Source organism: Nicotiana sylvestris, chromosome 8, assembly GCF_000393655.2.
Source record: "Nicotiana sylvestris chromosome 8, ASM39365v2, whole genome shotgun sequence".
NCBI classification, from domain to species: Eukaryota; Viridiplantae; Streptophyta; class Magnoliopsida; order Solanales; family Solanaceae; genus Nicotiana; species Nicotiana sylvestris.
Window position 1 is genome coordinate 165,662,637 of NC_091064.1, and position 72,089 is coordinate 165,734,725.

General features: G+C 37.9%; 2 protein-coding genes across 2 annotated transcripts; one reads left to right on the forward strand and one right to left on the reverse strand.

Annotated features, from left to right (window-relative positions):
• Nucleotides 1-15,353: 15,353 nt before the first annotated feature.
• LOC104220159 (uncharacterized) lies at nucleotides 15,354-15,800 on the reverse strand. The gene has a single exon (XM_009770980.1). The coding sequence runs from the start codon at nucleotides 15,798-15,800 to the stop codon at nucleotides 15,354-15,356; it is 447 nt and encodes a 148-aa protein (XP_009769282.1).
• Nucleotides 15,801-34,443: 18,643 nt separating this feature from the next.
• Nucleotides 34,444-39,011, forward strand: LOC104220157 (leucine-rich repeat receptor-like serine/threonine-protein kinase SKM1). The gene is made up of 4 exons (XM_009770978.1): nucleotides 34,444-34,579; nucleotides 34,724-34,798; nucleotides 35,005-37,629; nucleotides 38,490-39,011. Exons 3-4 carry the CDS (start codon nucleotides 35,133-35,135, stop codon nucleotides 38,840-38,842), a joined length of 2,850 nt encoding a protein of 949 aa, XP_009769280.1. The 5' UTR covers nucleotides 34,444-34,579; nucleotides 34,724-34,798; nucleotides 35,005-35,132; the 3' UTR covers nucleotides 38,843-39,011.
• Nucleotides 39,012-72,089: the final 33,078 nt, after the last annotated feature.

Consider the following 72,089-nt stretch of genomic DNA (forward strand, 5'->3'; position numbering starts at 1 on the left):
GCTCTGCTTGACTTGCTTGGCTCTATTTCGGTGATATTGTATGTATCATTGGGGTAGCATTGCTAAACAAAGCAATTTCGGTAACAGACATGCATGATTTAGTAAAAATATAACATAAATACATAATCGAGAATAATTTTCTTTAGATGAACCAACGACTGCCATGCGGTTCAAGACATTGCAACTTCTCTTGCTCCAGAATTTTGAGGGTCCTCCTCAAAATTGTGCCCCAGTTTACTAGGATGCTACTTCTGACTGCTGCTGGCGGTGACTGGCTGAAATTAACTTCGGAATTTTGAGGGTCCTCCTCAAAATTTTGCCCCAGTTTCCAATTGCGGGGGGAAATGGAAGTTTTGTTGAATTGTGACTGAATCCATAGGGCTGCCTACATACTCCCTCTTAAATGGGAATTAGGTCAGGCGTAGTTCAAATTACATCATACGGGAAAGCATAAAGATTACACATAGTAGAGCTTGACTACATCTGAATTGATCGGCTTTGGCCACACTTTTCCGTCCATTTCCGCAAGTATGAGGGCTCCTCCTGTTAGAACTCGGTGAACCATGTACGGACCTTACCAGTTGGGAGAAAATTTCCCTTTGGCTTCATCTTGATGCTGGAAAATTTTCTTTAACACCAGCTGCCCTGGTGCGAACTGTCCTGGCTTGACTCTTTTATTGAAGGCTCTGGACATCCTGTTCTGATAAAGCTGACTGTGGCAAACTGCATTCATTCTCTTTCCATCTATAAGAGCTAGCTGCTCGTAACGATTCTTTACCCATTCTGCATCATCTAGCTTTGCTTCCTGTATGATTCTTAATGAGGGAATTTCCACCTCGATGGGAATGGCAGCTTCTGTACCATAAACCAACATATAGGGGATTGCCTCGGTTGATGTCCGGACTGTGGTGCGGTATCGAAATAAAGCAAATGATAGCTTTTTGTGCCACTGCTTATGCTTCTCTATCATTTTTCTTAGTATCTTCTTAATATTCTTATTGGTGGCTTCTATTACTCCGTTCATCTGAGGTCTGTAGGCTGTAGAATTCTTGTGTTTGATCTTGAAGGTTTCACACATGGATTTCATTAGGTCGCTGTTGAGATTGGAACCATTATCAGTGATGATTGATTTCGGAATCCCGAACCAATAAACGATACGGTCGCGGACGAAGTCTGCCACGACTTTCTTAGTCACTGCTTTGTAAGCTATTGCTTCGACCCATTTGGTGAAATAGTCAATTGCTACTAGGATAACCTGTGCCCGTTGGAGGCAGCAGGCTCGATTGATCCAATAACATCCATTCCCCAAGCAGCGAACGGCCACGGTGAGCTTGTTGCAGTAAGCTCGCTTGGAGGTGCCTTTATCATGTCTGTATGTATCTGACAGTGGTGGCATTTCCAGACATACTGGATGCAGTCCGTCTCCATAGTCATCCAAAAGTAACCAGCACTGAGTATCTTCTTTGCTAAGACAAAACCATTCATATGTGGGTTGCAGGTCCCGGCATGGATTTCTCCTAGTAGTTTAGATGCTTCCTTCGCATCAGCACACCTTATTAATCCTAAATTAGGAGTCCTCCTATACAGGATTCCTCCGCTGTGAAAAGAATTGTTGGATAACCTCCAAAATGTGCGCTTCTAGGCAGGATTCGTGAGCTCCGAGTATTCTCCTTTCGTCAAATATTCCTTAATATCATGAAACCAAGGTTTTCCATCTGCTTCTTCCTCAACATGAGCATAATAAGTTGGTTGATCATGGATCTTTACCGGAATAGGGCCAATGAAGTTCTTGTCTGGATGTTGTATCATGGATGATAGGGTAGCCAATGCATCGACTCATTCTGGATTCTGAGAACATGTTGGAATTCCGTCTTTGTGAACCTCTTTCTCAATTCCTGTACATGATGTAGATAAGGGAGTATCTTGGAGTTCTTGGTCGCCCATTCTTCTCGGACCTGATGTATAAGCAAGTCTGAATCTCCGATCACTATCAACTCTTAAATGTTCATGTCGATGGCCATTTTGAGACCTAAGATGTAGGATTCATACTCAGCCATATTGTTGGTGCACGGGAATTTGAGTTTGGAGGACACCGGATAATGCTGACCGGTTTCCAATACGAGGACTGCTCCTATGCAACCCCTTGAAGTTTGTTGCTCCGTCAAAAAACATTCTCCAACCGACATAGGATTCTGCAATATATTCTCCTATGAATGATACCTCTTCGTCAGGAAAATACATTTTCAGGGATTCGTATTCCCCATCCACGGGGTTTTCAGCAGGGTGATCTGCTAATGCTTGCCCCTTGATTGCCCTCTGAGTTACGTAGACAATGTCAAATTCACTCAACAATATTTGCCACTTGGATAGCTTTCCAGTGGGTGTGGGCTTCTGGAAGATGTACTTCAAAGGATCCATCCTTGATATGAGATATGTAGTATAGGCACAAAAGTAGTGCCTCAGCTTCTGAGCTACCCAAGTTAAAGCACAACAGGTGCGCTCTAACAGAGAATACTGGGCCTCGTACGGGGTGAACTTCTTACTGAGGTAATAGATGGCCTGTTCCTTCCTTCCAGTTTCATCATGTTGCCCCAGAACACAACCGAACGCTCCATCCAATACTGCGAGGTAGAGTAATAGAGGTCTACCTGGCTCGGGCGGGACCAAGACTAGTGGTGTTGATAGGTACTCCTTGATTCTGTCGAAGGCCTTTTGGAAGTCATCAGTCCATTTGGTAGCGGCCTCCTTCTTCAACATCTTAGAGATTGGCTTATAGATAACTGTAGATTGTGCTATGAACCGGCTGATATAGTTAAGTCTCCCAAGAAACTCATCACGTCCTTCTTGTTCTTTGGCGGTGGCAACTCTTGAATAGATTTGACCTTTGATGGATCCAGTTCTATTCCTCAGTGACTTACAATGAATCCAAGTAGTTTTCCGGTGGGAATCTCAAATACACATTTTGCGGGATTCAGTTTTAGGTTGTATCTTCTCAGTCTATTGAAGAACTTCCTCAAATCTTCGATGTGATCAGTGGCTTTTTTGGACTTGATGATAACATCGTCTACATATACTTCGATCTCCTTGTGTATCATATCAAATGGTGGTCATGGCCCTCATGTAGGTGGCCCTAGCATTTTTTAATCCAAACGGCATCATCTTGTAATAGTACAACCCCCATGGCATAATGAAAGTCGCTTTCTCAACATCTTCTTCATCCATCCAGATCTGATGTTACCCAGCAAAACAATCTACAAATGTCTGCAACTCATGCCTGGTGCAATTGTCGATCAGGATGTGTATGTTTGGCTAAGGGAAGTCATCTTTCGGACTGGCTCAGTTGAGATCCCGGTAGTCGACACAGACTCTGACCTTCCCATTCTTCTTTGGCACCGACACGATGTTGGCTAACCACGTCGGATATTCTACTACCCTGAGAACCTTGGCTTTGACCTGCTTAATGACTTCTTCTTTGATATTCAAGCTCATATCTGGCTTGAACTTTCTGAGTTTTTGCTTTACCGGCGGACATGCCAGATCAGTTGGCAGTTTGTGTGCCACAATAGATGTACTCAGACCAGTCATGTCATCATACGACCAAGCGAATATGTCTTCATATTCCCTTAGAAATTCTGTGTATTCCTTCTTTTCTGATGGCGATAAGTGGACATTGATTTTCGTATTTTTGACGTTCTCTACATCTCCCAGGTTAACAATCTCGGTCTCGTCCAGGTTGGACTTAGGTCTGTTCTCAAAATTCTCAACTTCCTTAACAATCTCTTCCGGTATTTCATCTTCCTCTGAATCTGTGTCCATTGGTTGTGTTGTCTCAATGCATGTCACAGTCATTGGTTTATCAAGATAAGTAATAGTAAAGCTGTATAAGTAAAGTAATGAGAGAAAATAATAGGAGTAAGATTTATATGGAAAATCGAAATGCTTTGAAAAATTCCATAATTGTTTTGAACATTGAAGATCTTATTGCAAAAATTTTAAAATGCAAAAGGAGAGTCAACTAGTAAAAATGAAAGATAATGCATGATACTTGTTTAGTCTTGCTACCCCGAGTCTTTCTGGGCTCTGGTGGTTCTGATGGTCCAGTTACTGAGGCATGCTACTCTGCTCACTGCCTGTATGGAAGAGCCTTCCTCCTTGCCTCAGCTGTATAGTCCCATGGTATAGCCTTTGTGTGGAATGTCGTCACGGCTGACATTCCTACTGGGAACGGGGTGGCTATCCTCACCCTGAACGGAGCATGTTCCTTGGGTGGTAAAACTTCAACTTCGAATGGTGTATGTGCATTTGTTGGTGACATAAATTCGACCTCAATCGGCATTGGCGTCTTTGCAGAGGATGGCGCTTCAAACTCAAGTGGTATGGACATATTTACCTCAGTGTTCCCAGAAGGCTAAATCTGGACTTTAATCGGATTAAGGGTGATTATTGGCTCCTTTGGATCGTCACCTTCTATTATCAAACCGATCAATCCATTGGGGTCCCAATTATCCTCTATTTTAATCATGTGAATGTCTCCACTCTTATGGTCTGTGTAGAGGGTTATTGCGGACATTTGGAGCAGGTTCCTTTGCCACAATAATTTTGTTGTCAATCAGAGCCTGGATCTTGTCTTTCATGGAGCGATATTCGTTAATGGTGTGTCGTTTCATGCCGGAATGGTATGCACAGGATTTGTTTGGATTAACCCACTGAGAAGCGTTCTCGAGGGTTATAGTAGGGATAAGGGTGACATAACCAGCAACTTTGAGCCTCTCGTACAACTGGTCAATGGGTTCAGCAATGGCTGTATACTGTTTAGGAGGTCTGTGGTCAAAATTTGGTCGAGATCTAGGGAAGTTTTGGCGTGTAGGAGGTGATTGATAAGTGGGTGGTGGAGTTTGGTTAGAGGGTGAGGGTGCTTGGTAATTCGGAGTAGGCTGATATGTGAGTGGAGGCATTGGATAGGCTTGGTATTTGATAGGGAATTTGGTTCTCTGTGCAACCATTACGGCACCTACATCTCTTTTCTTGGACATACCACCGGACTGTAAAGCCTTGTTAGCAGCTTGGAAGGCTTCAAAATTCGTAACCATACCACTTATGATGCCTTCTTCGATCCTTTCTCCCAGCTTGATAATGTCGGAAAATTTGTGGCTCTCAATCATCATCAACCTTTCATAATATTGCAGGTCCTGAGCTCGGACGAAAAACTTGTTCATTTGTTCCTCCTCTAAAGCAGGCCTAACCTTAGCAGCTTCTAATCTCCAGCGAGTGGCATACTCGCGGAATGTTTTCGTGGTCTTCTTCTTTAGGTTCTGGATGTAGAACACATCTGGTGCATTTTATGTGTTGAACCTGAATCTGTCCATAAAGTCGGACGCCATGCTTACCCAATTTGACCATTTCTTTGGATCATGGCCGATGTACCAAGACAAAGCATCTCTTTTCAAGCTTCTCATGAAAAGCTTCATGCGAATTCTCTCATCTTTCCCTACTTCAACCAGCTTGTCACAGTACATTCTCGGATGGACCCTTGGATCTCTTGTACCATCAAATGTTTCGAACTTCGGAGGTTTGTACCCCTCGGGCAGTTCAACATCGGGCTGTATCCAGAGATCTTCATAGTTCAACCCTTCAATCCCCTTACTTCCTTCGACGCCCTGGATCCTGCTTGTCAATTTCTTAAGTTCTTCAGCCAGATTCCTGATGAGCAAGTCTTTATCATCAGACTCGGGTGCTCTTGGGATGGGTTGGGGGGAGTGTGGCATAGTCTCCACATAGATGGGGTGGTTATGATGGGTGTGAAAGGGGTCATTTGTGGAGTTCAAAAGTTCTGGGATGAGTAGTGGAGTATTGTTGGAGGTGTGGCAAGTGTTGCAGTGGTGGTGAGGAGTGGGATGGTTTCGTGACTTTGGGATATTTTGTGGAGGTGTGGGGTTCTGAGCATTCGGGAAATTAATGTCGGGAGTGGTGAGGAAAATGACTGATTCACCAGATTCCGAACCTGATCAAGTTTTTCTTGAAATTCAGCAGCTTTTGTTCAAGCTGGGATGCACCTTCTTTGGAAACCTGAGTACCATGAGTGACCTCTACCCGTTCAATTGAGTTTTCCTTTTTGTTCGAATCTTCCATCTTCCCTTTGTTCTTGTTTCTGATAAGACTAAGAGGAGGAGTGGGTGGAGGGCCCCTTGATCTCGTTGAATAAGATGATATTGCCAGAGTACACGAACTAACCTTTGGGAAGGGGAATAAATAAACAAAAAGTAAAAACAAAAAGGTAACAAGTCAGTGAGGATTATAAGAAAATGTTGCGATATTTAAACACATAGTGCAAGAATGTAAATCGTGTCCTATTTGGGAACCTCTTTGTGCCCGAGGTAGGCCTAGCGACAAATTGATTTGGAGAACTTAGGATGCTAAATGCCTCATTTTGTTGATAAAAAATAGACGAATCCTAAATCGACACTAAACAAACAGGAAATAAAAATCACTAATGGCCATTGGCCTTATTACATTTCATAAAGCAAAAAGATAAACTCCTATCTACTTGGTCCCAGAAGGACCTTCATCAGGTTGAATGCTCTCATTGATCAAATCCTCCAGCTCGCGTAGGTTCACCAGTAAAAATGCCTTTGCCAGGTGCTCCTTCGTTTCCCTCAGCGTTCTGGCAGTCAGCGACTCTCTTCCTCCCTTTTCCTTCCAATTCCAGCAGACTGTATTATAGATATTTCAACTTTTCGCTAGCTTTGGCGGCCCTCACTTTCCACTCAATGATTTGGTCATTTGATGGAAGACTCCTCCACCAGTCTAGCAAAAGTAAGGGCGTGCTAACCATACCGAAGCTGGGGACCTCATTCTTCATTTTCTGCAAAACAAAAAGGGTTAAGTCCATACCCCCACCGAACTCGACTATTTAATATCAACAATTAGCATGAAGAATTTAGTTCTCCAAACAAATGCACAGAACGTGGTGATGTCCGTTTGGGTTTTAGAAAAACCCAATGAACTTTGGACAAGGCTATCTTAAAGAGTCATTATGCGGATAACATAAATGACTCGGCTAGGTTTGACCATGATGCATGCACAGTTAAATAGAGTAAGGTTTCTATAGGGTTTTAGACCGGTACCCTTGAGCGGACAACTCAAGGGGGAAAGGCACGGAACCATCGACTACACCGTTGATTGACTGGTTTCACCGCAAATATGCCTTTTCCGGATTTAAAGGGGTGATAATATCGGAAGAGCGCAACCACTCATTATAAGCGTTGCTATGGTATTTTATTTTGCACGAGTGGAATATGATGTTGAGCATGATTATGAAACAATAAAGCAGTTTGTCACGTCTTTGCACGTTAGGAAACCAGTAAATACAACAGTTTTTCATAATTTAAAGCTGTAGTAAAGGAAAGCGATAAAGAAAAGTAATAAGGGAAAGAAACAAAAAGACAAGTCAGTTTTGCAATCGAAAAGAAAAATTGAATGCTTGAAAGAAATAAACAGATAATTGCGCATAAAGAAGCATAAATTCACAATAATAGTCTGAAATGATAAAAGCCTAAGAATTCCCCAACAGAGTCGCCACGCTGTCGCGCCCCCTTTTTCTCGAGCGAAATCGGGTTTGTGACATTTAGGAGGACAACTCATTCCCTTTTGGGAATAGTGTTTGAATTTGAAGAGTCGCCACCTAATGATTAAGGTGCATTAGGACACCAAGAGGGTTTGATTTGAGTAACCAGAGATAGGGTAAGGGCTTAAAATTATCCCAAGGGGAAGGTGTTAGACACCCCTCAGGATCCACTAGTGTGGTTCCCGGCCAGACTATTGTTATGAACTTAGGTTCAAATGATATGTAAACAAATAAAGCTTCAAATAAGAGGGGATTTTCACATAAGGGTTTATAAACAAATAAAGTTGGAAAGAACTAAAAGAAAGCTGATTTTTCTTTAAAAAGAGTTTGAAATCTTCAGAAGAAACAAAGAAACAAAGGGAAAGGGGAGTCCTAGGTGTATTAATAATATGGATCACCCCACACAATATCCGGTAATCACTCCTCAGTGAGGGGATACACGTGATGTTATCGCGTGATCATCATATCTATATCTACCCTTTCCCACCCCATTAAGGTATTAAAGCGCAGAATGGTCTCGTTTACTTATTGAATGCTATTACCTGTCCCAATCCTATCAGTTCTAGAGGTATTTAAGACTACTAATCCTAAAAGTGAGGGATATTAGGCTTATTTGTAGTTTCAAAGGCAGAATTCTAAGGCGACATACAAAAACATTAATAGCAAGTTGGGGAGGAGCACATAACAAGTAAAAAAGTCTCAGATATACCTCCTTCAATCAAAGAAGCACGTAGTTATAATGACTTACACATACTGTTTAGGGTCTGATTAAGAACTTAAAAGCTGAGGCAGACTGATTTATTACATAATTCAGATAAGAAACCTGAATCAGGCCTGCCCGCTGGTTGTAATTAATAAAAACAGATTCTATTTGTAATTTTCACCCTAAAGCTTGCCTAAGTGTTGGACAAGGATCCTATAAACATGGTGTCTAATGAATTCAGAAAGCATTGAAATAAACTGAATGCGTACTGGTTAAGAAAGATTGCTAGATTATTAAAGAAAGACAAGTTTTTAGCAAAAGGGTTATAAGTTCTACAGATGATGACATGTCGTTATTACTGGTTTTAGCCTTATAAGTGAATGAAGCAATTCAGATTCGATTAATAATTCCTATAGACATGTTTTCTATGCGTTGTCGATTTTAAAACCTTTTATAGACATGGTAAAGAATCTAGAAGCCTTATAGACATGATATCTAGATGCTGAATTTTTGTTTAAGACCTATGAACATGATTGCTAGATGAAGAATGGATATACGGGATTTAGAAGGACATATAGGCATATTTCTCTATATACATATGCAGAATTCAGATTTTCAGGTACTTATGGGCATGATTTCTATATGAGAGCATGCAGAGTTCAGAAATACTTATAGACATGGCATCTATCAGAATACCTATAGGCAGGATATCTATGTGAGAATGCAGAATTTCAAAAATACCTATAGGCAGGATATCTATGTGAGAATGCAGAATTTCAAAAATACCTATAGGCAGGATATATACCCCTTAGCATACATAGTTACCCCTCCTTTTTTCACTAGCCATCCCTAAGAAATTATTATAAATTATTACAGCCCAGAAAAAAAAAGTAAAAGAATACATCAGAAAATTGAAAAGTACAACCAAGGAGAGCCTGATTTTGGCTTCATTTCTAAAATATGAGGTAAACCAACTCCAAGAGATCATGATCTGAAGCCTTTCTCCCATTTGGATGTGTCAAAGTTCCCTAAGAGCCTCAAAGGGGACTCCTGGCAATGCTCACACCCAAATACATTATCAGATTATGACAAGTGCAGTGCAAAAAGGCCAGCCATCAAGTCTCCAAGTTCTGAGAGAGCTCAATGTCCCAAGGCAAGGCTCACAAGAGGGGGCAGAACTTAAGGACTAAGAGAGTGTGCAGGTGCAGAAACAGAATTCTGAAAGGGGGAAAGGGAAAAGGAAACAGCTACAAATAATTACACATAGGGGTACAGGGGGAATAGGGAAGTTGAAAAGACTAGGCAGGCTGTGGGTATACCCAGTAATGGAGAGTGCTGATACACCTAGAAGCCTACTAGAATAAATTATTAGAGGCTAGGATCCCGAGGGATCAAGTTTAGTTCATGGACAATAATTTGAATATTGTCATGCCTTAAACCATAGCTCAAACACATAGGGGGCAGGGGTTTTGGGATTCATAATAGGAGCAGGTGGAAAGAAATCAGCATGCTAATTCAATTACAGAAACAGTAAGTAGACATGGATATAAAAGTAGTAAATAAACACATTATTGTAGTGCTAAAGCTTAAATCGGGACATACCAGTTTCAAAAAAACAAGTAGAGAAAAGCAGTAGGTCTTGTAAATAGGCCACAGTGCAAACAAGAGAGAATACTATTGTGTATGAATGTGAGTTCAGAAAGATTGTGAATGAGTGATGGTGTGTTTGTGAAAGAGTCGTGCATTTATAGTGTGAAAATTAGGCAGAAATAAGGCTAGGAAACAGTTAAGGAACTGATTATCAATTAAGAATCAATCACACGAGACTTCCTTTAATTAAGAAATTCAGATTCAAACGGGAAAACTACTTAAGGGAAGAAGTCCAATAAACCTTTTGTCCAAAGCATGCAATTAGGGGCAAATACATGAAAAGTTATTTAAGGGACAGAATTTTGAAATACACAGTTGTACAAATAAGGTAAGAAAATCAATTAGTAGCCAGTAAATCCAGAGTCAGAGATTTTGTAATTATTGGTCTATGAATGAACCAAGTCAAAAAAGCTGAGAAACGTTTTAACTTAAGTCGAATCACAGGGAAATCAGCAAACAATGGAAAGAAATCAATCAGACCTATTAAGAAAGAAGTCTGAAACTAATCAAGATTTGAAAGCCATTTTAGAGGGAAGTTCATCACATATAAAGAGCATATAGATATGTTAAGCTGAAAGAAGATGTCGTATCATTGCAAAATCAGTAGATAATGGGCTACAGGTGCATGGTTGTCACATAGGTTAGCAATGTAGAAGAGAAGTAGCAAAAAGATCCAGGGTAAAGCAAAAGTCAGAATCATATAAAAACAAGGATTTCAAACTCAGTTCAGAGACTCAAAACTGGTCTGAAAGAGTTTAGGGTTTTTGAAATAAAACCAGTTCAGGCAAATCACATAGACAATGGTTTCCAAACTAGGACGAACCCCAAATTCTAGGGTTTCTACCATCAATCGAGTACTGAGATGAGAGGACAAGTAATTGAGTCGGAACAAGTTCAGAGGTCTCAGAAAAGAACTGAAACCTTTAACATGTTCCTTTCAGCAATATAAACTTATGAGAAACATGGCAGAAGAGTAGCATACGAAACATAGCAGAAGAGTTCAAAGAAAACATGGTAGAAGAAACTAATACGACACATACTGGAGAAACTGATAAGAATAGTAGGAGAAACACATTAAGACATATTAGAAGAAACTTAACTAGAACACAGTGTAGGAAACTTAATAAGACACACTCAAGAACACAGTAGAGGAACATACAGTAGAAGAAACACACAAGAATCACAGTAGAGGAAAATACAGTAGAAGAAACATACGAGAATCACAGTAGAGGAAAATATAGTAGAAGAAACACACAAAAGAAAGAGAAAATCAGAGAAACATCTAAATATTTTAGAAAAACCCTAGATCGGAAAAACAGATGGTTTCAAAAGTAGTTTTTTGAAAGAAAAACCAGAAAATCGTTTAAAAATTTATGGAAAGCATAGATTTGGAATAGATCTAAAGAGTTCAGAAAAACCTCAAAGCTGGGGTTTTTAGAGGAACCCAAACGGTGAGAAAGGCTTGGATCTAAACAGAAGGAGTCGTAACCAGGCTTAAAACAGACATAACTTGCCGGAGCAGGGCCGTAAAGCTTGAATCAACAGAGGTCTGGACCCAAATCTTCGTGATCGAGTCATGAAGTTTCAGTTAACCAAACCTGAGGAGCCATAGGTGGCTTGGTGGGTGGTGAGACCACCATAGACTTAGGTTAGAAGGTGGCCGGAGGAGATGAACAGAACTCATCGGAGAGGAGAGGGGAGGGAAGGTTCTAGAGAGAATCAGAAGTGGAGAGATAGAGACGGGTGAGGAATGCGAGGGGTATTGGGGGGGTCGTTCGGTTAAGAAAGGTAAGGGCGGATCTAGACCGTTGATCAAAATTGATCAACGGCCAAGATTTGATCCGGGTTGGGTCGGGTAGTTTTAGGATTAGGCTTGGGTCGGGTTTTAACTAAAATTGGGCTGAAATTGGGGTCCAATTAGGGGTCAGATTTTAGGCTAAAATTGAAACGGATTGGCTATTATTTAAATAGCTAGTTTTTCCCTTTTAAAAATTAAAAGAAATAATAAATTAATTTCTGGAAATAAATTAAAAGCATAAAAATGATTTATAATACATAATTATCAATTTAAAAATATAAAATCTCATTTTATGAATATGAAACGAATTTAAACCCTAAAAAAAGGCTAATATTGCAATCATGCAATTCTATCCTTTAAAATACCAAATAAATTTGTAAAAAAATGTGTAAAAAATACATTAGCTATATTTTAATATAAACATGAGACTCCAATAAATGAATCACCAAAAATAATAATTTTGGGATAATTATTGGGTTTTTCTTGATAAAATAGGGCAGTAAATTGATTTAAAAATCTTTGAAAAATTAAGAAAAAAATGTAGCCCTGGGGTTTACTTATATATGCATATACATTCTATTTGAAAGGTATTTTGCATATAAAAAATACAGGAGAAAATTGGGTATCAACAATGTGTAGCCTTTCACTACAAACCTAGCTTTAAATCTTTCAATGGTTCTATTTCACTTTGTAAACCCACCTGCATCCAATTGCCTTCTTCCCAAGAGGTAGTGATACTAGGTCTCATGTGTTGTTGGCATAAAGAGCTTCAAATTCCTGAACCATAGCTTCTTGCTAAGCAGGATTGATGGAAGCCTCCTCTAAAGAAGAAGGTTCACTATCATTGCATATGCTACTTACCAAAGATTGACTATTATGAACTAGAGTATTAGCAGAAATATAGTGATGTTTTGAAAATAGTGCATTCAGAGAGAAGTCAGAATGTTGAAGTGCAGCTGTTTATTTATGTAAGGCAGGTTGATGCACAGAATATATGTAATCTTTCAGGTATGCAGGTGTTTTATGTTCTCTTAGTGACCTTTTCAAAAGTGGAGTTGGGCCAGGTGTGTGCTATGTTGAAGGTGAATTGTAGATGTGTGGGATGGAGGTATTCTGCATTGGTGATGAGTCTGCAGTGACAGGTGCAGGTGAAAAGTGTAAATGATCAGAGGGAGAAGAGGCATTAGGGGAAGGTGACATAACATTGGGTGTATTGCATGCATTCCTTTGATCACTCATAGTTCCTTCTGAGAATGGCTCTGTGTTGGTATCAACCGTGGTACTGAGAGGAAGTGAATGAAGAGTTGAAGGAAAGGAGGAAGATTTGAAACTGAAAGTGAAGGGGAAAACAAATTCATGAAACACTACATCTCTGGAAATGTGGATTCTTTTGGTAGCTAAACTCAGCACTTTGTAACCTTTTGTGCCAAAGGGATAGCCCATAAAGACATGTGGTGTTGTCCTCGGTTCAAACTTATCTCTATAGATCTTCGGTATTGTTGGGAAACATAGGCAACCAAAGCTTCTCAATTGAGAGTAATCTGGTTTCCTATTGTACAATACTTCAAAAGGAGACTTATTTTTGAGATAGGTGGTAGACAGTCTATTTATGATGTAGGTTGCTGTCAGAATACATTCCCCCCAGTACTTCAAAGGCAATTTGGACTGAAATAATAAGGCCCTGGCTGTTTCAAGAAGGTATATGTGTTTCCTCTCTACTACCCCATTCTATTGGGGGTATATGGGCAACTCTTTTGGTGAATGATCCCTTTTGATTGAAAGAACAATGCAGCTTCAGTGTAAACAAATTCCAGTCCATTATCAGACCTTATGGACTTGATGGAGGTCTTAAATTAGTTTTCAACTAAGGAAACAAAGACTTTGATAGTCTGGAGGGCATTGCTTTTACATGTTAACAGGTGAGTCCAAGTGGACCTACTAAAATCAGCAACCATAGTAATAAAGTATTTTTACTTGTCATGTGTACACTCATGGTAAGGGCCCCACAGATCCACATGTAAGAGTTCAAAAATTTTGTTTGAAGTGCTTGTCCTTTGGGGAAAGGGAAGCCTACCCTGTCTAGCCATAGGGCAAATTGAACAATTAAAAAGTTGTCTAGAAGATAAAGAAACTGGTATAGAAGTTATTCCCCTCATTTTCACAAAAGGTACATGTCCTAGCCTGTTATGCCATAGAAGGTTAACATCATTGGCTTGAAATATGCAGGAGTTGGAGACAGAACAATGAGTCTTATTATTCAGAGATGGATTATTTACAATTGGACATTGATGTCTCAAGGGTGACCTATTTACAGATGCATGAGGATGTAGGTCGTTCAAGAAATGACTATTTACATCATAAGAATGAGTAGAAGAACAAACAACAACTTTGCTAGTCAGACTTTTATTTCTTAGACAATGAGAGCACAGCAGGTACAACCCATCATTGACTTTACCAATCTCTAGAGGCCTCTTCAGTGAAGGGGCCTACAGAAGACAAGTATTGTCAATGAAAGAAGTCATACCTCTTAGGTGTTTACTTAACCAATATACAGAAATAAGGTTGAATTTAAATAAAGGAATGTGGAGAACTTTATACCGAGTGACCTCAGGTGCAAGTTTTACATTTCCAATTTCTGTCACCTTTACTTTATAGCCATTTGGTAAAACAACTAAAAGGGTATAAAGCAAGGTTACAATGTCAGACGATAGGGATTTGTTAAAGGTGATGTGGTTTGAGGCTCCTGAATCTAGTATCCATGTGTCAATCTTTGATTCAAAGCATCTATAAGATAGTTTATCAAAATCAATAGAAGATGTGCAAACAACAATACCTGCAAAGTTCACAGCATTGGTAGGATTTGAGTTGTTAGAGTTCTCTCTATCATTGCCAAGTTGGAAATGTTGAAGCAGGTTAACAAGTTGTCCATATTGCTCCTTAGTCAGGTTTACATTCTGATTCTCATCTTGGGTATCACACTCATCAAGATTGCTTGTCATTGCATCAACTGGCACTCCTTGCACATTTTCTACCATCCTCTTTCCTCTGTTGGGTCTAAAATTTTGATTGGAGTTCTAAGTACTCTGAGAATATCGTGCAGAGTTCTGTCCATTTTTCGGATAACCATGTAATTTGTAACACTTATCCCAAGTATGGCCTGGCCTCTTGCAAAAATCACACATAGGACGACCTCTATTATTTCCAGAGTAATTGTAGCTTGGTGAGAAATTGGTTCTAAAAGGACTCGATCCTGCATTGTTCACATTCAAAGAGGTGGACTCAATTGAAAATTGATTATTTGGTTTAATTTCCCTTTGCTTTTCATCCTGGACAAGTAAAGAAAAGGCTTGGGCCATTATGGGCAGTAGATTTATCATAAGGATACTTCCTCGAACTACAGTATGCACTTCATTGAGTCCCATGAGAAACTGTATCAATCTTCTATCTTGTTCAGCCTTGTACATGCTTTCCTTTGCCCCACAACTACAAACACAACTACACCGAGTCCTTTTGTTCAGAGTATTTAATTCTTCCCACAACTTTATCAGCTTAGTATAATAGTCAATGATGTCAAGGACTCATTGAGAGAGATCATCGATTTCTTTCTGAACTTGATACAATCTAGCTCCATTGGTTTGTTCGCGATCCTCCAGCTCCTTCCATAATTCAACAGCATCACTCACATATTCCACACTATCCGCAATCTCTTTGGAAAGAGAGTTTAGAATCCACAAAGTTACCATGTTGCCACATCGTTCCCACTGCCTATAGTTTGGGGATTGTGGATTTGGTTGTTTGTATTCCCCACTGACAAAGCCTAATTTGTTCTTTATGGATAATCTACGAAGAACACTATGTTTCCAGGATCTATACCCTATCCCATCAAATGGGATAGACACATGCATTGCACCAGGATTATCAGATGGGCGCAGATTCAGAGGATCACTTGGATCAATTCCCGTGCTCGGAGGTATCGCGACACTCGTATTAGCAAAATTCGCATCTTGTTGATCAGTGACAGCCATTAGAGTACTGAATTAGTTGAATTTGATAGGGCAAAAATGATCGGAACCAAAAATCTTAGATCTCTACGTGGTAGGTTAACCAAAATCGAAAAATTGATCAAATTTAGGGCAAATCGATCATATTAGGTCAAAAACAGAAAAGGGAAAGGGAAGAGAGAATCAGTAAATGAAAGAGAAGATGTGATGAGGATTAACCTCGCGATTTTAGGAGGATTAACCTCGCTCTGATACCATGATAACACTGCAATTAGAATGAGCTCAGTGAAGCTCAACTTCAGCTCCAATGGCTGAATCTCGAAGCTTCTGAAAAGAAGAGAAAGACGAGAGCAGAAGAAGAGCTCTTTTGTTTGAAGAATGAAGCTTAACAGAAAATGAGAACTGTACAGCACTATATGTACACATGATTGACAACTGTGCATCTTAACCACTAATTACTGCCATGTGACGACCCAAAGGGTCATCGCCGGTTTTCTTATCCATTCTGTACTTCCTAGGCCTTGAAAACCTCATTTAGAGTCACCTCGATTTGGGTGCACAGTCCGGGCGCGTAGCCAAAAAGCTTAAATATGAAATTTTGTGAAAAATGCTAAGTTTTGAGTCTAAAGGGAATAAATTTGACTTCGATTAACATTTCGGGTAAATGGACCCGGACCTGTAATTTGACGGTTCCGGAGGGTCCGTAGGAAAATATGGGATGTGGACGTACGCCCGGAATCGAATTTCGAGGTCCTAAGCCCGAGAAATAAATTTTCAAGTAAAAATTATTTTCTAAAAATGTTTAAGAAAATTGGAAATGAAATTTGATTAGAAAACGATGGTATCGGGCTCGTATTTTTGTTCTGGTGCTCGGTACAGGTCTTATATATGTTTTAAGTCCTTCCTGTAAATTTTGGTTAAAATTGGACGTCGTTTGACGTGTTTCAGACTTGAAATCCTAAATTTGAAACTTGATGAAGTTTTTGGAAAAATTCTTGATTTTGAGGTTTGATTCATTGTTTTTGAGATTATTTAGGCGAGTTAATCACACGGATAAGTTCGTATGATGTTGTTGAGTTAGTACATATGTTTGGTTAGGAGCCCCGAGGGCTCGGGAGTGTTTCGGAATGGTTTTAGTCTTGTAAAAGTTGCAGGTTTTCTGCAGTCAGTGCACAGGGAATTTGTTCTTCGCGTTCGCGTGGTCCCACTCGCGAAAGTGTAAGGCAAAGATCACAGGTTCCCAGTTTCATCATCATGAACGCAAGCTTTGGGACGCGAACGCGAAGCTGAGGGGGGAAACCCTTCGCGAACGCGGCCCTACATTCGCGAACGTGTAGGGTTCAGGGGAGGGCCACCCAATTTGTTCATCGCGAATGCATTCGTTTGCACGCGGACGCGAGGGCTCGAGAAGCTGTAGCTTCGCGATCGCGAGCCCCTTGACGCAAACGCGAAGGCCAAAAGGCCTGACCCATCACGAACACGAGAGGTCTGTCGCGAACGCGTAGCTTTAAATCGCCCAGTTATTTTAAGTTTTAAAAACAGAATGCAAATGGGATTTCTCAAAATTTTACAAAACTTCTTCTTCTCCAAAGCTCCAAGACGATCCTTGAAGCACTTTTTCACCAAAACCTCTTGGGTAAGTAATGTCCAACTCGTTTTCTTCCATTTTCCTCAACATCTAATGAATTTCTAGGCCTAAAACATATGATTAAGGGTAGAAAAATTAGGGATTTGGGTAGAGTTAGGGCTTTTCGATTTTTCTTGATTTAGACCTCATTTTGGGGTCAGATTTGAAAATAAATTATATATTCGGGCTCATCGATGAATGGGTGATTTGATTTTAGTCCGAACCTCATGTTTTGACCAAGTGGGCCCGGGGTCAATTTTTGGGATTTTGGGTAGAATACTTGGGAAGCTATAATTAGACATTGGATTCGAATTGTTTAGTATTTATTGATGTTATGAAGTCATTTGTGTATAGATACAATTGATTTGGAGCCGAATTCGAGAGAAAAAGCGGTAATTGAGGATTGAATTAGTCGTGGAAGTTTGAGGTAAGTGTTTGGTCTAATCTTAGCTTGATGGATTAGGAATTGAGTCCTATTTGCTATGGGGTAATTGTTGAGTACGACGTATAGGCATGGTGATGAGTATCTATACGTTGGTGTCTAGCATGAACATGAGTCTTTACATTGTAAATATCCTAATTTTGTTGTGTTTTTCATGCCTTGTGATGATTTCTATATGTTGTGAAAAGCTTGTGAAAGAAATTGTGACCTTTGAACTTCGAGGAGTATTGGCTCGAGTTATATTACAAAGTGTGAAACTATATAAAATGATTGGACCCTTTGGAGCATTGGCTCAAGTGGTAAAGTGAGTTAAGAAGTAAAAGTGAAAGAAAGAGAAAGAGTTATTAAATTTCTCTTGCCGGGATTTCTATTATTATTTGTTTACTCCCTTGCCCCTTTGTTTGTGATTATTGTTTAAGTGAGGAAGAGTGTTAAAGCACGAAGGGTGATGTTGTGCATTGTTTGCTATTGTGAGGAAAGAGTGTAAAGCATGAAGGGTGATGTCGTGCCGTACAATGTAGCATTCCGTACCGATTATAATTGACTATATGGTGAGGAAAGAGAGTAAAGAACGAAGGATGATGCCATGTCGTACGATGTACCATTACGTACCGATTATCATTGACTATATGGTGTGGAAAGAGAGTAAAAGCATGAAGGGTGATATCGTGGACACTTTTGTTATAAAATATTTTTTGGTGAGGACGAGAGTAAAAGCACGAAGGGTGATGTCATGCACATTGTTATTATATGATTGATTTGGTGAGGATGAGAGTAAAAGCACGAAGGGTGATGCCGTGCAAATTGTTGAGTTCTAATTCTTGATGATATTCTAGTTATGTGGTTACTTTCCTTACTTGATACTTTCTATTCGGAACCGTTATTCCCCCCATAGCATGTTTCCCCTTCCCACATTTACTTGTTATCTCTGTATTTTCCTTTCCGTTGTATATAAATAAATTGCACAGGTTTATTTGGTAGTCTGGTCCTAGCCTCATCACTACTTCGTCGAGGTTAGGCTAAACACTTACCAGCACATGGGGTCGGTTGTGCTGATACTATACTCTGCACTGTGTGCAAATCCTGGAGCAGCTTACAGACATTAGTTGGAGGGCTTCCTTCAGTCCACCCGGAGACCCAAGGTAGACATGCAGGCGTTCGCGGGCCCTGGCGTCTCCCTCTATCTCTATTCCCTGTTTCATTTTCTTTCGTTCAGAAACAGTTTATTGTATTTTCTTCAGGCCTTGTTTGTAGTGACTCTTAGACAGTCTGTGACACTGTGACACCAGGTTTTGGGTATTGAGGTTTTGAAAGTTGTAATAGACGTAGTCTTGAGTTATAAAAATTGTCAACTTCTGCTTATTTATTTAGTTCTGCTATTTTCATGTTATCGCTGGTAATTGAAAAAAAATGTAATTTATTAATGAAAAAGGTAGTTAAGGGTTGGCTTGCCTAACTCTCATTAGTAGGCCCCATCATGACTCCCGAGGGTAGGAAATCCGGGTCTTGACAAGTTGGTATCAGAGCTCTAGGTTACATAGGTCTCACAGTTCACAGACAAGCTTAGGAGAGTCTGAGGGATCGGTATGGAGACGTCCGTATTTATCCCCAGAGGCTACAGAGTTAGGAAAAATTTCACATTTCTTCTTTCTTGTCGTGCGGACTTATTTCTCAATGCTAATTGGATTTCTACTCTATTCTTTCGCAGATGGCGAGAACACGCGCTTCCTCATCTACCACTCAGCAGCCCGAGCCCCCAGCAGTAGCATTCACTAGGGGCAAAGGGCAAGGCCGAGGCCATGCTAGAGGCTGAGGTAAGGGCAGAGCTCAGCCCCGAGCAGTTGCACCAGTGGCGGAGCCTCAGATTGATTGTGAGGAGGAGGTTCCGGCCCCAGCAGTTCTGGTGGGCCCAGCTCAGGTCCCAGAGGGGTTCATTGCCACCCCAGTTTTTCAGGATGCTCTGGTCCGATTAGTGGGCCTCATGAAGAGTGTCACCCGAGCAGGTTTGCTTCTTATAGCACCAGCCACTTCTCAATCTGGAAGAGGGGCTCAGACTCCTGCTACTCGCACTTCGGAGCAGGTAGCTCCCCAGATTAAGATTCCAGTAGTTTAGCCAGCTGGAGCAATTCAGCCAGGTGTAGTAGCTCAGACCGACGATGGAGCGGCTATGTCCGCCGATGATTTGTGGAGGCTGGATAGGTTTACCAAGCTCTTCACTTCTAAATTCAGTGGTGCATCTATTGAGGATCCCCAGGATTATCTGGATAGTTGTCATGAGGTTCTTCAGAACATGGGATCATTGAGACCAATGGAGTTGATTTTGCTACCTTTCGTCTGTCGGGATCCGCCAAGACTTGGTGGAGGGATTATTGCTTACCCAGGCCAGCCGGGTCGCCATCTTTGACATGGGATCAGTTTACAGTGTTGTTCCTGGAGAAGTTTCTCCCTATTACTCAAAGAGAGGCCTATCAGAGACAGTTTGAGCGCCTTTAGTAGGGTTCTATGACGGTCACCCAGTATAAGACCAGGTTCATCGATCTAGCTCGCCATGCACTTGTCATACTTCCCACCGAGAGAGAAAGGGTGAGGAGGTTTATTGATGGTCTTATTCAGCTGATTCATGTTCAGATGGCCAAGGAGGCCGGGAGTGAGATCACCTTTCAGGAGGCGGCCAATGTGGCCCACAAAGTTGAGATGGTTCTGTTACAGGGAGGTGGTCATGGGTTGGATAAGAGGCCCCGTCATTCAGGTAGATTTAGTGGTACCTCGTCTGGAGGTAGAGATTCATATGGTAGAGGCCATCCTCCTAGGCCCTTTCAGTCAGCTCTCCAGGTCTCACATGGTACTTCAGGTGGTTGTGGTTCTCAAACGCATTATTCTGATCAGCAGCCTTATAGTGCACCACCAGCTCCCATTAGTGCACTGCTGCTTCAGAGTTTCCGAGGTGGTCCTTCAGGTCGACAGGGCCAGCAGTCTCAGCAGCCGAGGGCTTGTTACACTTGTGGTGATCCGGGTCATATTTCTAGATTTTGCCTTCGAGCACCGGGTAGCTCTCAACATCAGGGTTCTCGTGCTATGGTATATGCACTAGGTGTTCCACAGCCCGCCCAGCCAGTTAGAGGTGGGGGTAGAGGTGTTAGAGGTGGAGGTAGAGGTCCTAGAGGTGGAGCTCAGGCCGCCAGAGGTGGAGGCCAGCCAGCAGCAGGCCGTCCCAGAGAGGTAGTTCAGGGTGGTAGGGCCCAACCCCGATGTTACGCCCTTCCAGCTAGGCCCGAGGCTGAGGCTTTAGATGCATTCATTACAGGTACCATTCTGGTTTGTGATAGAGATGCTTCAGTGCTATTTGATCTAAGGTCTACATATTCGTATGTGTCATCTTATTTTGCACCGTACCTGGTCATGCCTAGTGATTCATTGAGTATTCCTATTTATGTGTCTACACCGGTGGGTGATTCGATTATGGTCAATCAAGTCCATCATTCTTGTATTGTGGTGATTGGGGGTCTTGAAACTCGCGTGGATTTATTGCTTCTAGACATGGTCAATTTCGATGTTATATTGGGGATGGACTGGTTATCACCTTACCACGCTATCTTGGACTGTCATGCCAAGACTGTGACCTTAGACTTACCGGATTTTCCCCGTTTAGAGTGGAGAGGGACACCTGGTCATTCTACCCGTAGTGTTATTTCTTATGTGAAGGCTCGGTGTATGGTCAAGAAGGGGTGTTTGGCCTATTTGACATATGTTCGTGATTCTAGTGCTGAGGTCCCTTCTATTGATTCTGTGCCCGTTGTTCGTGAGTTTCCTGATGTTTTCCCTTCATACATGTCGGGTATGCCAACCGATAGGGATATTGACTTTTGCATTGATTTGGCCCCGGGCACCCAGCCCATTTCTATCCCGCCATACCATATGGCCCCGCTTGAGTTGAAAGAGTTGAAGGAGCAGTTGCAGGACTTTCTTGAGAAGGGTTTCATTAGACCCAGTGTTTCGCCTTGGGGTGCGCCAGTGTTATTCGTTAAGAAAAAGGATGGTTCGATGAGAATGTGCATTGGTTACCGACAGTTGAACAAGTTAACCATCAAGAATAAGTATCCACTACCGAGGATTGATGATTTATTCGATCAGCTTCAGGGTGTCAAGGTATTTTCAAAGATTGACTTGAGATCTGGCTACCATCAGTTGAGGATTAGGGCATCCGATGTCCCTAAGACAGCATTCCGCACTCGGTACGGGCATTATGAGTTCTTGGTTATGTCATTCAGGTTGACAAATGCCGCAGCAGCTTTTATTGATTTGATGAACCGAGTGTTCAGGCCTTATTTGGAGTCGTTCGTGATAGTCTTCATTGATGATATTCTGATATATTCCCGCAGCCAGGAAGAGCACAAGCAGCATCTCAGAGTGGTTTTTCAGACTCTGAAGGATAGTCAGCTATATGCGAAGTTCTCGAAGTGTGAGTTCTGGTTGAGTTCAGTTGCATTCCTGGGTCATGTCATATTAGCAGAGGGTATTCAGGTTGACTCGAAGAAGATTGAGGCAGTCAAGAACTGGCCTAGACCAGCATCAGCTACAGAGATTCGGAGTTTCTTAGGATTGGCAGGCTACTATCGTCGGTTCATGGGGGTTTGTCATCTATCGCAGCCCTGATGACCAGGTTGACCCAGAAGGGTGCCCAATTCAGATGGTCGGATGAGTGTGAGGTGATTTCAGAGGCTCAAGACAGCTCTGACTACGACACCGGTGTTAGTTTTGCCCACAGGTTTAGGCTTTGGCCAATCGATTTGTGAGGTTGGATATTTCTTAGCCTAGTCGAGTATTAGCTTGCACGGTCGCTCGTTCTTCGTTATTGGAGCGTATCCGTGATCGGCAGTTTGATGATCCCCATTTGTCTGTCCTTAGAGACACGGTGCAGTGTGGAGGTACCAAGCAGGTTACCTTAGATATTGATGGAGTTTTGAGATTGAAGGGTCGAGTTTGTATGCCTAATGTGGATGGGCTTCGGGAGTTGATTTTATAGGAGGCCCATAGTTCACGGTACTCTATCCATCCGGGCGTCGCGAAGATGTATCAGGATTTGCGGCAGCATTATTGGTGGCGTAGAATGAAGAAGGATATTGTTGCACATGTGGCTCGGTGTTTGAATTGTCATCAAGTTAAGTATGAGCATCAGAGGCCTGGTGAATTGTTTTAGAGGATTGAGCTTCCCGAGTGGAACTGGGAGCGGATCACTATGGACTTCGTTACTGGACTTCCGCTGACTCGGAAGAAGTTCGACACAGTTTGGGTCATTGTTGATAGGCTGATCAAGTCAGCGCATTTCATTTATGTGGCAGTCTCCTATTCATCCGAGAGGTTAGCTTAGATCTATATCCGGGAGATTGTTCACCTTCATGGTGTGCCGGTATCTATCATTTCGAACCGAGGTATGTAGTTTACTTCACGTTTCTGAAGAGCAGTTCAGCGAGAGTTGGGCACCCAGGTTGAGTTGAGTACAACATTTCATCCTCAAACGGGCGGGCAGTCTGAGTGGACTATTCAGATATTGGAGGATATGCTATGAGCTTGTGTTATTGACTTTGGAGGTTCGTGGGATCAGTTCTTGCCTTTAGCAGAGTTTGCCTACGACAACAGCTACCAGTCGAGTATCCAGATGGCTCCTTGTGAGGCTTTATATGGTAGGCGGTGTCAATCTCCGGTTGGATGGTTTGAGTCGGGAGAGGCTCGGTTGTTGGGTACGGATCTGGTTCAGGAGGTCTTGGACAAGGTCAGGATCATTCAGGATAGGCTTCATATAGCTCAATCTAGGTAAAAGAGCTATGCAGATCGTAAGGTTCGAGATGTGGCTTTTATGGTTGGCAAGCGGGTATTGCTCCGAGTGTCGCCTATGAAGGGCGTGATGAGATTTGGGATGAATGGCAAGCTTAGCCCTAGGTTCATTGGTCAGTTTGAGATTCTTGATCGAGTGGGAGAGGTGGCTTATAGACTTGCATTACCGCTGAGCTTATCAGCCATGCATCCAGTGTTCCATGTGTCCATGCTTCGAAAGTATCACGGCGATCCATCCCACGTGTTAGATTTCAGCACTGTCCAGTTGGACAAGGACTTGTCCTATGAGGAGGAGCTGGTAGTTATTCTAGACCGGCAGGTTCGTCAGTTGAGATCCAAGAGTTTCCCTTCTGTTCGTGTTTAGTGGAGAGGTCAGCCTCCTGAAGCATCGACCTGGGAGTCTGAGTCTGATATGCGGAGCCGTTATCCTTATCTATTCCCCGACTCAGGTACTTCCTTCTTCTGTCCGTTCGAGGACGAATGGTTGTTTTAGAGGTGGAGAATGTGACGACCCAAAGGATCATCACATGTTTTCTTATTCATTCTGTGCTTCCAAGGCCTTGAAAACCTCATTTAGAATCGCCTCGATTTGCATGCACAGTCCGAGCGCGTAGCCGGAAAGCTTAAATATGAAATTTTGTGAAAAATGCTAAGTTTTGAGTCTAAAGGGAATACATTTGACTTCGGTAAACATTTTGGGTAAACGGACCTTGACCGGTGATTTGACGGTCCTGGAGGGTCAGTAGGAAAATATGGGAAGTGGACGTATGCCCGGAATCGAATTCCGAGGTCCCAAGCCAGAGAGAAGAATTTTTAAGTAAAAATTGTTTTCTGAAAAATGTTTAAGAAAATTGGAAATGAAATTTTATTAGAAAACGATGGTATCGGGCCCGTATTTTAGTTCCGGTGCCCGGTACAAATCTTATATATGTTTTAAGTCCTTCCTGTAAAGTTTGGTTAAAATTGGACGTCGTTTGACGTGTTTCGGACTTGAAATCCTAAATTTGAAACTTGATAAAAAATTTGGAAAAATTCTTGATTTTAAGGTTTGATTCATTGCTTTTGAGGTTATTTATGTGATTTGATCTCACGGATAAGTTCGTATGATGTTGTTGAGTTAGTACATGTGTTTGGTTAGGAGCCCCGAGGGCTCGGGAGTGTTTCAGAGGTGTTTCGGAATGGTTTTAGCCTTGTAAAAATTGCAGGTTTTCTGCAGTTAGTGCACGAGGAATTTGTTCTTCGCGTTCGCGTGGTCCCACTCGCGAACGCGTAAGGCAAAGATCCCACGTGCCTAGTTTCTTCATCGCGAGCTTTGGGATGCGAACGCGAAGCTGAGGGGGGAAACCCTTAGCGAACGCGGCCCTACATTCGCCAACGCGTAGGGTTCAGGGGAGGGCCACCCAATTTGTTCATCGCGAACGCGTTCATTTGTACGCGGACGCGAGGGATCGAGAAGTTGTAGCTTCGCGGACGCGAGGGATCGAGAAGTTGTAGCTTCGCGATCGCGAGCCCCTTGTCGCGAATGAGAAGGCCAAAAGGCCTGACCCATCGCGAACGCGAGAGGTCTGTCGCGAACGCGCAGCTTTAAATCACCCAGTTATTTTAAGTTTCAAAAACAGAATGCAAACGGGATTTCTCGAAATTTTACAAAACTTCTTCTTCTCCAAAGCTCCAAGACGATCCTTGAAACACGTTTTCACCAAAACTTCTTGGGTAAGTAATGTCCAACTCGTTTTCTTCCATTTTCCTCAACATCTAATGAATTTCTAGGCCTAAAACATATGATTAAGGGTAGAAAAATTAGGGATTTGGGTAGAGTTAGGGCTTTTTGATTTTTCTTGATTTAGACCTCGTTTTGGATTCAGATTTGAAAACAAATTATATATTCGGGCTCGTGGATGAATGGGTGATTTAATTTTGGTCCGAACCTCGTATTTTGACCAAGCGGGCCTAGTGCCGATTTTTGGGATTTTGGGAAGAATACTTGGGAAGCTATAATTAGGCATTGGATTCGAATTGTATAGCATTTATTGATGTTATGAAGTCATTTATGTATAAATACAATCGATTTGGAGCCGAATTCGAGAGGAAAAGCGGTAATTGAGGATTGAATTAACCGTGGAAATTTGAGGTAAGTGTTTGGTCTAACCTTAGCTTGAGGGATTAAGAATTGAGTCTTATTTGCTATGTGATAATTGTTGAGTACGACGTATAGGCATGGTGACGAGTATCTTTACGTTGGTGTCTAGCATGACCGTGAGTCTTTACATTGTGAATATCCTGATTTTGTTGTGTTTTTCATGCCTTGTGATGATTTCTATATGTTGTGAAAAGCTTGTGAAAGAAATTGTGACCTTTGAACTTCGAGGAGTATTGGCTCGAGTTATATTACAAAGTGTGAAAGTATATGAAATGATTGAACCCTTTGAGCGTTGTCTCAAGTGGTAAAGTGAGTTAAGAAGTAAAAGTGAAAGAAAGAGAAAGAGTTATTAAATTGCTCCCTTGTCGGGATGTTTGTTGCTTTGTTAATTATTTCCCTTGCCAGAATTTCTATTATTATTTGTTTACTCCCTTGCCCTTTTGTTTGTGATTGTTGTTTGGGTGAGGAAGATTGTTAAAGCACGAAGGGTGATGTCGTGCATTATTTGCTATTGTGAGGAAATAGTGTAAAGCACGAAGGGTGATGATGTGTCATACGATGTACCATTCCGTACCGATTATCATTGACTATATGGTGAGGAAAGAGAGTAAAAGCACGAAGGGTGATGCCGTGCACACTTTTGTTATAAAATATTGTTTGGTAAGGACGAGAGTAAAAGCACGAAGGGTGATGCCGTGCACATTGGTATTATATGATTGATTTGGTGAGAACGAGAATAAAAGCACAAAGGGTGATGCCGTGCAAATTGTTGAGTTTTGATTCTTGATGATATTCTAGTTATGTGGTTACTTTCCTTACTTGATGCTTTCTATTCAGAACTATTATTCCCCCCCCCCCCACAACATGTTTCCCCTTCCTACATTTACTAGTTATCTCTGTATTTTCCTTTCCATTGTATATAAATAAATTGCACAGGTTTATTTGGTAGTCTGGTCCTAGCCTCGTCACTACTTCGCCGAGGTTAGGCTAGACACTTACTAGCACATGGGTCGGTTTTGCTGATACTACACTCTGCACTGTGTGCAGATCCCGGAGCAGCTTATGGACAGTAGTTGGAGAGCTTCCTTCAGTCCACCCGGAGACCCAAGGTAGACCTGCAGGCGTTCGCGGGCCCTGGCGTCTCCCTCTATCTCTATTCTCTGTTTCATTTTCTTTCGTTCAGAAACAGTTTATTGTATTTTCTTCAGGCCTTGTTTGTAGTGACTCTTAGACAGTCTGTGACACTATGACACCAGGTTTTAGGTATTGAGGTTTTGAAAGTTGTAATAGACGTAGTCTTGAGTTATAAAAATTGTTAACTTTCGCTTATTTATTTAATTCCGCTGTTTTCATATTATAGTTGGTAATTGAAAAAAAAAGGTAATTTGTTAATGAAAAAGGTAGTTAAGGGTTGGCTTGCCTAGCTCTCATTAGTACGCGCCATCACGACTCACAAGGGTGGGAAATCCGGGTCGTGACATGCCAACTGTATTAACTAATCAACTAACTAACTATCTCCTAACAAAATACAAAATGAATACAAAGAAGGATAAATACAATCTCATCTCAATAAGAACTAATAATTTATGGGACATGGTTTCGAAAGCATTAAGGATGTTTGGGGGAAGGCTCTAACAGGAAGATCACAAGGTATATGTAGGAAAGAAGTTACTCCAACATTTGTAATTTTTTTTTTTTGGTTGGAGGGATTTTTTGGTGAATAAACCTTGAAGGGGGTTTGGTATATGTTCCCCCTGCTCCCCTGTATATTTTTTTGTATGATGATATAAAAGGACTACGCCACCTAACGGCTTAATTAGATTTTTAAAAAAAGTAATTTTTTCCCCCTGAATTCTACCACCTGATATCGTATATGAAAAATGAATATACTCGTTCCTTATCAATTACTCTCTCTATTTTCATTTAGGGGCGGTTCGGAAAGCCACTGTGTAATTATCTGATTGTGTAATTATTAGGAAAGCAGTTACATACTCTAGTAATTAATATTTTCTTCGATCCACTTTAATTGATTTTTAGATATTTTCACACATATAAAGAAATTCATCTTTTAACATTAATTAACAATCAAATTGACCATATTAGCCTTAATTTGTTCATTAAAAATATAGCAAATATTCCTAGGTTCTTTAATTCAGGGGCAACTTTGAAAAAAAGAAGTACTTAATTCCTTCTTGATATTTGAAAAAATCAAATATTATGAACCACGAAAAAAAGGTAAAAAAAAAATTAATTAGAGTGGATCTGAGGGAGTACATAATATAGTGATTACAATAACCTGTTTGTTTGTTAGAACGTAGTTACAGTATATTCTCATCGTCATGTTTGATTGGACAAGTATAATTATATAGTTAAATAAACTTTTTTCATATTAACCTGTCGAAATACATTCAATAATTATAAATTAATAAATATATCTTAAAATTAGTAAGTATCTTCCAGATAAATAATATTATTACTTAAATTAATTAATTAAAATTATAATAATAATTTAATTTTTGTACTAACTCATTAATGTGTGATAAATACATGCATATATCAGAAATACTATGTATTATTTATAATCAGGTATTTAACTATATTTTAAAAAAATAAAATTATTAAATAATTATAAATTAATAACTAATATCTTGACTATCTTTCAAATAAATAATATATTAACTTAAAAATTAATAAAAGTCTCAACTATGATTTGTTGGACTTTTCAAATAATCAAATATAAATAACTTAGAAGGTATTTTTTCTTAATGAATAGCAAACAAAGATAGTATACCAAATTGTGTTTAATAACTAAGAAAAAAAAAAGAAAAAAAAAAGGAAAAAACAAAATATGAGAAGTTGTAAAATTATATGGAAGCACACCATAACTAACACGTCGGAAGGTTAAAAAAAATAAGAATAAGAGCATCGAAAAATAAACATCATAAAAAACTAGTAATTAATATAGTTGAAAAAAGAAAAATAAATAAATTTAGAAAAGTTACATTACTTGTATTTACACAGTATAATTACCAATAATTCTTATCTCCCCTTGAAATTTGGAGAGTGTAATTATACTCTCTTAATTACACCCAGTTTCATGTTGACTACGTAATTATTTGGCCAAACAAACAATGTCAAACAGTGCAATTACACCCAAAATCCAATTCTTAAGTGACTTTTCAAGCATGCTCTTAGTTGTCAGTTCTGTACATTCCTTTGTCACGACCCAAAAATCCCTAGTTGTGATGGCACCTAACTCGATCCGCTGGTAAACCAACTAACAGTCAATACAATCCAAATGAGATTATAGGGAAAATAGTGAAGAATTATCTGAACATTTATAATTTAACCCAAGAATTGGTAGTACAAATCATAAGCTTCTAAGACTTGGAATTTAGAAGGCTGATACAAATAAATACACGATCTATTTGAAAGTTACATAAACAGATTAGCAGAATCTAAAGCTAATAAGGACAAGTGGCAGGTATATCCGGAATGCACGAACATCTTCAGAGTCATCTCCCGACATCACCAGCAGCCCCGCTCCAAAAATCTGCACGCAAGGTGCAGAAGTGTAATATGAGTACAACCGACCCCATGTACCCAGTAAGTATCTTGTCTAACCTCGTCGAAGAAGTGACGAGGCTTTTTAGTTAAAAGATACTAACTGATAAAACCTACACAAAAAACCAGCAATAGAACTATACTACGATATAACAGAAAGGAATACATGAAACGAATATACAAAACAATAATTGAGTGCTAACAAATATCACAATTTAGCTACTTCCAATACCTCGTCCAACCTTTCCCATAGAATGAAAACCAATGAACCACGACAATCACTTGTTAACTTTTGTAGCATGAGGAACGTACTTAGATATCAAGTCAATTACACGGCAATATCCTTCGTATTTTTATCTCATCCTCACCTAATATACGTATAACAGTACCAACCGGATGACAGAAATACCGATAACAAGAATTACAAAGTAGGAAATACGCAAGTAGAAATAATGAACGAGGATATATATGTGGGCAACATAAATAGACTAGGCAGAAGGCATATGAATAATGACAGCAAATAGGAGACATGGAATATCAACTTCAACTAACTAGTATAGTGGAGGCTTAGGTACGCGCATAATAATATAAGAACACATGATCTTTACAAGTTAACAAGCAGAGGCATGAATGACTAGCATGGTAGAAGGCTTGTACTAAAGTGCAACAGAATAGATACGACATGAGTGTAATTATAACAACAGAAAATTGGCATGGTATTTGTAAGTTAAGCAAATAGAAGGTATGAACAATACATTAACAATTGAGATAGAGATCATTGAAATAACAACAACAACAACAAATCACATCAGATCTATAATTACGACATTAACAACTCAAGGTAAAGACATGAACGTATACACGGAAAACAGATATCACAACCTAATATAGGTCCCTCATCCTCGCCTGCACAGAAACACCCACCATGCCATGATCTCGCGATAATATAAAAGCATAACAATATAAATGAAATAGTACGACATCACCCTTCGTGCTTTACACTCTGATAATATGGTGCGACATCACCCTTCGTGCTTTTACTCTCAATGATATGGCATGGCATCACCCTTCGTTCTTTACACTCACATAACACGGCACGACATCACCCTTCGTGCTTTTATTCTCAGTAATATGGCACGACATCACCCTTCGTGCTTTTACTCTCAAATAATATGGCACGACATCACCATTCGTATTTTACACTCTCCCTCACATGATAATGTATGTACAATGGCACAGCATCACCTTTCGTCTTTACACTCTTCCTTACCAAGTATATGTATATCAATGACAAACAAGGCAGGAAGCATAAATAACGTCAAGGATAGTGTTTAAATGAATATTCCAAATGAAACTTCAATCACGACTTTCAAGCCAACAATAGTTCAATAATACCTCAAGGGATTTATTGTTCAAGTATTTCAACAAATCTTAAGAATGATCTATAGCACGAAACATAAAATCTAGTATCTCAAGAATACTGGCCGTAGTAATGTATTAGTGATTAAGCATAATGGTGTCCGAATTTGATACATCAATGTTTATCAAAATTCCGTCCAATTTTAATCAAGTTATAAATAACTACACTTTAGTTCGTAACATTCAATTCCATATTTTAGTGATTTAGGAGTCAGGTAAAACATGAAGCAAGAAGGTCATGTAGTTCTACAAAACACAATTATAACATAATTTACCACTGAGCATGATTAAACATGGCACATGCATATATGCTCGTCACCTCATATATGTATCGCCCTCTATGTAGCAATCAATGTCAAATAGTAGGAAAAATTCCCTCACCAAAGTTAAGCAAGACACTTACCTCAATTCGGATAACTCAATACTCAATTTAATTTTTTTCTTTACAAATTCACCTCCCCTTAGCTCAGTCTAGTCAAATACGACTTAAATACATCACACAATACAAGAGAAAATATTTTCAATTAATAAAACTATGATTTTTATACAATTTCTAAAAAGTCAACCCCCGAGCCCGCCCGGTCAAAACCCGGGTCCAAGGGTAGGTCTTGATTACCCATAGCCTCACGAGTCCATATACGTAGTTTATTTCCAAATCTGAGTCCTAGTCAACTCTCATATCCCAAATTTTTATTTTTCAAGGTTTTGACAAAATCCCCAAAATTTTTCCTAGATTCTAATGAATTTGATGTTAAATCTTATATATAATCATGAAATATAATGGAGAATTAATTAGAGATACTTACCCAATAATTTGGTATGAAAATCCCTTCACAAAATCGCCTCCTATCGAAGTTACGGTTCAAAATATAACAAAACGAAGCTAAGTCTCGGAATTCTCAGTTATATGCATGCTGCAGATGTCGCATTTGCGACATGGGATTCATAAATGCAAATCCCGCAAATGCGAACAACTCATCACAAAAGTGAAGTTTTGAAATTCTCCGTTGCCTTCGCAAATGCGAGCAAAAAGGTCGCAAATGTGAACATAGGTCCTTCGCAGAAGCGACCAGTTGGTCGCAAAAGCGAACTATCTCAGTCTAGGCCTTTATCACAAATGTGATACTGAGTCCGCAAATGCGAAGTCAACAGGCTTCACAAATGCGAGTCCCTGCCAGCAGCTCAGCTTCGCAAATGCGAGGCTGCTTCACAATTGCGATAGTCGCATTTGCGACAAAAACATCGGAAATGCGATGACACCAGTACCAACACTCAAAATCATGAAAAATCATTCCGAAACCAATCCGAAACTCACCCGATGCCCCGAATCTCCAACCAACCATGCACCCACGTCCAGAAACACAACCCAAACTTGCCCGTGCAATCAAATCATCAAAATAACCTCCAAAAGCACGAATCGGACGCCAAAACGCATGCAGATCAAAATAAACTTCAAGAATTTCTAAAATCGCAACCAAGCGTCCGAACCATATCAAATCAACTCCAAATGGCGCCAAATTCTGTAGACAAGTTCTATATGACGAGACAAACCTACTCAAGGCTTCAAATCATGTATGACAACCTCAAAACGACGAATCTCACATCAAGTCAAAATCAATGAACTTTGAAACTTCAACTTCTACAACCGATGCCGAAAAACGTCCAATTGACCTTAAAATTTGCACACAAGTCACATTTGACATTACAGACCTACTCCAATATCCGAAATCAGAATCCAACCCTGATATCAAAAAGTTCACTCTCGTTCAAACTTCTCAAAAATCCAACTTTCGCCATTCCAAGACTAATTCGACTACGGAACTCCAAATTATAATCCACACGCGCTACTAAGTCCAAAATCACCCAACAAAGCTAACAAAATCGACGAAATTCCATTCCGAGGTCCAATACTAAAAAGTCAAACTTCGTCAACTCTTCCAACTTAGAGCTTAAATCTTGAAGTTCCTTCTTCCAAATCGATTCCGGATAACTTAAAAACCAATACCAACGATTTACGCAAGTCATAATACATCAAGCAGAGACATTTGGGGCCTCAAACCACAGAACAAAGTGCAGATACTCAAAATGATCAATCGGATCGTTACACCCTTAAAATAAAAAATTATTAAAAGTGTAATTTGACTAATCTACCCCTTATTAATTCTTTAATATTTATCTAATTTTAGAACAATTAGTACTTTAATGTTTTAGGATACAAATATAAGGGAACACTTATTTTTAATATACATGACAAGTAAATGGGAACAAAGGATTAATTATCCGATTTAATGAAAAAAACGATTTCCCAGGCTGCTTCTCTTTAACAAATTAAAATTAAGGGTTAAATAGTACTTGATATTTGACTTAAAGTATATATATTTATATGTATATCGCCTCATATTTTACTCGTATTTCGTAAATTTCGGATGTGAAATGTATTGATTTATGCTTATTCGAGGTATTTTTATATGTAAGAATCATCTGGAGGCATTAGGGGGTGAAATGTACGAGATTAGAGCTGAAAAGAAGCAAAAGGTTGAAAATTAGTCATTGTGGCACCACAGGCAGCGTGGGGCGCTACCTGGTGTTGGGAAAATAAACTTTCTGAAAATTGCGCCACAGGTAGCGCCCAACACTACCTAGGCGCTGGTGACGGGAAACATCTCCAACTTTGCTCGGGACAAGGTTATTTCGGCCGAAGACCTACCCAACGCCTATAAAAGCAAGACTAATCTTATTTTGAGAGGGGAGACGACACTTTGAAGAAAAAATACACACGAGGAACATCTTGGAGCGAGGAGTATTACTTGTATGACCACATGTATACTTGCGTGTGCGTTTGGGAGCGATAGTACTCTATCTTATAAGTATATGGTATAGTTGTACTCCCTCTGGTCCACAATAAGTGACCAATTTGCTTTTGGCGTGACAATTAAGAAAATACTAAATTCTATACAAAAATACCTAGTATGACTAAACTACCCTTAATTAAATATGTAATGTGAGGAGTAAGAAAACTTTTTTGAGATATATACATAAGGGTAATTTTGTAAAAATAAATTAAATTCTTTTTTGATTATATAAATAAACACTTATTTTGGACCAAAATAAAAAAATGAATTGGTCACTTATTGTGGACCGGAAGGAGTAATATTGAAAGCTGGAGTAAACTACCATACTAATGTTATTTAGGGTACACTTAATCTGGATGAACTAGAATTTAGCACATTAAAAAGTAATCCAGCTCACTGTTTAAAATCTCAAAATCTGAAAGATGACAGTTGAAAATTTCCAAAACTTGTTGGGATTGTCATTTGCTAGGTTTTGTTTATCATAATTATCGAATGTAATTTAAAGGATGAAAAAGAAAAAAAAACTCACATGGCCAATAAACTTTTTCAACGGTTAGAGGAATCCTTTTTTTGACAATCCCCAAAGGCAGTCAAAAGAGCATTTTGGTAAAATCCGACAAAAGCTTAAGCTTTTCTCCAACATATGTTCCTTCCCTTTCTTCCTTTTTCACTTCCAATCCATTCGTGTTCAAAACTTCAAATACAGGTCAAGGGGCACTCTCGCAATTATTCGACAATTCTCTGCCCTTTTTCATTTTCCCATCATTCCTTCTATTTATACTCTCAAATTCTCACTCCCAAACCCTATCCAACTATCTTCTTTTCAAACCCTCGATACTAAAACTCTACTTCTATGCATTCAAGCTCAAAAAAAAAAAAAAGAAGAGCCAAGCAAACCTTCATATATTAATTTATAGTTCACTTTTGGTAATTACTCTTCATCACCTTATATTAAATTCATATTTTATTGCTCATCTTTCATTGTTTTTATTCACTTTTTGTAATTACTCTTTGCAACATATATCCATTATATATGCTTTTTGATCCAATTTCAACCATGTCTTTTTTCAGGATCTACTTCTTATTTGTCTGGAAGATATAATAAATCCTGGGGTTCTTCATTACACAAATTTTTAGTGCTCCCTGGTATGTTTTCATAATGATGATATAAATAGGAGTATTTTTTATAGTTATATGTAATGTCAGATGTATATATCAAAAGATTCCACATAGAAAGCTGAGATTATTTTAGCTTTTAGTCCACTTTTTTTTAAAGAAACTTTTTCTTCTGTAAACCACCAGATCCCAATGTTTTGTTATATTAACAGAGAATTTTTTCATGTTGGTGACAGAAAATGAAGGATCATTCCTCTTAGCAGAAAGTTGGTTCAAGCTTTATTAGTCCATCTTTAAAAGTTCAGGCAGCCACTTCCCTTTTTCCATGCAACTGATGATATAGAGCTTTCAGCTAGAGAAAAAAATGGCCAAGAGAGGATCAAAACCACGCGATAAGTTGATTATGTTCGTGTTCGTGTTCATGCTATTTTACATGCAGCAGGGCAGATGTTCTGAGCTCGAGCTACTTTTATCGATGAAAGTATGGATGAAGGATCCGTTAGGGTCTCTCCATAATTGGATTCCATCTCAATCTTTTTGCCATTGGAATGGTGTTATTTGTGATGAGTTGTCCCATGTTACGAAAATTGAGCTCTCGGGCAAGAATTTATCTGGAAAAATATCTGAGAGTATTTTCAACTTGCCACATGTTGAATCAATTGATCTCTCCAATAATCAGCTTTCTGGTGAAATTCCAAGAAATTTCTCATCTTGTTTGGCACTTAGATTTCTCAATCTTAGCAACAATAACTTCACAGGTCCACTTCCTCAAGGCTCAAGAATCCCACTTCTTGAGACATTGGATCTATCAAACAACATGATTTCAGGGAAAATCCCCGAAAATATTGGACTATTTTCGAGTCTTAAAGTTCTCGATTTTGGTGGAAATGTCTTGATTGGGAGCATACCAAAGTCTATTTCAAATATTTCTAGTTTGGAATTCTTGACTCTTGCTTCAAACCAATTAATCAGAGAAATTCCTCGAGAACTAGGTCTTATGAAGAACTTGAAGCTTATTTACTTGGGATATAACAATTTCTCAGGTGGAATTCCAAAAGAGATTGGTGAATTGACTTCTTTGTATCATCTTGATCTTGTGTACAACAATCTAACAGGTGAAATCCCTTCATCTTTAGGTAATCTCACCAATCTTAAGTACCTTTTTCTCTACATAAACAAGCTCACTGGCCCAATTCCAAGATCCCTATTCAATCTCAAGGAATTGGTATCACTTGATTTAAGTGATAATTTCTTGTCCGGTGAAATTCCTGAGCTTATATCACAATTACAAAATTTGGAAGTTCTACAATTGTTTGCCAACAATTTCACTGGTAGAATTCCAAATGCTTTGACTTCCATGCCTCATCTCCAAGTTCTTCAACTATGGTCTAACAAATTATCAGGTGAAATTCCTAAGGACCTTGGAAAATACAACAATCTCACAATTCTTGACCTATCCACCAATAACCTCACCGGAAAAATACCCGAAAACATATGTTATTCCGGCCATCTTTTTAAACTCATACTCTTCTCAAATTCCCTCCAAGGCGAAATCCCGGTGAGCTTAAGCCATTGCAAAAGCTTACAAAGGATCCGTTTGCAAAACAACCAACTCACTGGTGAATTGTCCCTGGAATTTACTAAGCTTCCACTTGTTTACTTTCTTGATATCTCGGGCAACAATTTTTTTGGATCTATTAGTGGAAGGAAATGGGAAATGCCAGCACTTCAAATGCTGAATTTGGCTAGGAACAAGTTTTTTGGTACCTTGCCTGATTCTTTTGGTACCAAGAATCTTGAAAACCTGGATTTATCAGGAAATGGTTTTTCGGGTAATATTCCTCGAAGTTTCGGGCAATTTTCAGAACTAATGGAGCTGAAGTTAAGTAGCAACAATCTTTCAAGTGAAATCCCAGATGAGTTATCTTCATGCAAAAAGCTTGTGACACTTGACCTTAGCCAAAATCAGCTATCAGGTCAAATTCCAATGAGTCTTTCAGAAATGCCAGTTCTTAGCCTTCTTGATTTGTCAATGAATGAATTATCAGGCGAAATCCCACCAAATTTGGGAAAAGTTGAATCACTTGTCCTAGTTAATATTTCTCACAACCATTTCCATGGAATTTTACCATCCACTGGAGCTTTCTTAGCCATAAATTCAAGCGCGGTGGTCGGAAATCAACTTTGTGGTGGCCGTGGCGACGAAATCACAAGCGGTTTGTCGCCGTGCAAAGCCGTCAAGAAAAGCTCAATTTGGTGGTTTTTCTTGACTTGTCTTCTTGGAATTCTAGTCTTGTTTGTATTCTCGGCCTTAGTTGTATTATTCATCCAAAGGAGAAGAGAATTAAAGCTCAAGAAAGTTGAGAGTACTCAAGATGGTAATTGGGATATTCAATTCTTTGATTCCAAGGCTTCAAAATCCATCACCCTCAATGATATCTTATCTTCTGAAATAAGCAACACACAAATCTTTGTGAAGAAATTCAATCATGTGAATTTGAACATTCCAAAAAGTTTTTGGACAGATATTCAAGAACTAGGGAACGTTCGACATCCAAATGTTGTGAAGCTCATAGCTGCATGCAAATCGGAGAAAAGTGGAATTTTGGTTTATGAGTACGTAGAAGGAAAAGATTTGAGCGAAGCAATTGGAGGCATGAATTGGGAACGTAGACAAAAAGTTGCTATAGGAATTGCTAGAGCTCTCAAATATTTGCATTTTTCTTGTTCGCCAAGTATTGTTGTTGGTGACATTTCTGCCCGGAAATTTATCATCGACGGCAAAGATGAGGCTCACCTGAGATTGAGTCTTCCCACTATTTTCTGCAAAGGTTTCAGCTCTTCAACCTACGTTGGTCCAGGTAATTTTACCATTTTACCCTTGTCATAAGTCCATTACGTACGAATAATATCTATGGGTTATTTGTTTGCTGTTTGTATACTTCTCCTTTTTTGGAATTTATTAGTAAGAGTTTGTAAACACTATCCTCCCCAGATCCTATTATGGGGATTACACTTAGTATGTTCTTGTTGTATTAGCAAGAATTTTTGATTAAATGGAAATAAACCATCCCTATGTCAGTAATAGAAATAAAAGAACATGTTTATTTTTTAGTTTTGCCGTAGTGATAGAAGTATGTTTTAAGAATTTTTTTTAAACATACTACACAATACATAATTCTGAAGAGGGTAGCTAAGATTTTGATAGCAATTATTTTTCCATCTTAGGTACGATCCGATATTTTTAATTTTTTTTTTTTTGGGTGCGATACGATATGATAGAGCTGTCATGTTATGCTGAAAACTAATGTGCTAACTATGAAAATTAAACATTTAGATGCAACGTTCTTGGTCTTTATCTTGGTTCTGCTTTAACTTTGCTTTATTATAGTCGCTAATATTATGATACTTTTTGGGCCATAACAGTCATTATGAGGTCAAGGAAAATTACGCAAACAAATTTCATGGAGGCAATCATGAATGTTTTTCTTCTTTGCTTCATGAGTATTAATGTAGAGACATGATTCTAAGCTTTATCAATCTTATCATTTCGTTCTTTACGTAGAAAACAATAGATCTAGTCATGTAACAAAATCATATCATAATCCTATTTCATGGCCCTTTATGCCATGCACGTATGATAGCAATAGGACTAAAACATAATAAAATCTTTCCCATTCTAACTGTAATTTTCCCTTCTTTTTTTCGGGTGTAATTTCAGAATACAAAGGAATATCTGAGAAGAGTGACATATATGGATTTGGCCTTCTGTTAATTGAGCTATTGACTGGAAAAAACCCTGCTGATACTGAATTTGGCTTACATGAGAGTATCGTCGATTGGGCACGATATTGCTACTCAGAGTGTCATTTAGAGACATGGGTGGATCCAGCAATGAAGAATGATGCAGTGAATAATCAGAATAAAATGGTGGAAATGATGAATGTAGCACTGCAGTGCACTGCTAGTGAAGCAGCAGCAAGACCCTGTGCTAGTGATGTTGCAAAGACATTGGACTCTTTTGTGAGATCAAATTCTTGTGGTTTAGGCTTGAAAAGGTGTTCTAGTGTTTAGATTTTGGGACTTTTAACTCCAAGATTTTTGTTCTGCCTTAATTACTTTTTCTTTCAGCTTCTGAGTGTTGCTCAATGTTTTGGGATGTTATGTGGCATGCTATTTGAGTGTAAAAATGTAGATATAAAACTAAATGCTAATATATAGATTGCAACTTTTATAATTTTCTTCTCATAGTATTTTATTTGTAATATATCCATTGTGCATGCAACATAGTGGAACTCCATGCTTCTTATATATAGATAATTACTTATATATAGATAACTAGAGGGAAAATGGTTTTACCAATCTCCTGGACTTTAATATAAATATTAATCTACCACTCAAAATACTCCTATAAGGAAGTATACGTGTAGCTAATGCCCTCTCTTCTTATTTTGATGACTATTACGACTAAGTGAAGGCTATTCTTTTAGCCTTATGGTGTTTAAAGTTTTTTATTCGTATCTGTATATATCTTTTACTATGTCATTTCTTTCGTTTCGGCTATTAAATCAGATTTGCTTGCTATGCTTACTATTTGTTGTTTTTGTTTCCTTTTTAGTTTTACTTCTTGAGTCGGGTTCTATCGAAAACAGCGGTCTGCGTGCATTCTACCCTCCCTAAACCTCACTTTGTGAGATTTCCCTAGGTTTATTGTTGTTATTATTGTTATTGATATTTAAAGTTTTATTATGGTCAACCTATATTTATGGCCTGTATAGATTGGATCTGCTTGAACTGCCCCTCTCTAAGATTTGAACAGAGGAAGCACAACTTTTGAGAACTCTTTTAATGTGTAGAAGCCTAATAAATAACTAACAGTTTTAGGCTTTATTTAAACCTGTATAGTAGGTTGACTTTTTTATTCAGTTTAAATTTGGATGCATGAAAGTTCAAATTCATCTCTGTATAAATGTTTGGTTCTGGAGATTAATACAAATAGCCAGTGGTATTGGAATTTGATTTTTAAAAAAAAGGTCAACATATGTATATAATACTTAATGAATCCAAAATTAATATTGGCATGCAATTGAAGATTTAGTAGAAAGGGAGCTTAAATGGATACTGATTTATTATATAATTTAGGAGGCATTTCATATTAAAACAAAATTTGAGATGTCATTGGTTTTTCACTATTAGTAAATTCACTTGACGTGCTATTGATTTTGGGAAATCATATCCCTTTCATCTTTCAAAAGGCCAAATTTAGTACTCCCTCTGTTTCAATTTATGTGAACATGTTTGACTGGGTATGAAGTTTAAGAAAAAATGAAGACTTTTAGAATTTGTAGTCCTAAACAAGTAAAAAGGGGAACCAAAGTATTTGTGTGGTTATAAAAGCTTCTCATTAAGGGTATAATTGTAAGTTTAAGCTAAATTGTTATCAAATTTAGAAAGTGGTCATTCTTTTTTAAACGGACCAAAAAGGAAATAGGTTCACATAAATTGGAACAGGGGGAATATGTATTATAACCACACACAAAAAAAAACAGCAACAAAAAATTGTAAAGGGCGCATATATAAAATTAAAATTTCACACCTCTGGCTTTAGTAGTGTTTTGAATTTCAAAACTCATTTTGCTTCATCGGATTGGAAATCGTATGGGAAGAATATGTCTATCGCTAAAATTGGAGGTAAAATTGATTTTAACACTAAGTTGGAGGCAGAAACAATTATTTTCACCCATTCATTTTGACAATGGACTTTTAAGTCAAGGGAATTTCCTAAACTTTTGGTTTTAATGACTGGCAAACAGTAAATACCATAGCTTCTTTCATTTAATCATTATTATTCCTTTTAGCAATAGAAAAAGCGAGAAATAATATTTATACACATACATTTTGTCACTGACAAACAGAAAAGACATTACATTCCTTCACTTAATCATTATTATTCCTGTTGGCAAAAACGAAGAAATAAATATGTATATTTACACACACATACACAACATACACTGACATACACACCCAAAAAAATTCATGCTAAAGATTATGTTTCTTAAAAGAAAAGTTCAGTTGTTGTGCTTCTCGCCATAAAACGCATTTCAAGAAAAAATGTCTCAAAGATAACAGTCAAGTCGACCACATATGTATATAAAAAATCAAATGGCAAAAGAATATTCTTTTATTTCTGAATGACAGCTTTTGTTCATAGATATTGCTTATCTGAGAGCAAGCAAATGGTCCTCTCTCTGATCTAAAAGAATATTTTCATCAGAGAGTAATTAGGGTCAATAGATAAAGGGCCAAAAAGAAAAATTCTCAATGTTGGAGGGGACCATTGTACTAATTTCTGAAAATTCCGATGGTCCGATCGTATAGTTTGTCCTATTGTCGGATAGTCTTCCATTGTTACAAACAAGTCCAATAAAAAGACTTTCACATACCAAAAAAGCTGCATGCAAACTTGTAAAGTTTCTTTTAGGGCAGCAGATAATTCTTAAGATAGAGCTTTTATGCTTTAATCTCACATTTTTCTAGATTTTCAATAAGCCAATCGGTCAAATAATCTAATCATTAAAGTCTAAAGATATAGATTTCTCTCCCATGCGTAAATAATTGATAGGATCGAAAACAATATGTTATTGTCCAACCTTGATAAAAACAACTCAGCAATCAAACTTTCATCCTGCTGTTTAAAAAAGAGAGAAGACCTTTGAATTTGTGGTGTAAAATGAGACGCATATATTTTGTATGACTATAAATCATTTCATAAAGATAAATTATTTTCAAATAGAGAAAGGGGTCATTCTTTTGGGAAGGAACTAAAAATGAAATAAGTTCACATAAATTAATAGGAAGGGAGTACTAATATTTTGGTCATACTAGTTTTCACAAATCTTACCCCAACATGGTATATCTTTAATATAAATATTTGTAATATGGCTATATATTTTTTATAGTATAATATAAAAATATATATTATACTATATGATAATCAACAAAATTATTGTTCAATTTTGAGGGTGAGTATTTTTATCGAAAAGTTAACGCTTTATTATCAAAATGTATCACGTAAGATTAAGGTTGGAACGAACCATGTGATATTAATGTTTAAATTTCATTAGAGCAAAAAACATTAAGCGAATTCCTTTGATTTATTTAAGTACTGATGGACAAAGAAATGTGATATCTGTGTTAACAGGACGTAACAAATATCGGATAGATTAATACTCCTTCCGTTTCATATTAAATGAGGTACTTTCCTTTTTAGTTTGTTCCAAAATAAATGACACATTTTTAAATTTGGAAATAATACTTTAAACTCTTTTATTTTACCGATTTACCTTTAATGAAAAGTTTTTATAGCCACACAAATGTCATGGCCCCTTAAACTTTTTACCCCTCAAACTTTTAAGACCACCAATTTCAAAAGTCTTTTCTTTTTTCTTAAACTTTGTGCCGAGTCAAACTACCTCATTTAATATGAAACGGGGAGTAGCAAATGGATTATTATTGCTTGAAGGCACTATAACACATGGTAGACACAATTTATGAAAGCTCAATGTTTTGTTGTGATGGCACAAACGGCTATGGAACTAATGGAGCTGCGACAGTCATAATGTCGTATCATGTTTCTTAGATTTGAATATTTGAATGGTGATGATTGCACGTTTTGTGCTATAATTACGTGAAATTCTCTTCTAATGATTAGGACAGACTGTATATTTGCTTCCAAATTCAGACTCATTAGTCACTGGACAAATGCTATGCCACATGAGTTGACATTTTAATAAAGCTTTAATAATTGACTAATGTTTTCAACTCATGACAAAGTGAAAGAATACACTTGTAAAAATAGAGCCCATTAATTACGCAGATTATGTGGAGGTATAGTATTATGCATGTCTCCTCCTACAAGTATTTACATATTAATTTCTCTTATTAAGTTGGTTCGAGATGCTAACTGTTGATTCATGAAGTGTTTTAATGATTAACGAATAATTGTACTTGTACATAGTTCCCCGTATAGTGAAGTAACTGGTTAATTGCAATTGATAACATGGTTGAATATTATAAATTTGGGCTAAATCAAGTATTGAACCAGATGGTATAAGTGAATTATATGAAAAGTATTGGTAGCTAGAAAATTTCTGGAGAAACTTATGAGTCCAGATGAAAATAAATTTGGTTCAATTGGCACTCCTTTTTGTATTGATGCATATTAATGTATAAAAAGGTAGTCCCTTTGAACGAAAAAAAGTTACAATGCGAATTAAATTAAATATATCAAATAAAGAAAAACAAATCTACCCTTTTTAGTAATATTAATTATTAAGTTAAGATATTTGTTTACCCTAAAATCGGATTACAATTGAATTTATTCGCGGTTTTAAGGATACATGATAAAATTTGACACAAATTAAGAAGAATAGATTGATATTGAAATTGACGATAAAAAGAATAAATGCAAACCACATGAATCAAATAGCATTGGCCCTCGAGTTCAGTCACCCTTGAACCAAAAGATGTTTCAACTGACGTATTAATAGAATAACAAGATAATGAAAGCTAGATAATGATATTATATTGCTTTGTATTGCGTAAAAAAATGATCCCCTCTACAAATGATCAGACCCCCTTTATATAGTAGGGGAGTCCTATTCTTGATATAGTTCTATATGAGGTAAGAAATCTCATGATTAGCTAATTAATCGGCCTCTTCTTGATACGTGCCGGAATTTCTGCCGTGATCCTCGCCCGATTGCGGATATTTCGGCTTTCCTCTATTTGGCTCGGTAAGTTTTCCTCGATCTTGCTCGATCTCGATCTCGGCCGACTTCGATCTTGATCGGTCTCTGGGTCACGAGTTCGACGATCTAACTTTGCTCCATGGTTCGATATAACACAAGGTCGAATCTTGACCTATCATATTCCAGTCTCGATTAGTCACACAAAGGGCGAGACCGGTTTTGACCGTATACAGATAGTCCCCTCGTTTCTCGGAGAGAAGATGACGAGAAACGATATGAACTTCCAAATCCCGTCCCGATGGGCCATGACGTAAGTGACGAAAGGTCGCTAAGATACCCGACTATGACATAAGCAACAAATAGATACTGAAACATATAAGACGGCACTGAAAAATATGGTTTCAGTTTTCTAGAGGCACTTAGCAAAGCGAGTGCCAATTTTTCTAGGTGAGGATACCTAGTTTCGGCCTCACCTAAGGTCCTGCTAACATAATAAATTGGAAATTGCGTACGTTGTTCTTCCCGAACTAGGACTCCACTTACCGTTATTTCCGATACTGCTAGATATAAGTATAGTCATTCATCTGCCCTCGGTGTGTGAAGCAATGGCGGGCTCGATAAGTATCGCTTAAGTTCTTCTAAGGCCCGTTGGAATTCCGGTTCCACGTGACGTTGTTTTTCTTTTTCAGCAACGAGAAAAATCGATGGCTTTTATCGGACGACCTCGAGATGAATCGCCGAGGGCTGCAATACGCCCTGTTAGCCTTTGTATAGCCTTCACATTATCCATTACCGTGATATCCTCGATAGTTTTGATCTTGTCGGGGTTGATCACGATCCCTCGGTTGGATACCATGAATTCGAAAAATTTATCGGAGATGACCCCGAACACACACTTTTCTGGATTCACCTTCATGTCGTATTTCTTCAATATACTGAAGGTTTCTTGCAAATGCTTTAAATGGTCCTCTGCTCGCAAGGACTTAACTAACATATCGTCAATATAAACTTCCATGGTTTTTTCTATTTGTTCTTCGAACATTTGGTTTACTAGTCGTTGGTAAGTGGCACCAGCATTTTTTAATCTGAATGACATTACGTTATAGCAGTTGTATGTGCCATAGTTAGTGATGAACGAGGTTTTTTCACTACTAGAAATCCGGTAAAAAGCGACCAAAAAGCGTCCAAACAGGCCTGGTCGCTATATTGCTGGTCCTTTTATCTTAGGGACCAAAGTTGGTCGCTAATTAGGGACCAAAGTTGGTCACTAATTAGTGACCAACTTTGGTTTCTAAGGTAAAAGGATCAAATATTCTGGGAAAAGAAAAAAGCGACCAACTTTGGTCGCTTTAATATTTTAATAATATAATTTTAGCAACCAAAATTGGTCTCTACATGTAAATTACATTTTTTTAATTTATTATTAATCAAAATATAGCGACCAACTTTGGTCTCTAAACCAAATATTATATTTTAAAATATGGAAAATAGAGACCAATGTTAGTCATTTTTTATTATTTTTTTTTAAAAATAAGCGACCAAAATTGGTCGTCAATTTCAAGAATTTAACCAAAATTGGTCGCTATATTTCCAATTTTTTTTAATGGAATAGCGACCAAAGTTGGTCGCTTTTTAAGAAATCTGGGTTAATTAGCGACCGACTTTGGTTGTTATTGCCCAGAAAATAATTTTTTAATAGAAAGCGACCAACTTTGGTCGCTTTTCTGGGTATTATTTTGGCAGAAACTGCCTGTTTTGGCAGCTACACCACCTGTCAGCATACCAAATCCCTATTACAGGCAACAACAACAACACAACAACAACAACAATAACAACACAAAAACAACATTAAAACCAACAAAGTTTAAAGTTCAATAGAACTACCACATTAAGCTAACCAAACTAAGTTAACTCTTATTACAAGCCCATTCGAAAACCGATTCTATTTGTCAAGTTCAAAGTGTATAAAAATCAATGAGTGTTTTGTACATCATTATCATCACCGTCTGATGAACTTTCATCACCATGACGGTATCCAGAAGGGTCTACTTTTCGAGGACGGGAAGAACGATCATGGGGAGGACGGGAGGAACGAGCACTTGGAGGATGGGAGGAACAAGCACGGGGAAGGCAAGCCTCTGGTGATGACTCACGAGACCGGGGAATCGAAAAACCTCCAGAAGCTAGGAGAGATTTGAGCTGCTCTTGCATGCCCTGGTACTGAGCTTGCATGCCAATGTACTGAGCATCTCTAAGCTTTTCTCTTTTCTTGGCCGCTTCTAGCTCGGATGTGAGCTTTATCACAGTCTCCCGCATAGCGGAGAGGCTCTCCCCATCAAATTGCTCGGCTTGCGAGGAAGTCCCTATTCCTTGCATTCCACACTTATAGTGATGAAATTTCTTAGTAGGAAGCTCGTATACCTTCCCCCATTTTGGACCACCTGCAGCCTCCGTCCACATTCTTTCAGCATCATCGTCTGAAGGTTGGATTGGCTCTCCCGACTCATTAAGTGGCTGACTGCATATGAATTCCTCCACTTCAGCTGTGAAGCGACCCATAAGAAAAACTACATTGAATTAGTATTTCAATATTTATATAAAAGTAAATCAAAATACTTAAAGAAAAGTGAAAACTTACATGTACAGTCGAGGCTCGTCCCTCAACCCACCTTTCTTGATCCGTCTCTTTCTTTTTCTCACGATATTAGTCTCCTTGTATTGCTCATCTTGATTCATCGGACGCTCAACTTCTTTTCCTGAAAACCCATAAATTTTAGTTAATAAATAGAATAGATATACTTTGAAAATTAAAATAAATTAAGCAATTACGTACCATTCCTCTTTTTATTGTCCCTAGGCTGATCGCACCTCCAGTGTGCAAGGATCCTCCCTTTGAAGATGCACGAGCTTTCTTCCCTTTTCCGCTCTTCACTAAGAACTTTGCAGTAAGCCATTGCCTTTGCAAATCCTCCATAAATTCTGAAGCAACCAGTCAGGCTTCTGGTTCAACTTTCTAGCTTTGGAGAAAGTATGTGACAATCGCTTGCGAGCTTTGAGATGAAAATTTGCAGCCACGTCCGCGCTATAGCGATGTTCCCATACACACTTGCTCTGTATTTCAAAAGTTAAATATTATATGGAAATATCATAAATATAAATAGTTATACTGCTTAAAAGAACATTTATACCTTAAATTCATTGAAAATTTGCTCCTTCAGCGAGAATGGGAATTCACTCCAAGACGCATAAGGGCCATCATAAAGCTTTCTGGTTGCTTTGGTGATTATCCTCGTAATAATATTACTCGGGATGAACCTGCAATTTAATAAAAAAATACATTAATATCTTAGTAAAAACTGTACAAAACAATAAACGTAAAAATAACAAATAATTCTTACCCATCACCCTCAGGGACTATGATGATCCTGCCATATAGATCATAATGCACCTCCTCATCAGCATCAGCATCACCGTCCGAAACATGTATATCAGAGGCATATGTGGAAGGTGTAGGAGGGTCAGAGCTAGTATCTCACAGGCGAAGGCCTGAAATATATGGAGTCCCTGATGAAGATGGATGTGATCCCTATGATTGTGACATAGCTGGATGGACCGCAAGTGGCTGTGATACTGATTGCTGTGACCTGAGTGGCTGTGACACTGATGGCTGTGATCCATGTGGATGTGACATGGATCAATGCGATCCATGTGATGCTGATGGGTGTGATCCACGTAGTCATGAGGCAGGTGGACCGTATGTCGGATGTATAGTCCTATTGCCCTGTGACGAAAGACCTGGTGTCTGCATGAAGGTGTAGGGTATGTGATGTTGTGGCAACTCAGAATAGCCCTGGGGTGGAGGCAAAGACATAGGCATAGGCATACGCACATCTAAAGAGGGTGTACAAGATTGAGTATTATCTTCTACCATCCTCTTTGGTTTTCTAGCCTTTTCTCCACCCCGAGAACCACTAGGGTCATTGTTACCTCAACCCTTGCCTGTCATCTGCATTATATAATACATATTTAGATTGAAACATATAAAGAAACTAGCTATAAACGAGAGTTATTAAAGAAACCAACTTTTAAAGCTCATCGGCGTATTGTTCCTCGTCAGAGAATTCTTCTTCCTCACTAGTTTGAGCTTCATCATTTGATTCTTCTTCCTCATTTTCTATAATTATTACTTCATTTATATCAACTTCTTCCAATATGTATTCAGGATGTTCCAAATCATTTTCTAAAAGTTCGTTCACTATTTGGTGAACACTGGAGATATCGTTTTGATATGCAATATCTAACACATTCTCGACTTTCACCCTACCTACAGGCTTAGTTTTGATTACAACCCACCAATCGGACTTATTCTGCCGCAATAGATAAGGAGCATAATACACTTGCCTAACATTATGTGCAATTATGAAAGGATCATAACGATCATACTCCCTCGTATGATTAACCTCAATTATGTTGTATTGATTGTGTACTCTTGTACCTCTTGTTGGATTTGGGTCAAACCACTTGCATCTAAAGAGTATCAATTTCTTAAATGGCCAACCTGTATATTCTAGTTCTATTATTTCTTTGAGCACACCATAATAATCAATATCTCCAACTTGGTTGCCATCACCACCTTGAACCCACACCCCACTGTTGTTGCTATTTTTATTTTTAGAGCAATCCTCTATATGAAACATATAACCATTCACAACGTACTTAGACATTGTTGTGACCTGAAGCCCAGGTCCCCAAGATATATCTTTCAAAAATTGATTTACATCATTATTTGGATCATTTATCTACATATTGTTAAAAAAATTCATAAGTTAGCATAACTTCCAAACATTGGTTACTTACATAGTGTTAGAATAATTTAAGGATAAATTTACAAATTGTTTGAACCACGTATCAAATGTCGTATATACAGCATCATGGCCAAATTGACCCACGAAGTAACTGTGACACATCAAATATTTTTAGTATTGCATTGAGATGTAATCACAGTAAATTTTATATTTTGATAACTACTAAATCAATACTTACTTGAGAAATTGTACAACTTCGGGACAATTTAGCAACACATGAAGTGTAGTTGACTTGTACTCCATATCACTCAAACTTCTCTTTCTAACATCCTTAGAACATCGGCCTGGTTGATTGAATATGGACATAGGCGGATATAATGGATCATTCACATATTCGACCGTGTGCCTATTGGGCCTATTCCTAGCACATGGCACATTACTCTCAAAATAATAAGAACAAAAATGAGCAGTTTCCTTTGCAAGATAAGCTTCGCATATAGATCCTTCAATCCTATTCCTCTGCTTAACAAATTGTTTGCATTTGCTAATTGTCCTACATAATTTCAGGTTAGCCAAAAGTATTCAAATAAAACAGAAAATTACATCAAACTTATAATATTACCTCTCAAAGGGATACATCCATCTGCATTGAACAGGCCCTGCAAGTTGTGCCTCGTGTACAAGGTGGATTGGAAGGTGTTCCATCACATCAAAAAACCCACATGGAAATATCTTTTCCATCTTACTAGAAGTTACACGAATGTTTTGATCCAAGCGGAGTAGGTTTTCTTCCCTTAATGTGGAAGAACACAAGTCTTTGAAAAATAAACTAATCTCTGTGATGGGTTTCCAGTTTCTTTCAGGCAAACCACAAAATGCAATAGGCACTAAGGTCTCCATGTAAACATGACAGTCATGACTTTTCAAATGGCTCAACTTCCCTACCTCCATATCAATGTTTTCCCCAAGATTCGACGAATAACCCTCAGGCATCTTCAATTTTGTTACCCAGTCACAAATTTGCCGTCTTTCCTCCAAAGTGAATGTGTAACTTGCTTTGGGCTTGAATATCTTACCATTGTTTGTTGTCTGCAAGTATAATTCAGGCCGCCTGCAATATTTTTGTAAGTCCATTCTAGCCTTCGGGTTATCCTTTGTCTTACCTTTAACATCCATCACTTTATTGAACAAATTGTCAAAATAATTCTTCTCAATATGCATGACATCAAGGTTGTGACGGAGAAGATTATCCTTCCAATAAGGCAACTCCCAAAATATACTATGTTTCGTCCAATTATGAGTAACACCATATCCGGGGAATCTATAAGGTGGAGCTTCAGTAACTTTACTGAAGTTTTGGACCCTCTCCCAAATTTCCTTACCTGAAAGTATCGGAGGTGGAGAATCATATTCCATTTTATTCTTTTTGAATGCATTTTAATCCTTCCAAACTCATGATCAGGAGGCAAGAATTGACGATGACAATCAAACCATGATTGCTTTCGGCCATATTTCAAAGTGAACGCTTTACTATTTTCCATGCAGTAAGGACAAACTAGCTTCCCAGCAGTCATCCACCCAGACAACATTCCATACACAGGAAAATTGTTAATTGTCCACATTAAATTAGCACGCAAATTAAAATTTTGCTTGGTTGATATGTCATATGTTTCAACACCGTCGTACCACAATTGTTTCAGCTCATCAATCAAAGGTTGCAAATATACAACTATCAAACTTTTCGGATTACGGGGATGGGGGATAATACAATTTAAGAATATATATAGACTAGTCATGCACAACTCGGGTGGTAGATTATAAGGTGTAAGAAAGACAGGCCAACATGAGTCCGGTATCGCAGATACAGAAAAAGGCGTGAAGCCATCCGCACACAGACCTAACAGAATGTTCCTTGGTTCACTAGCAAAATCTGGATATGCCCTATCAAAGTGCTTCCAAGCTTCTCCATCTGAAGGATGACACATAACACCAGGTGGTATTCTATTTTCAAAGTGTCATCTCATATAAGGAGCAGAACTCATCGACGTATATAACCTCTTTAACCTAGGTATAAGAGGTAAATAATGCATCACCTTGATAGCAACCATATTCCCGTCGGAAAGCCTCATGAAACGAGGCTTTTCGCAAAATTTACAACTGCTTAAATTTGCATCATCTTTATAATATAACATGAAACCATCTTCACAACAATCAATTCTCATTGACGAAAGTCCTAACTTAGAAACTAATTTCTTTGCCTTATAGAAATCAGCAGGTAATTTGATATTGGAGTCAACTAGTTCACTCATAAGGTCAATGAAAGAGTTAATGGCTGCTTGAGAAATATTCCAGTCAGATTTGATACTTAGTAATTTAACTGCAACAGACAGCTTAGAGTGCGGACTTCCATTATGTAGTGGACGACTCGCTGCCTCTAACTATTCATAAAAATGTTTTGCGTCATCATTAGGAGTTTGTTCAACATTTTCATTGGGCTCACCCCCTAAGTGCATCCCAAAAGCATCCGCAACCATATCATGAATTCTAGAATCAATTCTCCACCGACATACTACTTTCACCCACAACCATGCTATGAAATATCTCATGGCTACCATCGATCTCTCCATGACTAGTCCACACAAAGTAATTTGCTATAAACCCCTTAATATAAAGATGATGCTTAACTTCCGCCGGTTTTCCAAACTTCATACAGTTGCACCTAACACAAGGGCACCTAATTACTCCTTCACTTAGGTATGATGGAAGTGACATTGCATGTCTAATAAAGTCATCCACCCCTTCTACAAAATCCTCCCGCAATCCCTGCCGATTAGGATAATTCCTATTATACATCCAAGTACGATGTTCCATCTATACAAATAAAACAAGAACAAATTAATTTAGTTAATTCATATCCTAATCTTTTTATAGTTAACTAAAAGTCCAATATGACCTTAAGTTCATAATTTATACATTAATAAACTCCTCCCTTTAATTCTTTTTCTTTCTCCATTGGATTAGAATCTATAGCAGCCCTCGATGTTTTTTTATCTTATAAATGTATAATTCATAGTTTAAAGCATGAATTTAGTCAAATTAATTTTAGTCCTATATATTTCATTGTTATCTCAAATAAAGAATAATATTAAGACAGAAAACCCAACAAATATGAACAATATTTCACAATTGAACTCAATATAAATTAATACAAGAACTAAACGTTCATAATTTCTACCTTAAGTTCATAAATCTAATGTAATTCAAACCAAAACCCTAATACTAAATAGACAAATACTCTTATTTAGGTATTGCTAATGTTATCCCCAAATTAGTAGGTAAAACTAAATATTTTAGCTACTAGCAATTATCATAGATTTAATTTAGCTAAGAACAATTAATTTTTACAAATCAAACTAGGAGGAATTAAACAAAATCAGTATATTTCAAAAAAAACAACAAAGGAAGGAGAGGAAACCTACCTGGGAACTGGAGGGTCGCCGACGATGGAGCTGCTGCCGTCGGTGGCGCTGCTGTTGCTGGGAGACGGAGAGGGGAGGTTTGAGTGTGAGAGAGAAAAGAGAGAGTTTGGGGAAATTTTTTGAAGAAAATAAGAGAATGGGAGGGGAAACCCGATTTTGACTCTGGAATTAGAAATAGCGACCAACTTTGGTCACTATTTTGGTAGCTAATTAAGTTTTGACTGTTTGACTAAAATAGCGACCAAAGTTGGTCGCTATTTCTAAAAAATGAATTTACTTTTTTTTTCTATTTTGTTTTTTTAAATATATATTCGATATTAAATATTGAATATTAAAATTTAGGATTTTAATTCAATTTAAAATTATGTACATATGTAGTATAGTACATATATATATATATATAAGTGTATATATATAGGTATATATAGCTTATATATATATAAGCTCTATATATATACACTTATATATATATATATATATATATAAGCTCTCTCTATATATATATACCTATATATATACACTAATTTATATATATATATATATATATATATATATATATATGAGAGAGAGAGAGAGAGAGAGAGAGATAGTATAGTATAGTATAGTATAGTATAGTATATATATACTAAGTGTATAGTATATTGTATTATATAATACACTATACTATATGTATATAGTGTATTATATATACTAAGTGTATAGTGTATTATATAATACACTATATTATATATATAGTTTAGTGTATTATATATACTAAGTGCATAGTATAAAAGGTATATTCAATATATATAGTATAATATAGTATATATATATATATATATATATATATATATATATATATATATATATAGAGAGAGAGAGAGAGAGAGAGAGAGAGAGAGAGAAAGAGAGAGAGTGTATTATATATACTAAGTGTATTATATATACTAAGTGTATAGTATAGTGTATTATATACTATATATATATAGTATAGTGTATTATATATACTAAATGCATAGTATACAAGGTATATTCGATATATATAGTATAATATAGTATATAGTATATAGTATATAGTATATATATATATATATATATATATATATATATATATATATATATATTCGATATAATATTAGTTTATCAATTAATATATGTATATATACTATATACTATATTATACTATATATATCGAATATACCTTGATATATAATATATATATATATATATATAGAGAGAGAGAGAGAGAGTATTGATTAAAAATAAAACGTCTCGACTTATATCAATTAATATGTTATAATTGATTCATCGACTTATTGTAACAGAGTTAATGAATTACATTCATTCATCACTAGGTTATAAGTCGATGAATCAATTATAACATATTAATTGATATAAGTCGAGACGTTTTGTTTTTAATATATATACATGCATCTAAGTAGGTTATAAGTCCATGAATCAATTTACAAGTGTATCAATACCCAAAAGAACCCGGCCCTGTGTTCCGAGCGCTTCATGTTCTTACATACATACATATATATATATATATATATATATATAGACACACACAGAGAGACACTTCATTGTAATACTATAACGTATATATAACTTGTTATAGTATATGTTAGTGTGTGTATATATATAACACAAATACTTCGTGCTACTTTAACTACATATATAGCATGTTATAGTACATGATACTGTATTCATTATTTGTATTGTAACAGAGTTAATGAATTACATTCATTCATCACTAGGTTATAAGTCGATGAATCAATTATAACATATTAATTGATATAAGTCGAGACGTTTTGTTTTTAATATATATACATGCATATTAGTAGGTTATATATATATATATACATACATACATGCATTTGAGTAGGTTATAAGTCGATGAATCAATTTACAAGTGTATCAATACCTAAAAGAATGTGGCCCTGTGTTCCGAGCGCTTCATGTTCTTTTATATATATATATACACACACGCACACTTCGTTGTACTATTTAACTGCATATATAGCATGTTAGAGTATATTTTAGTGTATTCATCCCTTGTATTACAAAAAGTGTTAACGACTTACATTTATATTATTTAGATAGTAAATACAAAAGTGATTTTTAATTTTGACCAATGTTGACCTGAAAAGAGACCAACTTTGGTCGCTACTTTTCCAGAAATTATATTTAGCGACCAAAGTTGGTCGCTAAATTTAAATCAGATTTATTTATATTTTATATAATATTTAAAATAATAATATAATTGTTAAACATTCGAACTGGGTCTCAAATTAGCAACCATAGTTGGTCTCTATTTTAGTAAGCGACCAACTTTGGTCGCTAATTTTGAATTATATTTATTTATATTTTATAATTTTTTTAAATAATAATATAATTATTAAAATTTTATAACTGGGTCCCAGATTAGCGACCAAAGTTGGTCTCTATCTGCTTATCCTTTGATTAGCGACCAACTGTGGTCGCTAATTTTAAATTATATTTATTTATATTTTATAATTTTTTAAATAATATTATAATTATTAAAATTTTATAAGTGGGTCCCCCTTTAGAGACCAACATTGGTAGCTAATCTCAGTATTTCTTTGACCAAGCAAGTCTTACCAGTCCGGTCAATATTTTGACGAAATTATCGACCAAAAAGCGACCAACCTTGGTCGCTAATGTATTTTAGAATAATTATTTACTTATTTTCTCCAATTTAGCGACCAACTTTGGTCGCTTTTGTTGACAGACCAATTTTGGTCGCCAAATTTTGGTTGCTTTTTTCCGGATTTCTAGTAGTGTTTCTTGGTCATCCGGGGTCATCTGTATTTGGTTGATCTCGTGGCTGGCAATGGCATCAATCATGCGATCGATGTTAGGCAAAGGGAAAGAATCTTTGGGACATGCCTTATTTAAATCTGTATAATCTACACACATTCTTAGTTTGTTCCCCTTTTTAGAGACTACTACTACGTTTGCTAACTATTTCGGGTATTTGACCTCCCGGATGGACCCTATTTTAAAGAGCTTAGTTACCTCGTCCTTGATGATGACATATTTGGTTTCAGACTGGGGTCTCCTTTTCTGCTTTACCAGATGGAACTTCGGGTCCAAGCTCAGCTTGTGAGTAGTGATCTCCGGCGGGATCTCTTTCATATCGAGATGGGACCAAGCAAAGCAATCCATATTAGCTATAAGAAATTGAATGAGCTTTTTCCTGAGTTTGGGAGTTAACCTCGTGCCCATGTATACCTTTCGATCGGGCAGATGTTCGATCGGGCAGATGTTCGATCAGCATGACCCGCTCTAGCTCTTCGACCGTTAATTTAGTAGCGTCGGAATCATCGGGAGTTATAAAAGATCGATGAACCCTGTAATTGTCGTCTTCGTCAATCCGTTGCTTGTCCGATTGGGTCAAGGTTGGCATCGGTGATTGCTATTTGACTTCTTGTGTTTGCCTTCGATCTTGAGTCCTTTGTCGATGAGAGTGTTGATATCTGAATTACTTCATCAACAACAAATATCTCCTTTGCGGCGGGCTGCTCCCCGTAAACCATCTTTATACCTTCTGGTGTTGGAAATTTTAATACCTGGTGAAGGGTCGTGGGCACGACCCTCACATTGTGGACCCATGGCCTTTCGAACAGGCGTTGTATCTCATGTCCCCTTCGATTACATAAAACTTGGTCTCCTGAGTGGTACTGGCTATGTTTACCGGCAGCGTTATTTCTTCCATAGTAGTTTCACAAACCATGTTGAACCCGTTTAGTACTCGGGCCGCAGGTACGATTTGGTCTTGCAGGCCGAGTTGCTCTATGACCCTCGATCAAATGATGTTGGCCGAGCTACCTTGATCAATTAGCACACGTTTAACTCGAGTTTTATTCATGAGTACAGAAATTACCAGTGCATCATTATGGGATTGTATGATTCCTTCTGCATCCTCGTCGTTGAAAGATAAAGTTTCTTCTGGTATGTAATCTCGAGTCCGATTTTCTCTTGTGATTGATACTTTGGTGCACTTTATCATCGGACCTTGAGGAACATCAGCCCCTTCGATAATCATATGAATGATATGTTGGGGCTCATTTTGTTCATTTTGTTTATTAGAATCCCTATTTTTGAAATGATTTTTAGCTCGGTCACTCAGAAATTCTTGAAGGTGCCCGCTGTGAATAACCGGGCTACTTCTTCTCTCAATTGTCAACAATCCTCTATTTTGTGGCCATGTGTGCCATGATATTTGCATATTTGGTTGGGATCCTTTTGTGTTGGATCGGTTTGTAAAGGTCGAGGCTATTTGGTATCTTTGATGCGTCTGATAGCCGATACGATGGAAGTCGCATCAACATTAAATTTATACTATCATAATCGTGGTACCTCTTTGGGTCCGATAGATCTATCGAAGCCTTTCTTGATCATGAGCCCTCGAGAGCTTTGACCTCGATCACTTCTCCTTTCATTTCGTGCAGAAGTTCGGCCAGATCTGTTGCTCCTAAGATCTCTATTATACTGCTGATATCGATCTCTATTCAACCTCGGTTCTCGATCAATATCCCTCTTGATTCTATCGACGGGTCTGATAGGATAAATGGACCCAAAAGGAGCCCCAAGTTGATCGTCCTCAACCCTGATCTTTGATTGATACCGATTATGCACATTGGCCCAAGTAACAGCGAGGTATTCTATCAAATTCTGCTTCAACTATTGTGAAGCCACTGAGCTTTGAACATTGAGTCCTTGAGTAAAAGCTTGAACAACCCAATCATCAGCGACTGGTGGTAAGTCCATCCATTCCATTTGGAATCGAGACACAAAATCCCTGAGCATTTCGTTGTCCTTAGCCTTACTTGAAAAGATCTGACTTCCTGATTTCGACCTTGATGGCCCTGGCATGTGATTTTATGAAAAAATCTGCAAGCATAGCAAATGAGTCAATAGAATTGGTGGTAAATTATGGTACCATATCATAGCTCTTTGACAGGGTCTCCCCGAATTTCTTTAGCAAGACAGATTCGATCTTGTCATCTTCTAGATCATTCCCTTTGATAACACACATGTAAGAGGTGACATGCTCATTCGGATCCTTCGTTCCATTATACTTAGGAATATCGAGCATGCAGAACTTCTTGGGGATTGTCTTTGGAGCCGCGCTCGGGGGGAAAGGTTTTTGTACGAACTTTTTAGAATCTAATCCTTTCAATATTGGTAGTGCCCCCGAGATTTGATCGACCATGGAGTTGTAAGTTACACCTTCTTGTCGTTTGCCTCGATCTTCTTTTCCCCCGATTCAATTCGCTTTGTTAGTTCTTCGAGCATCTTCATGATCACAGGATTGGTCTCCGACTCTTTTTCGCTCGATTTTCTTGAAACCGATTCGACCCTGTGTATAATTTCTTGGGACGGCTCGAGCTCGACCCTGCTCGATGTGTGATTCTGGTTTTGGAGATGGGCTATTGCTGCCTGCTGAGCCTGCAATATTTCGAAGATCACCCGCAGGCTGATCCCGCCATCTTCACCACCACGTGTGCTTTGAGCAGCTGATCGAGCATCCCTACGGACGTTGCCTTCAGGATCGACGACGATTTTGCGTTGATGGCTACATGTGAACTGATGTTGATTGAATCTACAGCTGGAACTCCATCGAGGCCAACCGGGGTACAACGTTCCCTAGTGCTATGTTATCATTTTCGTCATGGTGGTCGAAATCATTGTCAATGTATAGAGGTGCTGACTGAGAGTTTGAGATTTTTTAGTCCTGTAATCAAAGATACTTCAAAGAACAAGTGTAAAATAGTGTGTGTCACGAAAGTTTGTACCAGGTAATCACTATTATTCTTAGCCCCACGGTGGGCGCCAGACTGTTTACCCTAAAATCGGATAATAATTGAATTTATACGCGGTTTTAAGGATAGATGATATAACTTGGCACAAATTAAGAAGAATAGATTAATATTGAAATTGACGATAAAAGAATAAATGCAAACCATACGAATCAAATAGCTTTAGCCCTCGAGTTCGGTCACCCTTGAACCAAAAGATGATTCAACTGACGTATTAACAGAATAACAAGATAATGAAAGCTAGATAATGACAGTATATTGCTTTATATTGCGTAAAAAAAATTATTCCCTTTGCAAATGATCAGACCCCCTTTATATAGTAGGGGAGTCCTATTCTTGATAAAGTTCTATATGAGGTAAGAGATCTCATCATTAGCTAATTAATCGGCCTCTTGTTGATACGTGCCGGGATTTCCACCGTGATCCTCGCCCGATTGCGGATATTTCGGCTTTCCATTATTTGGCTCGGTAAGTTTTCCTCGATCTTGCTCGATCTCTATCTTGCTCGGTCTCAATCTCGTCTGACTTCGATCTTGATCAATCTCTAGGTCACGAGCTCGACAATCTAACTTTGCACCATGATTCGATATAACACGAGGTCGAATCTTGACCTATCATATTCCAGTCACAATTAGTCACACAAAAGGCGAACCCGATTTTGACCATATACAAATTAAATAAAATTAATTACTAATTCTCTTAATAATAGAACCAAACTTAATGGAGCCAAGCCTTAATCCAACTTTGATTGACTTGAGCAGATTTGGATCAAAGTCGAGCGAGTTAAAATGTCCAATCGAACCCTAAGCTGGCTCGATTCTGACTTACTCGTGAGTTTATATTCTTCGAACGGGAATTTTGGAACAATGGTAAAGTTATTTTTATATGATTTATAGGTCTCGTGTTCGAGCCGTAAAAATAGTCACTAATGCTTGTATTAGGTTAGCTTGTCTACATCACACCCCTTAAGTGCACCCTGCATAAACGCGAGATGATTTATGCAATGAAATTTTTCAAAGTTTAATTTCTTTCTTGCTTTTACTAAATGAAATTTAGCACTAATTCATAGGTGGACTCCACGTTAGGTCAAAAGAAGCGGATTAAATCTCTACTCTTTCCAACCAAACTTGGCCACAATCTTTCTAGTGACCTATTTTACTTCCAAGTTCTAATGATGATGCTTCATTCTTTTCCCTTCTCTTTTTAAATAAAGAAACTGGATATTCCTTCATGCAATGATCATTTTGACAAGAACCCTTTTTTCTTATGTGTGATCATTGACAAGAACTCTTTTCCTTCCTTTAGCTCAGTAAGGCTTTTAACATAGTTAGAAGATTCCATCCTAAAGATGAGTCTAAGCAAATAAATACTATGAGAAGCTGACATTTTTATAGGAAAGCAAACAGCTAAGATTTGCTGTCTTGGATTTGATATTTGAAGTTTTACTTTCTTTTTCTTTTAACTCTTTTCTTTACATTTATTAGGCCAAAAAGTTTCAATGTTTCAATTATTGTTCTTGGAGACCATGCAGAATTAAAGGATCCTTGCCTTCCTTCTTTTCCTCCAAAAAGCTCCTTTTGCTTCCAATATTTTTAAGAGGATTTAAGTTCTTGGGATATTCAATGGTTCATAGCCTACTACTACTTTATTTTCATCTTTCTCTTCTTTTTTAGTTCCTTTGTAGATCATGCAACAAACATTTTTCATGGCTGTTTCTATCATTTAAGACAGATGTTTTTATTTTATTTTGAAGATTCTTTTGTAATCATGATCATTTTGTATACACGTGCAAACCCTTGGAATGCATAATACCAACCCATTTTCATAGCTCTTTCGAAGTCTTGACATGAAGATAAAAGGATTTTGAAGTTTTTCATTTTGACCTTTGGAGGATAATTCTTTATTTCAAGCATTAATTACCTAGTTTACAATTATATTCGTATTTTGTTTTCTTTTTTCCTTTTGCAAATTTTCTTCTTTTAATCAGAATTCAATTGTGGTATTAGTTTGACTCAAAAGATATTAGAACTTTTTTGAACAAATCAATCAAAGAGAATGAAGGGGTAAATCCTAGTTAAAGATAATTAACTCTAGATTCGAGATGAATAATATGAATAAAAAAAATATAGCCGAGTATAAATATTGACAGTGATTATGACTAGATTTAATAGCATAAAGAAAGATGCATTAAGTAACATTAAGTGACAATAAAATATAAATAAAGGAAAAGATTCACCCAATCTTGAGTGAGACGGATCTTCTTTCATTTGATAAAGATGAATGATAGACAAATACAAGAACCTTAGAACCTTTTTTGGATCTGATGAAGGTATGGGATCACAGATCCTCCCATCTCTTTAGAGAGGTGTGTTTACATATTTTCTAGAGAGAGGGAGAGAGAGAGGGAGAGAGCCCCCTTTATGGGAAGTCCTCTCTCTCTCTATTTATAAGGGGTATTCCTAGAAAAATCCAAAAACAAAAGGTACAATTAGAGAGAATAATCAGTAGAATATTCCTTTTGAGGATTCCAAAGCAAACTAGTTGTTTCATCACTGTCCGACCTCGACCTTATTGATGACTGTCCGACCTCGGCCTTATTGATGACTGTCCGACCTCGTCCTGTCTGACCTCGGCTTTATTGCTGATTGTCCGACCTTGACCTGTCTGACCTCGGCCTTATTGATGACTGTCCGACCTCGGCCTGTCCAACCTCGGCCTTATGTCTCTGCGTGCCGAATTTCTCTGATCTAATTTTGACCCATACAGTTAGTCCCTCCGCTTATCGAGGTCGTCTCTAAGTCGAGCTCGGTGAGCGGACTTCATTAATCGTAGTTCGAGAAATTCGGATGGGGATGTCGACTAGTGTGGATCGCGGTTGAGGGTGCCGAAAAGTGGTATCCCCGTGGGCTGAACTTTAGCAGAGTTCGATCAGGGCCAATGACTCGAGTGATGAGTTGATCGAGAAGACGGTAAAGTTGGAGAAGACCGTCGAGGCCAGGATAGCGGTTTTGGCAAGGATGGCGGCATCAGAGGAGGTCATTTGCATCCTTGGATCTGGAGGGGCGAGAAGGTCGAATGTGAATTCGGACGAGGTCACTGAATGGGAATTCAGGCGCGGCTCCGAATGTGAATTCAGGCAAGGTCGCCGAATGTGAATTCGGGTAAAGTCGTCGAATGTGAATTCGATCGAGGTCGTCGAATATGAATTCGAATGAGGTCGTCGAATGTTGATTCGGGCGAGGTCGCCGAATGTGCATTCGGATAAGGTCGCCCACTGTGAATTCGGACGAGGTCGCCCATTATGAATTCGGATGAGGTCGCCCATTATGAATTTAGATGAGGTCGCCTATTGTGAATTCGGACAAGGTCGCCCATTGTGAATTCGGGCGAAGCTGAAGTTTGATTCGGACGAGGCTGAAGGTTGATTTGGACGAGGCTGAATGTTGATTTGGACGAGGCCGAAGTTGATTTGGACGAGGCCGAATGTTGATTCACACGAGGTTGCCCATTGTGAATTTGGGCGAGGCCGAAATTTGATTCGTACGAGGCCGAAGGTTGATTCGGACGAGGCTGAAGTTGATTTGGACGAGGCCGAAGTAGATTCGGACGAGGCCGAATGTTGATTCAGACGAGGCCGAAGTTGATTCGGATGAGGGAAGATTGATTCAGACGAGGCCGAAGTTGATTTAGAAGAGGCCGAATGTTGATTCGGACGAGGCCGATGTTGATTCGGACGAGGCCGAAGTTGATTCGGATGAGGCCGAAGATAATTCGAACGAGGCCGAATGTTTATTCGGACTAGGCCATCGTCGTTGTTCGAAATAACACCCTTTAAGTCCAAGGGCCTTCGCCAAAAAAAAAGAGTTCGACCTCGATCGAACAACGACGAGTTACTATTTTGACAAGTTCGAAATAACACTCTTTAAGGCCAAGAACCTTCGCCGAAAAGAAGAGTTCGACCTCGATCGAACAACGATGAGTTACTATTTTGACAAGTTCGAAATAGCACCATTTATGGCCAAGGGCCTTCGCCAAAAAGAAGAGTTCGACTTCGTTCGAACCATGACGGGTTAACATTTCAACCAGCTCGAAATAACACCCCTAAGTCCAAGGACCATCGCCAAAAAGAAGAGTTCGACTTCATTCGAACCAAGACGAGTTAACATTTTGAACAGCTCGAAATAACACCCAACGGCCAAGGGCCATTGCCAAAAAAGAAGAGTTTGACCTCGCCTGAATCAAACTTCAGCCTTGTCCGAATCAACATTCGGCCTCGTCCAAACAGCTTCGGCCTCGTCCGAATCAACATTCGGCCTCGTCCGAATCAACTTTGGCCTCATCCGAATCAACTTCCGGCCTCATCCGAATCAACTAGCTTTGTCCTCATTCAAATCAACTTCGGCCTCGTCTGAATCAACATTTGGCCTCGTCTGAATCAATCTTCGACCTCGTCCGAATCAACTTCGGACGAGGCCGAATCAACATCCGGACGAGGCCAAAGATTGATTCAGATGAGGCCGAAGCTTGATTCGGATGAGGCCGAAGCTTGATTCGGACGAGGCTGAATGCTGATTCGGATGAGGCCGAAGTTTGATCTGGACGAGGTCGAATTCTTCTTTTTTGGCAATGGCCCTTGGCCATCGGGGTGTTATTTCGAGCTGGTCAAAATGTTAACTCGTCTTGGTTCGAACGAAGTCGAACTCTTCTTTTTGGCGATGGCCATTGGCCGTAGGGGTGTTATTTCGGGTTGGTTGAAATGTTAAACCGTCATGGTTCGAACGAAGTCGAACTCTTCTTTTTGGCGAAGGCCCTTGGCCTTAAAGGGTGTTATTTCGAACTTGTAGAAGTAGTAACCCGTCGTTGTTCGATCGAGGTTGAACTCTTCTTTTTGGCGAAGGCCCTTGGCCTTAAAGGGTGTTATTTCGAACTTGTCGAAGTAACCCGTCGTTGTTCGATCGACGTTGAACTCTTTTTTTTTGGCGAAGGCCTTTGGCCTTAAAGGGTGTTATTTCAAAGTTGTCGAAATAGTAACCCGTCGTTGTTCGATCGGGGTCAAACTCTTCTTTTTAGCGAATGCCCTTGGCCTTAAAGGGTGTTATTTCGAACTTGTCGAAATAGTTACCCATCGTTGTTCGATCGAGGTCAAACTCTTCTTTTTTTTTGGCGAAGGCCCTTGGCCTTAAAGGGTGTTATTTCGAACTTGTCGACATAGTAACCCGTCGTTGTTCGATCGAGGTTGAACTCTTCTTTTTGGCGAAGGCCCTTGGCCTTAAAGGGTGTTATTTCAAACTTGTCGAAATAGTAACCCGTCGTTGTTCGATCAAGGTCGAACTCTTCTTTTTTTTTGGGCGAAGGCCCTTGGCCTTAAAGGGTGTCATTTCAAACTAAGGTCGTAATGTTAACCCGTTGTCAGTCCCAGTTTTTGGAGAATATTAGTTGTTCCCTGTGGGAGTCCCAGTTTGCTAAATTTTCCTTGAATTAGGGAGTACGACGTATTTCCTGGGTGATTGCTTCTGCTTCTATTCCACTTAGAGAAATAGTCAGTTAAAACAAAAAGAAAGCGTTCGTTACCTCGATTTGATTGGTCAACGAGTGGAGAGGAGTGACCGCGTTCCCTTCTCCGGTTATGCTTTCAGTGGTCGCTACCAATTTGGCGTGGTTGTCCGCTTTACTAAAGTTTTATGTCTACGGTGAAAGTTTTGAGCAGTGAACTCCGGTGAGAGTTTTGAGCAGCGAACTCCGATGAAAGCTTTGATCTTTTCTGACGACCCATATGTTCTCCGATGTCGGAAATATCTTTCTTCTCTTCACAACTACTCTGTTTTTGATACACATGTTTACTTTTGGATAACAGACCCCTCTCCTTGTTCTCATCACTTTATCTTCGTCTCATATCCTTAAGTCCATCCTCAACGATGCTTGCTTTTTTGCCCTTTATTACAAGAATCTTCTATTCATTAAGTATGAGGTTCGATTTTCATCAAATTCTTTTAGTCTCGGCTTTAGTGCCTGTTACTCAAAGAGCCAAAAAAGAAACTCTTCTTTCGTGCTTTTGTTACAACAATATATGTCAATAAGAACTTAATTCTATTGGTGATTCTTTATCTAATGATGAATAAGAAGATGGAGTTTTCATATAATTTAATTGCAGTTATTTAAATAGAAATAAGGGAAAGAGAAAAGGGAAGTTGTTGTTCTGTTTGTTGGTTCTAATTTCTACGGGGTTTGTTTTAGAAGCGGTTAATTTTGTTGTGATTAACTAAAATATGCAACTAACTTCATTTAATATATTTTCGAATGTAGAACAGTATCTGCTGTTCCAGAAAGTGAGTAAAGCAGCGCGTCAATCCTACGAACAAAGCCATAATAGAAGGTGACAATCACGTCTATGGATGAAAAGTTTTGTACGTTGTAACAAAATTCAGGTAGCAACTTTTGGGGTCTCGATGACCCATCCACTTAAAAGGTTAAAGGGGGGTGATTCAGCAATTGCAGAAGTTCTGTTACTCCAATTTTGTTTTTACTTGCCTTAATTTATTGTGAACAGAATGTAACTAGTATGAATGAAGATTTACCGCATAACTAGTATGAATCGACATACGTGGTAAATCATACTTATGAACAGAATGTGGAACTAGAATTGAATTCTAGATCTAGAGGAAACTAAAATTTTAACTAAAAAATTCCTACAGACGACGCCAAATTGTTTGACTCAAAAGATATTAGAACCTTTTTGAACAAATCAATCAAAGAGAATGAACGGGTAAATCCTAATTAAGAATAATTAACTCTAGATCCGAGATGAATAATATGAATAAAAAAAACATAGCCGAGTATAAATATTGGCAGTGGTTATGGCCAGATTTAATAGCATACAGAAAGATGCATTAAGTAACATTAAGTGACAATAAAATATAAATAAAGGAAAAGATTCACCTAATCTTGAGTGAGACAGATCTTCTTTCATTTGATAAAGATGAATGATAGACAAATACAAGAACCTTAGGACCCTTTTTGGATCTGACGAAGGTATGTGATCACATATCCTCCCATCTCTTTAAAGAGGTGTGTTTACATATTTTCTAGAGAGAGGGAGAGAGCCTCCTTTTTGGGAAGTCTTCTCTTCATATTTATAAGGGATATTCCTAGAAAAAACCTAAAAGAAAAGGTACAATTAGAAGGAATAATCAGTACAATCACTGCCCGACCTCGACCTTATTGATGACTGTCCGACCTCGGCCTGCCCGACCTCAGCCTTATTGTTGACTGTCCGGCCTCGGCGTTATTGATGATTGTCCGACCTCGGTCTGTCCGACCTCGGCCTTATTGATGATTGTCCGACCTCGGCCTTATGTATCCGCGTGCCGAATTTCTCTTATCTAAGTTTGACCTATACAATATTTTTCAAGAATATATATATATATAGAGAGAGATCATAAATGGATCAATATAGTCATAACTTTAATTGTTTGTAATTGATGTTAACATAGTTGAGTCATTATTTGTCACACAACCTCCTTATGCTGTCACAAATCAGATCTAAGGGGATTCAATTAAAATCTTGTAACTTTTAGAGATAACTAAACATTTAGGGGGAGCTACCATTAGCGAAAGGTTGAATCCTTTAGTCGTAGTCATGTACACTTTGGTGATAAAAAATGGTCCCATTTATGAATACTTTTGACCATTCCCAGTACAAACTGAATCATGCTTTTGATTACCTAGAAATTGATGAATTCAAAAGTGTTACTCAACTTCTACTAGTTAGCAGTTGAATTTCTATACATAGTGGAGTTATAAGAAAAAATATGAGAAACTCAACATCAACGTCAAATGAAAAAACGACAACACAGTGAAAAGTCTCTAAAGTATCAAGAAATTAAGATTTGGCCCTGTAGGTCAGAGCTGTCAATCAAGAAATCAACTAGAATGAAGAATATTTCGAAATATTCAGATACATATAGAATCTCATAATTATGAACAGAAGAGGAAGAAGTTGAATAGGAACAATGATAACAGTGTGAGTAGTGCACTTGCGGGGAAGAGGAAACATCTCTCTCGTCTCTGTGAAAGTTTGATAAGAACTCCCAAAACAAAAAAGAAAGGAAAATAATGAAGTAAAAGCACTTGCGACGAAATAAAGTGCCACTCTTATGTACATGTATTAATGGAAAATGTTCAAATTTGTTCATGTACCAATTTGAAATTATTGTTATAAATATATTATATTATGGATGTTCATTTAGTACTCCGTTGTAAATAATCTTCTTGAAGAAGCTTATTCATATGAGACTCCACCGTAAATATGTTTATCTATTTAGTACTCTATTGAAAATAAGCTTCCTGAAGAAACTTATCACTTCGGTACCCGGTTATGGATAAACTTTACCCTAGGTAGAAGATTATCCATACCGGGTATAACAAGCTTATCCATTCAGTACTCCGTTATGGATAAACATTGCTCTCAGTAGAAGATTATCCATATCCGGTAGAGTAGCAGCTTACACAGCAGCTTGCGTAGCAGCTTACACATCAGCTTGTAATAACAGCTTACATAGCAGTTTGTAGTAGCAGCTTACACATCAGCTTCCTTTCTTCTATAAATAGAAGAGATTTCAGTTCATTATGTACATCAGTTTGAATTCGAATAATATATCAGTTTATCTCTATACTTGTCTTTACTTTACAGTCTTTATTTTATAACACGTTATCAGCACGAGACTCTGCCATCTCGAGCAAATATTTTGAAAGTATTTGAGGTAAGAACTTTCTTTTCCTAAATAATGTCAAATCTTTCTAAACTTGAATTTGTAGCCCTGGATATATCGGGCAAAAGCTACATGTCTTGGGTGCTTGATGCTGAAATTCATCTTGATGCGATGGGTCTGGCAGACACCATCAAAGACAAAAATCAGGCATCAAACCAAGACCGTGCCAAAGCAATGATATTCCTACGTCATCACCTTGATGAGGGCCTGAAAATGGAATATCTTACTGTTAAAGATCCAGTCATACTGTGGAATAATTTGAAAGATAGATATGACCACCTGAAGATGGTCGTTCTTCCACAGACACGATATGATTGGACTCATCTAAGGCTACAAGATTTTAAATATACCAGTGAGTATAATTCTGCTATGTTCAGAATTATTTCCCAATTGAAATTATGTGGTGATAATATTAGTGATCATGATATGTTGGAGAAACTTTCACCACTTTTCATGCCTCGAATATGCTCATGCAGCAGAAATATTGAGAAATGGGATTCAAAAGGTATTCTGAACTTATCTCACATCTTCTTATAGCCGAGCAACATAATGTGCTATTAATGGAAAATCATGAAAGCCGACCTACTGGTTCTTGTCCATTCCTTGAAGTGAATGAGACGAACTTCCACCAGGCTAAATGTGGAAAAAGTCGTGGCCCCAGTCGTGGTCGTGGTCGTGGTCGTGGTCGGGGAAGAAACTCTAATCATGGTAATAATAATGCACCAAAGAACCCTCCTCGCCACCAGCAGTGGAAAAGGAAGGAACAAAAGCATGAAGCGGTGCAAGCACCAAATGCAGAAAATGCATGCTATAGATGTGGAGAAAAAGGGCACTGGTCACGTACCTGTCGTACGCCAAAGCACCTGGTTGAGCTTTATCAAGCCTCCCTAAAGAAGACAGAGAAAAATGCTGAAGCGAATTTTATTTCTGAAGATAATTTAGACTTCATGCATTTGGATGTAACTGATTACCTTGCAATCCCAGAAGGAGAAACAAGTCATGTAATCGGTGGTGAATCTGTAGAAATGTAAATATTTTAATTTTTGTTGTTTGTAATAGATAGTATGGTTATGTAATTGTTGTACATAAAGAAAAAAAATTATGATTTGATAATGATGTTTACTATAATATATCTTATTTATGTCATTTTGAAGAATATGGATAATATTATTAGATCAACTTAAACTCTAGCAGAGTTTGCAAGAAATATACAACCACCAGAAGTAGTTATATTTCATATATCTCATTGTAATTATATTTTGTTAACCACCAGAAGTGGTATATGTCTATGATCACCAGAAGTGATAATTTAGGCTTTCTATGGTTACAATTGAAGATAAGCTACATAAATATTCTCTATATTAAATGCACGCCTCGATTTGCTCCTGAAGTAGTAAATATTTTAAAAGAGGTTGAGGCATCACAATTTGATGTGATTAATGCGCATTCAGATAATTATGTTCGATTTCCTGAAGGATGAGAACTTTTGATAATATTAATCCATTCCCTGAAGTGAATGTGACAATACTTAATAATCGGGTAAATATGAACGCGCTCTTGATGTGAATATATCACAATTCACCTTCAGAAGAGGTAATATAATTAAGAGAATATATACTCAATATTTCGTATTTTAAATTTGCTCCTGAAGAAGTAACACAATTGAAATTGCCTCCTGAAGTAGGAAAATATTATGAAGAAGAGTTTTCTTGTGCTTAAACAATTGTTTTACATTGTTTATTTGATTGTGATTTTCTCTCATGATACCAGAAGTGTATGAGAAATATTTGATAGTACAAAATGTATCAACAACTCCTGAAGAGCTAACTGTTTGCCTAAAGGATACATGACACCAGTAGTGCCAGATAAATATTAGATTGTGGATAATAAATGAAGGCTCTCGAAGAGCTTATATACAAATATGTCATTCATATTATATGATTATGGTCAAAACATATGTTGTAGTAAACCTGAAGTTTACTAATACAAATGGCTATCATATTGAGACTACAAATGATTGGAAGATTGATAATCTTCATGTTTCCACAATCATAGGGGGTAAAATAATATGTATGTGAGAAGTTACCCGTCTTATTCTTTAATTTGTACTATATCATGTATCACAGTAAACCAGAAGTTTACTAAAGCAAAAGTTTATGCCATAGTAAACCAGAAGTTTACTAAGAGATAGCACATGACATGATAAACTTGAAGTTTTCATTTGCCATTTTTAAATGAGCTATTTGAGAATTCAGATAAGCATATACTAAAGAACTAGAAGATTCTTCAGGAATTCTCATGTGTTGCTTGTTCTCATAATGAATTGATTATACCAGCTAAAGTTGGGACTAAGACCCCTGATTCTGAAATATATAAAAGGTGAATATGGGCCCGTTCACCTATCATGTGAACCACTTATAGGTGCATATATGAGATGGTTACATGTGTAATTATTGTCAACCTGCAGTTTGGCATTTGGAATTGCTTTTCTCGATTAAGAGCATAATTTTCAGATTATGAAATCAAGACAGTTCATCTTGATAATGCTGGTTTATATCCAAGCTGGTTTAGCATTGAATACCTCCTATTAATGGCTAAACCATTGCTTATGAGAACAAAGCTTCATGTGTTGGTCTAAGATTTTCTAAATTGCATATAGCAGCACTTGTATGCATCAGATCAACAATATATGATAAGTCCTCCCTTCACAATTGGTTTAGGATCAGAAACCAAATATTTTTACTATCTTTTGTTGCGTGGTATATGATTAATTTCTCTACCATAATACACAAAGATATGTTTCCCAAAGATGATTGGGGATATATGTTAGTTTTTCTAACATTTGGGGGATGGAATAAACAGTTGAAAAATATGCTATATGAATCGAATTATCATGATCCTCACTTAGAAGATAATTCAAGTCGAATGCCAGAAGCATTTGCTGATCCAAAATTAAATATCATATTTCAGCTGCAAATGCTCCTATTAAAATTAAAGTCCCTGAAGGATAGAGTTTACTGTACGCATGAAGCGTGGTAGACCAATCGGTTCCAAAGGTAACAATCCTTGAAAAATAGTAGGAGCTAATGATCAAAATGATCATAATGAGGAGGAAATAAGCTCTAGTAGAGCCGACGACATAACATTTCATGAAACTCCCGAAAAAGTTCAGGTACCTGAAAATAAAGAAAGTGATGAGAACTCCACAAGTTATGTCGCTTCGGAACTGGCACAAAATGATCGCCGACGATATATTTAATACAATATAGTGCACAATATTTTAAAAGATTGTGAGAATCGGACTAGCAGTCCAGACACTTGAAGATATCATACCATTTAGATACAAGTCTTAACCTATATGACTTATTTGACTAAATTTATATGAAGATCCTTGAAGGATTGAAAATGCCTGAAGCATATAATTAAAAGTCTTGAGAAATGTACTCGATCAAATTATAAAGATCTTCGTACGGTTTAAAGCAATCTGTGCGTGTGTGGTATAATCGCCTCAGTAAATATTTTCTGAAAGAAAGTTACATAAATTATGTTATTTGTCCATGTATTTTTATAAAGAAAATGTCATAAGAATTTGTTACACTTGATGTTTATGTTGGTGACATAAATTGGAACTCCAGAAGAGCTCCAAGAGGGTCTTAAAAATGCTTTACATGGACAAAGTATACTCATTAAGTACACCAATGAATATTCAATCACTTGAAGTGAATAAGGATCCGTTCCAACTTCTAGAAGAGGATGAGGAGCTCCTTGGTCCTGAAATACTCTATCTCGGTGTAGATGGTGCACTTCTTTATCTTGTTAATGCTAACAAAAGTGATGCATATCGTATTGGTAATGCAGATGCAGGTTATTTATCCGATACCCATAAAGCTCGATCTCAAACTGGCAAGCAGGGAGTGAATATGATTGAGATCAGTGATTCATTCGAGAAACATGTGGGTTGGAATGTGATAAAAGACCCACAATATTATACGGAGATAATGTTTCATGCATAGCACTATTAAAGGGAGGATTTATAAAAGGAGATAGAACGAAGAACATTTCACCAGAATTATTCTACATACATGATCTTCAGGAAAATTGTGACATTGATGTGCATCAAATTAGTTCAAGTGACAATCCAGCAGATTGTCTTTACCAACATCAATTTTTGAGAATATGGTATACAAGATTGGAATGCGGAGACTCAAATATTTGAAATAAGGTTTTCTTCAGGGGGAGTAAAATGCGCGTTGTACTCTTTTTCCCTTACTAAGGTTTTTCCCACAGGGTTTTCCTTATAAGGTTTTTAATGAGGCAGCCAGTAATGCGTATTACTAAATATGTGTGCTCTTTTTCCTTCACTAGGATTTTTTCCCACGTGGTTTTTCCTAGTAAGGTTTTAATGAGGCACATTATCTTTTAATGAACATCCAAGGGGGAGTGTTATAAATATATTATATTATGGATGTTCATTTAGTACTCCGTTGTAAATAATCTTCCTGAAGAAGCTTATCCATATGAGACTCCACCGTAAATATGTTTATCTATTTAGTACTCTATTGGAAATAAGCTTCCTGAAGAAACTTATCACTTCGGTACCCGGTTATGGATAAACATTACCCTAGGTAGAAGATTATCCATACCGGGTATAATAAGCTTATCCATTCAGTACTCCGTTATGGATAAACATTGCTCTCAGTAGAAGATTATCCATATCTGGTATAGTAGCAGCTTACACAGCAGCTTGCAACAGCAGCTTGTAGTAGCAGCTTACACAGCAGCTTCCTTTCTTCTATAAATAGAAGAGATTTCAGTTCATTATGTACATCAGTTTGAATTCGAATAATATATCAGTTTCTCTCTATACTTGTCTTTACTTTACAGTCTTTATTTTATAACAATTATTTAATTTTACTCTTTATTAAATTTTTGGTCCATTCATATTCTTATCGTTAGCAAATCATCCCATATTTGTTTTTATCATGATACGAAGTTCCAACATGTCCAAATTCTTCAAGAAAAAATATCTAAACTTACCACTCAACTTTTGACTATTGTATACACTACCAACAAGTTAGAGCTCGTGGAATAAAGGGCAAAATTCAAGTTTATTTCTAACGACGGGATAATATTAGATCCACCAAATCCTGCAGAGAAAAGATTAAGTAATTTCGAATAATTTACGGACAAATTTAACCCTTTTTCTTGTAAGAATTGAACGTCTGAGTAGATGAATCATACATATGCATATCACAAGAGTAAAAAAGAAAGAGTCTCATTCAAATGTGGAAAAGAGTTGGAGAAAAAAAAATGCCACTCCAGATATTGGATTATTCACTACTGTATCGTTCTTGTTTACCGGTGGTCTGCCTAACACCCACTACAGCAAGGGTGGCTTATTTGGAAAGAGAAAAAGGAGCTAGCTACTCAAATTGATAGCATTTCACTCTCTTTCTTAGTAACCAAAAAAGTAATCTAAAGTATCGAGATGAGTTGATGATAAAGACTAATAGAAGCAATGGTATATAAAAGCAGTTTATCTTAATATTATATAGAGAATATTTACATTCTTCTTTTTGTTTAACCACCCAATATTTGTGATTGATGTTGTACGAGCTACGAAGGTTGGTATTGTGGATCATCGGATGTTATGTCTTGCGGCTTCGCGCTAAGTGGGGGAGTCTACTATCAACG

What these genes read in the sequence shown, in the direction of transcription:
- LOC104220159 (XM_009770980.1), bottom strand. Translation starts at nt 15,800, where the DNA reads ATGGCTGTCACTGATCAACAAGATGCGAATTTTGCTAATACGAGTGTC.
- LOC104220157 (XM_009770978.1), top strand. Translation starts at nt 35,133, where the DNA reads ATGGCCAAGAGAGGATCAAAACCACGCGATAAGTTGATTATGTTCGTG. An exon ending in TTCAACCTACGTTGGTCCAG is followed by an intron (nt 37,630 to 38,489) that starts GTAATTTTACCA and finishes GTGTAATTTCAG; the next exon opens with AATACAAAGGAATATCTGAG.